The sequence below is a fragment of the Macrotis lagotis genome, chromosome 3, assembly GCF_037893015.1.
Source record: "Macrotis lagotis isolate mMagLag1 chromosome 3, bilby.v1.9.chrom.fasta, whole genome shotgun sequence".
NCBI classification, from domain to species: Eukaryota; Metazoa; Chordata; class Mammalia; order Peramelemorphia; family Peramelidae; genus Macrotis; species Macrotis lagotis.
The window spans coordinates 296,332,049-296,404,137 of record NC_133660.1 but is presented as its reverse complement, the minus strand read 5'-3'; the positions used below and the strand labels follow the sequence as shown (position 1 = coordinate 296,404,137).

The following is a 72,089-nucleotide window of genomic DNA, read 5'->3' as shown; positions in this document are numbered from 1 at the left end:
CAAATTTGTGAAGAAAACGTCCATCATTTCCTCAGTCATCAATCCCAGATTCTTATTTTCATTTTTGTATGTGAATGGAAAGAACACTGGGTTATGCAGAGCCCCAGAATCTCAGGGTAGATTTAATTGTCTAAAGCTTGATATAAAATAGTCTTTTGGGATCTTCTGTGCAGTTAAAAAACATGGGCTTAAAATGAAAATCTATTTTGACCTGTGAAAATTTGGGAAATAGTTCTATCATCGTTGGCTCTCACTCATCTATGAAGTTTGGGAATTTGATGACAAATGTTTTAAGTGCTATATCAATTAAAATTCTATGCTCCATGAACATATTCTTTTTCCTAACAACATCGAATCTTCAACCAGTACTCATGCCATGTATTTTTTTTTATTTTAAAATTAAATAAAAAGTGAAAAAAAGAATAAAATGCCATTGCCGTATACACAGGAGAACATAAAAGGGGAGTCAATATATTATCATAAGTTATCATTTCATTATATAATAAATCCTACATATTGTTTTCAATGCTACCCTAGTTTTCTTTGCTTGTTTGTAAATTTTCTTTGTTTCCAATTATGTTCTTTTTATTTTATTTTATCTCCCTTTTCACCACACTCTCTGCACTAAAGAATCCTACAATTCATATTTGTATTTGCATATGCACATAGAAATATACATATATGTATGCATGCATACATACACATGTATCTAAAAACAGATACACATCCAATAGGCACTCATGTACCTATATGTAAGATTGTGCAATGCTTTTTTCCACTTGACTTTTTTCAAGGTAGATAACATCTTCCTTCATAAAGATTTGTATGTTTTTTTCTATCCGACTAGTTCATTATTTACTACACTTTAGCAGTATTCCAATCCAATCACATCTTATCTGAGAGATTGTCCTCAAAAGAGTTTTACCAAAATTTTCTGCATTCTTTCTTTTTCGCTACATTAGGTTTATAAATATTAGGAAATTACAGTTAAAAATCCTAGAAAGCATAAATTTTATATTTCAACAATACTACCTTTAAAGCTCTGATATGAAAAATTCTCTCATATCTTTTCCCTGTGATTTATTTGAAATTTCTGATGTTTTGTTCTTTCAAATGAACTATGTTATTATTTTTTTCTATTTCTGGAAGAAAATTTTAGTTAGTTAAGTGTGATGACATTGAATCAATAGATTTGTTAGGTAAAATTGCCATTTTTATTATATTAGCTTATATATTTATGAAGAATAAATATTATTTCAATTATTTAGATCTGACTTTGTATAACAAGTGTTATATGATCATGTTCCTATGGTTCATTTGTCTGTTTTGGCAGGCATATTCTCATTTATTTTATACAGAGAAATTATTTTAAATTGTATAAAATCATATTGAATAGCATTGCTGGCACCCAGTATGGATTCCCTCTTTTTCTCTTTTAAGTACATTTTAGATTTAAATTTGTCTCAGATAACTACTATCCCTGTATTTTACATAATAAATTCTTCTCCTATCCTTTTTTATCTTTGGGTATAGCTCTCAGTTTTTTCTAAAAGCAACAGACTCTTAAATTCAGAATTTTAAACTGCTGTTCCATTATATGAGTAAATTTATTCCATTCTCCTTCTAAGCTAGAATGACTTATTGTATATATTATTCCTTGATATTTTTCTCACTATTTTCTTATCCTATTCATGCAATTGTTCCTCCCTACTCTGCCTTGCATCTACCCGCTACCTTTCCCTCTTATTCCTTAATATTCTCCCTTCTACGTTATTCCCTTATTTTTTCTTTGCACCCTATCCCTTCATCCTCTTTATATCTGAATTTGGAAGGCTTTTATATCATTATATTCAAGTATGTAGATATTTATATATAAACAGAGACTGACATGTGTGTGGCTCTATATATGTGTGTCTATATATAATTGTGCATCTATGCATATTCCCATATGTATGAGTATGTATGTAAGGTTGTATGCAAAGATAGTTCCCTCTTTAGCGCATTCCTGAGGAGAATAATTTTCCAACAATACCCACCCCTGCCCATCCTAGTTTCTTCTCTGTCAATTTTTCCTTTTCTTCCTCATTTGTGTGAGATAATTACTCCTTTGTATCTCTTCCTCCAGTTTTCTCTTTTTAAATTACCCCATCATACACAACTCAGTTTAAGCCTTTTATTTAAAACTATTCAAATAATGACAGTCAAAAGAGCCCAGAGAGCATCATCACGTGTAAGTAATTAACAATTTGACATTCTTGAGTCTCTTCTAATTGGTCTTTAACACTAGTTGGCATTTCACCTAAATCTTACATGATAAAATTTCCCTTAAGTTCTATTGCTTTTGTCACAAATCCATTAAAATCCATGTTTTCCTCAAATGATCTCTCCTCTCTCTGTCTCTGTGTATAAATAAATATAGTTATATATTTATACACGTATATATATATGTTTATGTATATATGCATACAGATATATTTCTCTCCTTTGGTCTAATAGGAAAGCAAAATTATTTATTACACAGGGTTCAATTACTCCAATATTTGGAAACATAGACTTTAAATAACAATTATTACTAATTTTTGTAATACTTTAACAAAATAGTTGGTGACTTTGTTCCCTCAAATACTGCATCTTCTCCTGCTCTCAAGTTGTGTAAGATAAAACAGTTTTATGGGATAGCATCTTGTAAAGGTTTCATTAAATGATAAAGCAGTCTTGCTGGGGTGAGGGTTATTTTATTTTCCTTTGCCTTAATTCTCTTAAGTTTTCACTTAAATTATTTCAAAGGAGTAAGAAAAATATCCAAATGCTTTTAATGCATATTTTAAAACAGGACTCAGAAGATGAAAATATGGAGTGCTGAGGTCTTCTAGCTTTGAACATTTGGCACAAGGTTAGAATGAAACCTTCCTGATTATAAATTCAGCATTAAATGTTTTACTCCTTAAAAGAGCATCATTGTCATAATCACCCATATCAGGTATCATCAGTAAGGCACTGATTTTTCTTTCTCCTCTTCATGATTTTCATCATCATCAACATCAAATGCACATTCAATTCTTCTGCTAGCAATTACTCTTAGAATAATGCACTAGATCCTGCACTAAGGTACATGCACAAAAATATCAAGGTCTGTGCTGTACCATACTTAAAGTGCTTATGTAAGTAATAGTGAGTATAAATGGAATGTGAATAGGCTGCTGGGAAACATTAGAATCAGATTTAGAGAGAAACCAGACATATATTCGAAAATCTACATTGTCAATAAATATTAAATAACCAACTACTATGTATCAAGTACTCAGCTAAATTTGAGGGATTAAGAAAAAAAAACAAAATATAAATAAAAGAATATCTGCTCTCAAGCAGCTGCCAATCTAATGTTGGAGACAAATGCAACATATTTAAAAGACCTGCTTTATTTAGGAAAAATAGAAAAGAATTAACAGAGTGAAAACATTTAAATTAAGAGGGATTGAGGATGGCTTCATAAAGAAGGTAGGATATCAATTGGAAACTAAAGAAAACCAGAGAGGTAAATTGAAAGGTGAGAGGTACATAGGGGGATTTGAAAGAGAATGTCCAGAGATATGGAGTGCTTTGTTTGTGAAACAGAAATCATGGGGTTGAAGAGCAGCAAGAGATGTATTTTAAAAAGCTTGCAGAGGTAGGATGGGGTTAGGCTTTGAAGGGTGTCAGCGTTACTAGATCCAAAGTGTACTGAAAAAAAAAAAAAGACCAGTTTCTGTAATATACAGAGACCTCCCAAGTCAATTTAGAAGAATTACTAAATCCTTAAATATTTGTTCTATACAAAAGGTCCTATGTGCTTGGAACACCAAAGAAGAGGAAGATGCATGTTACACCCCAGTTGTTCACCTCTCAGTAGATGAAGCAAATACCAAAATAGATTTTCACTTAAAAGTCAAATAGAAATGGTCTGAACTTCTTAACATAAAGTATATGAAAATGAATGTTTTTTTCAGGAAGGCCTAAATTTCTCAGGTTGTCCCTTCTTTGTTCTTTTTAAGGTTTTTTGCAAGGCAAATGGGCTTAATTGGCTTGCCCAAGGCCATACAGCTAGGTAATTATTAAATGTCTGAGGTCAGATTTGAACTCAGGTACTCCTAAATTCAGAGCCAGTGCTCTATACACTGTGCCACCTAGCTGCCCCAGGTTGTCCCTTCTTGATCTGTTCTGGAGGTCAGTGGTTTTGCTAACAAGGTATTTTACATTTTCTTCTATTTTTTTTGATCTTTTTTTTTTTAACAGAATCTTGTTGTCTCATGAAGTCATTATTTTCTATAGGTTCCTTTCATTTTATATAGAGAAGCATTTTTTCATTTACCTTTTGCAACACCTTTTCCAATTGGTCAATTCTATTTTTTGAAGGAGTTTTCCATTTTTCTAAATGAAATTTTGAGAAAATTATTTTTTTGTATTTGCCCAATTGAGGATCTGAGAGAATTATTTTCATTTTGTATTTGTTGAATTGTATTTTCCAAGGATTTGTTTTCTTGTTGCAAGGTGTTAGACTTCTCATGGGTTTCTTCTCCCAGATTTTCCAATTGATTTTTAAATTCCTTCTGGATTTCTACAAGGACAACTTTTGGGGCTATAGAGCAATTCATATTCACCTCAGAAGTGCTAGATCTCTCTGGATTAGAATCTGGTCTTCTTAGTATTTCCCCATTGGTCGCCCTTTCATGGACCTTTCTTCCTTTTCCCAGGATCTTGTGTTGAGCAAGGGGCTGGCTCTCAGAGGTTTGCTTTGAAAACCATAGATGCTTTGTTCACTTGATGTAGTAATTCCAAGTGTGCCAACCAGTAGAAGGTGCTGGTTGCTTTCTCTGCAGTGTTTGAAGCCCTCTCCCTAATCCTGGAGGGAGTGAGGAGGGGCAGCAGGGTCTGAGTTGAAAACATGTGCTGTGCCCTGAGGGAGGGAGTTAATCTCCCTTACAGTTGAGTGAGCTCTGTTGCCCACACCTGAGCCTGAGGGGGTGGGGGATGTTTATCATTCTTTCTGCAAAAAGTATGGAGTTCAGGTCCCTTGCCCAGCTGAGCAATTTCTGTAATGCTCTGCAACTCTCTGTGATGCAACTCACCCATCCATCCATTGGGAGTCACCAGAGCTCCTCTCCCACCCTCCAAAGATTTCTCAGCAATAGTTGGTCCTTGGACCTGCCACCCACCAAAGTCTCTGGAGCTAAAGCCAGTCCTGTGGCTTCCTCCCGCTGCTGTCCCTGCACTTGCCCTCTGCTCTCCATTCTGGGTTCACCCAGGGTCCCCTGAGACAGACCTTATTGATAGGTGTTCTTCTCTCAACTCTTTCCCTGGGTTTTGTCAAATGAATTTTTGTTAAGAGATTTCTTTCATGTTACTTTTGAGGCGAACCAGGAACACTTATCACAGTGCTTGTGTTATCTCCCCACTCTTGGCTGAAAGTCACCAGTGAACATTTTATCATATAAGCCAAGGCCTATGATTACTATGTGGCTATCTTTAAGCCCCTCCTCTATATGGCTATCATGTCTGGCAGAGTAGGTTGGATCTTAATGGCTATTTCCCATTTCTATCGCATCATGGTATGTCTAGTTATCTCAACAGAGATTTTCAAATCATCATTTTGTGAATCAAATATAATACGACATTCTACTGCAACAATCTACCTCCACTGTCCATTGCATGTTCAAAACCAAATGAAACCAAACTAAGCATTATGATCTTTTCAGCTTTTAATTTGGTTTCTTCCCTCTTGATTATATTTGTCACCTACATGTTCATTCTTGAGGCCATCCTCAGGTTGAACTCTTCTGAGAGCAGACATAAAGACTTCTCCACCTGTGGCTCTCACTTCACAGTGGTGGTAGTGTTCTATGGGACACTTCTTTTGATGTATCTGCAACCCCAATCAAGCCATTCCTTTGACACAGACAAGATATCCTCTGTATTTTACACTGTGCACATCCTCATGCTCAATCCTTTGATCTAGAACTTGAAAAAGTTGCATTTAATGATAAATAAAGAGGTGAAAGGTACCTTGAAGAGACTCTTTAAAAATCTGATGCATCATTCTATTTAATGACCAATATAAAGGCTTTTATTTCTCATTTCATTGTGGGAAGCAAATAAATGTTGACTAGATCTTTTTTCAATTTCTCTCTGCATTTAGAGAAAAATATATCTCCTAACAGGATGATAATCACAATGATCAGCAGGTTCTAATTTATTTGATCATTTAATTGAAGGAGTATATTAGAGGGTTTAGTACAACATACAACCAGAAAATATATCTATTTCATTATATACTACACTGGTGCACATTCTAACTTTAGATGGAGTTTTCTTCTATGGGTAAATCAATTAAGAAGCAGCTAGAAATAACTAGGACTTCATACTCTGTTGGATTTTCACAGCTAAAGATAAATAGCTCTTGGCATCAATGCACTTAGAATTTATTAAAGCAAACAGCATGTATATGAGATCTACACTACCTGCTAAGCTACCAATGTCTATTTTATTATCTCTTATTGATAAATATATTCTTATTTTCATCTGTTTCTCATCTATGAGTTTTAGAATATATTCCTGATTTTCTCTGTGAAGCAGAAGATGTTGATTATTTTTTAAAAATAATTCTTCAGTTTCTTAAAGAAAATTTCCATCTCTTCCTCAGCCTTCACTGCTAGTTCTTTCACTCTTATCTTACAATGGAAAGAGCATTGCTATATGCAGAGTCTCTCAAAGATTGTCCTGGAAATTTTGGTATGAAAAAAATCTTTAAATGAATTAAGACTTCTAGTATTTACTCCATTCTGGCAGAACAGGTTGCAAACAATACTTCTGTTAATTGCAACTTGTGCTATTCTGGACAATGCATATATTCTCTCTGGTTCACATTCATGTATAAAATGTGAGAGTTTGATGACATAAATAAGCTCATTCCAGTTTAAATTTATGAAGGAATGTGTTTATTTTGTGCGATCACATCATGGTATATTTTACTGATCCTCACATGTCATGAGTTGTTCTTGCCAATATTTTCATTTCTTTCTTCTGTTTATTTTGGAAATGATCAAATTCCATTCGGGATCACAGTGATTCAAAAGTGGTCAAGGCATAAGGCAAGCGGACTTCTACTCGCTATGTCAGAATGCTTCTATTGTACTTTAAGGAAGATTTTATTACCTTCCTTAGATAGTTATAATATCTTTGATGATAGAATCCATTAAGAGCTCCCAAGTTTTCTTCAAAAGAATGCCTCCAAATTCATGACGTTCCTGTTGTTCACTTGCACTACTTTTTCAAAAAAAGAAAAAATCAAGTACTAAAATTTACTAGTGTGTCATATGAATTCCTTTTCTTTTACTCATCTTAATAAACTTTAGGGTTAGCAACTGCTAGAAGGAAGCTTTTAGCTTATATGAGAAAACAGGGTTAGAGACAGCAATCTCAAGAGATTTTATGGGCTGATGAAGTAAGATTTTTAATACTTCCCAGAGTTGCTGTGAATAGCTAATGAGAAAATTATTTTAAAATGCTCAGTATACTGCCTTTTACAGGGTAGTATCTTCATGTTTGCTATTATTGTTATCATAACTAAGAGTATTGACTTTATTTCGAAGAAATGTAAAATTGACTTAAGAACTAAATGTAAAAGAACAACATGAAACAAAAACAGCTTCCAACAACTAAATATAGCTAGAAATAAGTATTCTGTCACCCAGCTTGTTATAGGCTTTGGACATCCATAGAAAGGAATGCTTTGTAATATAGTTAGATGTTCCAAAGGTTGCTTGTGGTGTTTCTTTTTCGGTTCTTTTTATCTTTTTATGATCCTTATTTTGTGTTTTCATGGCAAAAATAATGGAGTGTTTTGCCCTTTTCTTCTCCAGCTCATTTTACAATTGTACAATTTTACAATTATTAAGTGACTTCTCCAGGGCCACATAAATGATAAATTTCATTGACTGGATTTAAATTTGACTCTCCCTTGCTCAGGATTCGTATTTTATTCACTGCACCCCAGAAAAAGATGTCACTTTTTACACAAATAATAAGAGATCCACACAATTGTTGATATACTAATAACTCAGGGATAGACAGAGTTGATATAATAATCATAATTAAGTATAAAATTATTTACAAAATCAATTTCATACCAAATTATCAAAAATATTTTGTTTCATTTTGAGAGCAAAGAAAAATATTTCTTGCAAATATTTTAGAAGAACAAATAATCAGGAAAAGATATAGATGAAATTAAAGTAACTTAGCAAAAAAATTGAGGGAGAAAAATTCTTTTTAGTTGGACTTAAAAGAGCAAACTATTAGGGGCGGCTAGGTGGCGTAGTGGATAAAGCACCCACCTTGGAGTCAGGAGCACCTGCGTTCAAATCTGGTCTCAGACACTTAATAATTACCTAGCTGTGTGGCCTTGGGCAAGCCATTTAACCCCATTTGCTTGCAAAAAAAAAAACCTAAAAAAATAGCAAACTATTTTAACCACATAGGAGATAGGTTCAAAAGAGATAAGTTGTGTAATTTAGACAACAATAAATTGAAAAAAGTTTTTAAATATATTAAATAAACTCATAATTATATGATAAACAACAATTGATTTTTAATATTGTATAGCATAGGCAGCTAGGTGGCGTAATGGATAAAGCTCTGGCTCTGGAGTCAGGAGTACCTGGGTTCAAATCTGGTCTCAGATATTTAATGATTACCTAGCTGTGTGGCCTTGGGCAAGCCACTTAACCATTTTTGCCTTGCAAAAACTTAAAAATAAATTGTATAGTGAGTTCCTCTGATAAAATTTCACTTCATAAAAACAAAAGGATCTAAACCAAATATATTTTTAAAAAGGAGGGTTTTTTGGTACCCAAATGAAAAACAAGCACAGAGTTTGTAGGCAGTTTAAGATGAAGAAATTAAAAAAATATGCCTCAATATTCAATGTTCTTAATCATTACCAATTAGAGAAATTCTTGCTAAAACAATTACAATAAAATGAAATAAAAAGAATATAACAAATGTTGGTGTGGATGTGGCAAAATGGGTAAACAAATTCACTGTTTGTACAGCTTTGAACTTGTCCAACTACTCAAGAGAGCTGGGATTTATGATGTTGTAAGATTAGGCATGATGATTTTGGTATAATCATGATAGGTTCTATTAACAAAAGTAATATTTTATATACTCTAGTCATCGAAAAGGACTGATAATTCTATCTCTATGGCTAATACTATGGAATGTCCCAGAATAAGACTTAGGAAACACAAAAATCCACTTTGTGCTCTGAATCTTGATATACATCTTGATCACTTATGGGTTATTACGAAATTCAGGGATCAAATATACCACATTCAAAAAGGCATTTTGGATAATACCATCTACTTTAGGGGTAATAATAAACCTTTCTAAAAAAAACTTTCCCAGCTAAATTGCCTTCCCTCTCTCTGATCCCCAACACATCACAATCCAGACATGAATTTTACCCTAAATATTTTTAGATTGATTAAGGATTGTTGTTTATGATTGTGCACACTTTGTGTGCTCTGATGGTGAGTGGAATCTTCTTTGAAGAAGTTATTGTAGATTCTTTTTGAGTCTTGACCACACTGTGAGTTTCCCTGCCTGCCAATGTAATCAGGCCAGGGTTGTGTAAGCAGATAATTTTTAAAACATCTATTCTAGTCCCTTCTTCACATCAGGAGATAAGCAGTGACAGTCTTAAAAGGGCAGTTTAGTCACTCAGGGGGCTACTGAATCTCACTGTTGCTTTCAGTGGAGAAACACTCCTGATCTGTGTGCAAGGTTGTGATCACAGATCCCAGTGCATCTGTACCTGCTGCTTTGTCTCATGCCTACCACCACAGGACTTTGAGGAATGCTAAAGTATGGGTGATGACTTTTCTTGCATATGTAAACTTTATTTAAATGAGGTAAGGCTGCATGAAATCAACCACTTCACTCTCTCCTAAAGTCATCATGATTCAGTATAGCAAGACAGAGTCAAGACAACTGGTGATGGCTCTGGGTACAGTGGATGACCTTGATGTCTTTGATGTCTAACCAAACACCTTCCTCAGCTGGCTTCATGGCCATTGGAATGAATTATTCTCCTCTGCCCATTCCACCAGCAGAACACTTCAAATGTGTTTACAGCTTAAGATATCTTGGAAAGATCCAGGAAGCATTAAACTCACTAGTGTGCAGGGGGAGCATGAGCCACTGCTGGCAAAGGCAGGGAAGATAGTCAATGGTTCTCAGCTGAAGCCCAGTTTATTAAACAAGGCAGTTAGGTCCTGATTCAGAAAACTGGCAAGCAGGCAAACTATAATGTTTTTGGTTCAGCAGAGGAGGGACATTGCAAATTCAGAACCACAACACTGACAATGCAGAAGCTACTAACCACTGAGAGGAGACACTGGGGTAAGTATGTCTTGAACCCCATGCCCAGTGCCATTTTTTTGTTCCAGGAGCAGAGCTCTACTTAAAAAAAAAAAAAAAAAAACCATGAATTAATCTAAACATGAGTAAGCAACAGAGGAAATTACTAATTTGAAAAAAGATCTATAAATGTGAAGCCCCAAAGGACAATATAATTTGGTCTCCTGTCCAAAAGCTCCTCATGGAAGCAAAGTAGATTTTAAAAATTAAGAACTAGAAAAGAAATAAGAGTTGAGCAAAGGTTCGACAATTTAGAAAAGGAAGACAAAATTTGACTAAGGAAACAACTCATTTAAAAATATTGGGAAAATTGGCAAAGAAAACATCTCTTTAAAACATTGAATTGAGCAAAGTGAAAAAAATGTCCAATTCAAATATCCTTTAAAAGTGCAATTTGACAGATGGAGAAAGGAAACAAGTTCTCTAAAAATAAAATCTGTGAAATGGAAATGGAGATTGAAAATCTTAATGAAGAAAATCAATTCTCAAAAAATAGAATTGTCAAAGTGGAAGTTAATGAATTTATGAAAATATAAATCAGACAAATAAAATAAAAAAATTAAAAAGAAGAAAATAAGAAACATATCACTGGAAAAACAACTTCCACAGATAATATAACCAGAAGATATAAAAATAAGAATTATTGGACCAACTGAAGGCAATGATCACAAAAAGTGCCAGAATAATTACTTTAAAGAAATCATCAAGGAAAAATATCTTTTTACCCTGAACTCAGAGGGTAAAATAATGTTTAAATGAATCAACTGATTAACTTCTGAAAAAAAAATTAAAAAATGAAAATGTCAAGGAATGTGGCAACCAAATTCTTGACTTATCAAGTCACAGAGAAAATGCTGCAGATATCCAGAAAGGAACAACTCAAAAACCAAGGTGCCACAGTCAGAATTATGCAGGACTTCATGGCTTCAACATTAAATGAATATCATATTTGGGAGGGGAAAGGAGCATGGATTACAAGAAAGAATGAACTTCCCTGAAAATAGCATATTATTTCATGGATAGGATGAAAATTCAAGAAAAGGAGGATTATGAAGTTTTCTGATGAAAAGAACAAAAAAATACAAAACCTCATTTTCAAATAAAAACTCAAGGTACACAAAAAAGGAAAACAAAATGAAAATATGTATTATATATGTATATATATATATATATATATATATATATATTCCTATATGAGAAGTTGTATATACCAGTTGAAGATGATATTTGAATGAGAATCAGAACTATAAGAAGTACAGTCAGCAGAAGCTATGGGAATAAGTTCAATTTCATGTGACAATATAAAAAAATAAGGTATACAAAAGAACTATATGAGAAAAAGAAGGAAGAGGGAGACAGAAGAGGATGAATTCTATCATGTGAAATGACAAAAGAATATATTAGAGGTAAAAAAATACAGTGTGAGAATTGATAAAATCTAACTCTCATTGAATTACCTCAAAGTGGGAATACATATACATGGTTAGGTTTAGAAATTTATCTTACCTTTCAGGAATTAGGAGAGGAAAGGGGAGAAAAGAGGAGGAACCAATGGAGGTGAGGGTAGAATAGAGGGTAGAAATAAGAGGGGAAAGAGGAAAGAAAAAGGAGGTAACAGATTGAGGGGGATCAGAAGCAAAACATTGGAAAGGAGGACTAGGGTAAAAGAAAAAGTACAAAGTGGAGGGGGGCAGGATGGAGGGTAATCCAGAGTCACTAAACATAACTTTGAATCTGAATGGGAAGAACTATTCTATAAAATGAAAGCTGACAGCAGAGTGAATTAAAAACCAAGATCCTACAATATGTTAGTCGCAAGAATTTGAAGAAGACTGCACAAAGGTGAAAGGTTGCTGCAGAATATATTTTGTTTCACCTGAAGTTAAAAAAAAAACAAAGAGATAGAATTTCTGATTTTGAACAAAGGAAAAGCAAAATAGATCTCATTAAAAAGACTAGGAATGAAACTACCCCCTCCTAAAAGTACCAGAGATACCAAAGTAATATGAATTTTAAAAATGTATGACATCCACATTCTTAGAAGAAATGTAGAATGAGTTACAGCAAGATATAGTAAAACTATATTGGGGGAGGTCCTCAAAATTTCTCTGTCAGAATTAGATAAATCTCACCAAAAAATAAACAAAAAAGTTAAAGAGGTAAATAGAAATAGAAAAATTAATTTCTCTTTGGAGAAAATTGGAGTTAGAAAGGAATGCACATTAACTCAAAGTACATAACAAACACTCAAAATATGATCATGTACTAAGGTATGAAATAAACATCACAATTAAATGCAGAAAAATAGAAATAGTAAGTACATCATTTTAAGATCATTATGTAATAAAATAGTTTATAATAAAGGACCATGGAAAGATAGCTTTCTTTAATGTTTTTGCAAGGCAAATGGAGTTAAGTGGCTTGCCCAAGGCCACACAGCTAGGTAATTATTAAGTGTCTGAGACCAGATTTGAACCCAGGAACTCCTGACTCCAAGGCCGGTGATTTATCCACTGCGCCACCTAGCCACCCCCCCTTTTTTTTAGGTTTTCATGGAAAGATAGATTAAAAATAGTGGGGAACTAAATAAAATAATTTCCATAAATAAATGGATCAGACAATAAATCATAAAATAGCAATTTCATCCAAGACATGGACAATAATGAGAAAAATATCAAAATATGTAATTCAGTCACAGCAAACTTTAGGGGAAATTTATATCTCTAAAAGATTACATGAATAAATTCAAGCAAGACAGGATCAATGTATTGGATGTGCAATTAAAAAGTAGAAAAAAGAAAATTAAAATACACAATTAAATACCAAATTTTAAGTTCTGAAAATCAAAGGAGAGCTTAATAAAAACTAAAAGTAAGAAAGGCATTGAACTAATAAATAAAGCAAATAAAATAAAATTAATAAATTAGTTTCATAAAAAATAAAAAAGATTCAAGCTTTGTTTAATTTGAATAAAAACTAAAGAAAAACAAATTGAAGTATCAAAAACAAATAGACAAATTCCCTATCCATGAGGACAAAATTAAAAGAATAATTCTAAGCTACTCTGTATGCCAAATGAATGCCAATAAATTTGACAACCCAAATGAAGTTGATGAATATTTGTAAAACTATGAATTGCCAAGAATAACAGAAGAGGAAATTAAATACATATAAAGAAAAGATGAACAAGCCGCCATTGAACTCTTTAAGAAAACAAAATATCCAGGCCTGATGGATTTACAAGAGACTTCTACCAAACATTTAATGAAAATAAATTCCAAATCTCTATAAACTATCTAAACAAAAACAGTTGGACAACTACCAAAATTCTTCTATGAAATCAATATGGTGCTGGAAGAATCAAAGCAGAGAAAGAAACTCATAGACCAATTTCCCTAATGACTGTTGATATAAAATTTTTAAATATAATATTACTAAACCAGGAGTGCAAGGGTAATTCAATATTATGGAAGCAATTAGCATAATTGACCATACCAATAACAAAACTAAAGAGAAATATGATTATATCAATAAATTCTGAAAATTCTTTTGACAAAATAAAGAACTTATTCCTATTACAAACACTTGAAGGGCATCACAGTGGTTGGAGCACTGGCCTTGGAGTCAAGATGACTGACCTCAAATTTGGCCTCAGACTCTTAATGCTTAGGGAAACTGCGTGATCTTAGGTGAGTCACTTAACCCCATTGCATTGCAGGGAAAAAAAAAACACTAGAGCATACATTTATATATATATATATATATATATATATATATATATATATATATATATATATATATATATATATATATTAGTTTTTGCCAGGAAACAGGGGATATGTGGCTTGCCCAAACCACACAGGGAATTATTAAGTGTCTGAGGCCAGATTTGAACTCAGGTACTCCTGACTCCAGGGCCGGTGCTCTATCCACTGTGCCATGTAGCCACCCCTTAAATGGTTTTCTGTAAAATGATAAGCAGTGTCTATATAAAGCCATAAACAAGCATTTTGTGTAATACCGACAAGTCAAAAATATTCTTAAGATTAGAGGCGAAATAAGGATGCCTGTAATTGCCACTATTATTCAAAATTGTATTGGAAATATTTGCTTTAACAACAAAAGAAGAAAAAATACTTAAAGACCTGGAATATGCAATGAGGGCAGAAAACTCCTTTTTTGAAGATAATATGAAAAACTATTTTAAACAATTACTAAATTTAGCAAAGCAGTCAGATAAAAAAAGACACCTAAACCATCATCTTCTATATTTTACTAAGCCCAGATAATGAAAGGTAGAAAGAGAATTTACTCTTAAGTAAATATAATACTTGATATTTTATTGTATGTATGGTAATATAAAATATTCAGCAATCTATTTACCAAGATAAACCCAGAAATTTCAAGAGCACAATCACAAAAGATTTTTTCCTACAAAACAGTTGTAAAAATGTTAACTCCTTCTAGGTAGACCTAGATAATATAATAATAATAATAATGGCAATTCTGCCAAAATTATATTATTTATTCAGTGTCATATTTATCAATCTACCCATAATTGTTTTATAGAACATGAAAAATTAGAAACAAAATTCAAATTATAGAATAAAACTTCAAGAACATCAGGAGAAATAATGAAAAAATAAACACAAAGACAGGTGTTTTACCTGTACCAGATCTAAACTATATTACAAGGGGGCAGTTAGCAAAACTGGTTGGCCCTGACTAAGAAATGGTGGTGGATCAGTGGAATAGATTAAGTACAAAAGAAACAACAAAAGTGACTATAGCAATCTCATGCTTCGTAAACCCCAAACTCCAGCTTCTGGCAAAAGAATTCAATATAGGACAGTAACTTCTGGGAAAAAGGAAGATAGTAAGGTAGAAACTAGAAAAAGACCAGCATCTCAAACCATCTGCAAAGTTAGGGTCAAAATGGATATAGGATTTAGTCATAAAGGTTGATAGTGTAAGGCAATTATTCGAACAGGTAGTAGTTTACCTTTAACTTCTATGGAGAATAGGGGACTTTATGATCAAACAAGAGACAGAGAAAATCATAAAATGTAAAATGCATAATTTTTTGACATTACATTTTTAAAAATGGCACAAATAAAAAATGCAATGAAGATAAGAATAAAAGGGGAGGTTGGAGCAAGATGAATTTTTTTATCTTCCAGTTCTTTTAAACATAACTTTTATAATTACTAAATTTTGATTTCTTTTTCAAATTAATTGCAAAGATCTCTTTCAACAATCATTTCTGTAAAGTTTTTAGTTTCACATTTTCTCCCTTCCTCACCCCAATGGAGAACAAGATAATAATATAAAACTATGTATTTTCACAATAATCCTGCTGTGAAAGAAAATTCAGAACAAAAAGAAAAAATAAACACGAGGGAAAAAACAAAAACATAAAACAAATTTTAAAACTAAAAAAAAATTTGTCTCCATTCAAATTCCATAGTTCTTGCTCTGATTTTAGATAGTATTTTCCATCACATGGCCTTTAAAATAGTGTTTGATTACCATTCTGCTAAGAGGAACTGTGGCCGTCATAGTTGATCGTCACAAAATGCTTTGGTTAATAGGTAGAATGTTCTCCTGATTCACTTCTCTCAGTATTAGTTTGTGTAAATCATTCCAGGCTTTTCTGAAAAACTACTGCTCATGATTTCTTACATAATAATAGTGTCACATCACATTCATATATTGTTGTTTGTTCAGTCATTCCCTAATTGATAGGATCCCCTCAATAGTCTGGACTTTTCTGAAGCTCTTCCAGGTATAACACAGAAATAACATTAAGCAAGTCTTTTAGTCGATTCTGGATTAACAGAAGCCACAAATGATCAGAGGGGATCATTTTCCCACATAGTCTGTACTGAGTGGAGTAGGAGGCTGTCTAGGGCAGGTACCTGAAACCCAGTTTGCAAGCGGTGGCCCATAGAACCAACAGCAGGTGGTTTCAGTCATATGAGAGATATGGAGTGGAGACCCCTGGAACCCCAGAGCCAACAGGTCAACTGTTCAGCAAGTCAGCTGAGAGGATTCCAACTCAGGAACTCCAGAATCTAGATCAGCTAGCTTGACTTGAACTAGAAGTTCCAAACCAGGGGGCGGCTAGGTGGCGCAGTGGATAAAGCACCAGCCTTGGAGTCAGGAGTACCTGGATTTAAATCCGGTCTCAGACATTTAAAATTACCTAGCTGTGTGGCCTTGGGCAAGTCACTTAACCCCATTAGCCTTGCAAAAACCTAAAAAAAAAAGTTCCAAGCCAGATAGCAAGCCAATATTATGCCCAATCAGGAAGGTCTCTGAGGAAACTGCTGATGGTCCCAATTCACAAAGTCCAACCCAGGATCAAGTCTCTAGGGTTCTCAATGAAGAAAGTTTGTGATCAGGTCCTTTACACCAACACAAGGGGCTTGGGACAGTGTCTAATAACAAAACTCTGGATGAGTAAGAAAGGTAGGAACTATAGAAAGTAACTTTGGAGAAAAGGATTTACAAATACCATCTCAGAAGAGTATTATACAAAGCATATTGTAGAGGAGAATATGAATTGCCTCCAAACCAAAGACTTCGTGGAAAAGTGCAACAAGTATTTGAAAAAGCAGGAAGAAAAACTCAGGAAAGAAATGGAAGAGAAATTTAACATCTTGCAAGAAGGTGCACGAAATATGACTAAAGATAATTCTTTAAAAATACAGCTCAGTTGTAAAAAAGAAAACAATTCCTTCAAAATACTATCAGGCAAATGGAAAATAAATTGGGCAACCAGAAAATAAAAATAATAACTCATTTAGAAATAAAACCAAAAATGGAATAAAAGAGATGCAAAAACTAAAGGATGAAAATAATTCCTTGAAGAACGGACTAGGAGAAATGGAGGCTAATGACTCTATAATACATTAAGAATTAGTTGAGCAAAATAAAAATGAAAAAATAGAATAAAAATGTAAAAAAACCCATTAAGAAAGCAAGTAATCTGGAAAAATAGATACAGAAGAGGTAATTTAAAGTTTTTGGACCTGACAGACATTATCAAAAGAAAAAAGCATCTGAATAACATCTTTTAAGAAATCATCAAAGAAAACTGCCCCACTGTGAGGGTAAAAAATATCATTTAAAGATTTCACCAATCACCTCCTCAAAGTTTTCCCAGAATGAAAAAAAATATGTAATCAATCTTCAAAATTATCAGATCAGACAGAAAAATCCTGCAGATGGTCAGAAAGAAGCAATAGAAATTCCCAGGAGCCTCGTTATTACACAGGACTTGGCAGAATCAGCATTAAAGGATCATAGGACCTGAAATAAGTTTTTCAGAGGGTAAAGGAGGTTTGATTACATCCAAGAATTAATTACCCAGTGACACTGAGCATCTTCTTCTGGGGAAAAGATGAATATTAAAAGAAATAGATAACTCAAATTTTCCTGAAAAAAATCAGAATTGAACATTAAATTTGATCTTCAAACATGAGATTCAAGTGATACATTAAAGGGGGGAAAAAGAAAATTATTCATCAATATTAAACTGTTTCCATCCCTTCTTGGGAGTATGATACTCATAACTTATGAGCACTATATCTATATCAGAGGGAATATATTTACACAGAAGTTATGGACAGGAGTTTATTTTTATGGGAATATTTTTAAAAAATAGTACTTTGTTAAGGAAGGAAGGGGAAGGTAAAATGAAATAAATTACATAACTGGTAGAGACTCAAAGGATGCATTGCAGAAGAGAGAAAGAAAGGAGGCAATAAGAATTACTTGAATCTTACTTTCATTTGATTTGACTCAAAGAAGCAATACTTGAAAATTTATCTTACCCCTGAGGAATTAGGAGGGGAATTGGAGTAAGGGAAGTAGGGATATAGGGAAGGGATGAAAGGGGATAAAAAAAATTCCCAATTCAATCCTACCAAACATTTAAAGAACAATTAATTCCAATTCCAAATAAACTATTTGATAAAATAGGTAAATGAATTCTGCCAAATTCTTTTTCTGACACCAATATGGTGCTAAACCAGGAAGAGTCAAAACAGAGAAAGAAAATTATAGACCTATTTCTCCTAATGAATATTGATGCAAAATTTTCAATGAATCAATTCATCAAGTTAACACTAGGATAATATTACAAAGATCAGATGATTCATACCAGAAATATAAAAAGGGTTCAATTTTAGGAAAATTGTTGGCTTCATTGACCATATCAATAGGATAAGTAGTAAAGAATTTCATTATTTCAATTGAGGCAAAACAAACTCTTGACAAAGTGTAGCACCCATTCCTATTAAATTCACTAGAGAGAAAAGGAATGAAGTTTTCCTAAAAAATAATAAACAGTGTCTATCTAAATCCATCATGAACATTTTATGTGATGGAGATATGTTAGAAACATTCTTAATAAAATAAAGAGTGAAACAAGAGTTCCCATTATCACAACTACCATTCAATATTATATTCTAAAAGTTAACTTTAAGAGAAGAAAAAATGAAGAAATTGAAATAAACAGTAAGAAAACAAAACTTTTACTTTTTTACAGTAGATAAGGTGTACTTTGAGAATCTAGAAAGTCAATTTAAAACTATTTGAAACAGTTAACTACTTTAGCAAAGTTCCAAGGATATAAAATAAACCCACATAAATCATCAACATTTCTATATAATACCAAAAAGTCCATAAGCAAGGGATAAAAAGAGAAATTCCATTTAAAGAAATACTTGGGAATTTGAAAGTACTATGAAAACAATTGCTATTTAATTATGATGAAGATAATGTTTTGTCCTTCATTCTTGAAGAAAACCATGCCATTAGGGGAAGTGATGCCAAGACATGTATATGAATTGGATTTCAGAGAGGCCTTGCTGTGCCATCTCACCAGGCTCACTTTTTTCTCATCTGTAACCAGGCACCAGATAAGGATCAGTATGACTGAGGATGGACCTGAATGCAAGGGAATCAGGGTTAATTGACTTGCCTAAAGCTTAGTAAGTATCTGAGACCAGATTTGAATTTAGGTTCTCCTGACTTCAGGGCCAGTACTGAACCCACTGTGCCATCTAGCTGCCACAAAGGTTTACCATCTGATTCCACTGGGGTTGGTTCCCAGGACTTTTTAGTTGTGAAACAGATGTGATAAGTAACGGCTATACATGGACCAAGAGACACTAGTGACAATTCTATCTAATTTAAATTACTAATTCAATGTTATTCCAATCAAAAGGTAATGACTAAGAAAGCATGAAGTGATCAGTGGAATAAATTAGATGCAAAAGAAATTGAAGTGGCAATAGTAATCTAGAGTTTGACTTCTGAGATAAAAACTCCCTCATTAACAACAACTTCTGGGGAAACTAATAAATTCTTGAAGTAGTTGTAGACAATATCTCATATCCAATACCAAGACAAGGTTGAAATGGGTAAAGGATTTAGAAAGCAACAGTGATACTCTACACCAGTCAGGAGAAAATGGAGTAGTTTATCTAATAGATATTTGGAAAGGGGAGAAGCTTATGACCAAATAAAAGATAGAGAACTTGATAAAATGCAAAATGGAAAATTTTAGTTACAATAAAAAGGATTTGCACTAATAGAACAATGCAATCAAGTTTAAAAGGAGTGTAGTAAGTTCTGAAACAACTTTGAGTAGTATTTCTGAGTGGTCAAAGAATATGAATAGGCAGTTCTCAGATGAAGAAATTAAAACTAGCTATAGGCATATGAAAAATGCTCTAAATCATTGATTAAAGAAATGTAAATTATAACATATCCCAAATACCAACTCTGATTGATCAATATGACAAAATATAAATGATCCATGTTGCAGTAGACGGGGTTAAAGTATAACGTTAGTGCATTGATTGCGGACTTGTAAAATAACTCAACCATTCTTGGGAAAAATTTGGAACTATGCCCAAAGGGCATTAAAATATGCATAACCTTTAATCCAGCAATATCACCATTAGGCCTTTTTTCCAAAGAGATTAGGAGGAAGGTTTAAAAAACACAGAACTGATTTTCCCAGCTACTGTTGCTGATAAAAGATTTATTTCTAAACTACATAGAATTCTGAATCAAATTTATAAGAATACAAGTCATTCCTCAATTGTAAAATGATGAAAGGATATGAACAGAGTTTTCAGATGACTAAATTAGAGCAGTTTAAGTAATATGAAAGAAGTGCTCTGAATCATTATTGATTAGAGAAATGTAAATTAAAAAACTCTGAAGGACTACATCACACTTCTCAGATTGATCAAAGTGGCAAAAATGGAAAATAATCAACGTTACAAGGGATGTGAGAAAACTGAAATGTTAATTCATTGTTGGTGGAGATGTGGACTGACCTAAATATCCTGGAAAATAATTTGGAACTATTGCCAAATGGCAATGAATTTATACATACCCTTTAATCCAGCTATAACTAATATGCCCATTTTCCAAAGAGATCATAAAAATGGAGAAAGGACGATATGATCAAAAATATTTATAGCAGGTTTTTTGGTGGTGACAAAGAATAAGAAATGAAGGGATGATCATCATTTAGGGAACGGCCAGAAAAATTAGGTTATATGAATGTGATGGAGCACTATGAAAGAAATCATGAACAGGAGGACTTCAGAATAGTCTGGAGAGATGTATATGAATTAATGCAGAACCAGAAAATCGTTGTATAGTTAAGAGCAAAATAGTGTGATGGTCAACTATGATGAAGTTAGCTCTCCTCAGGAGTTCATTGACCAAGGACAATTCTAAAAGAAGTTATGGAAAATACCATTCACATACAGAGAAAAATTTATGGAGTCGTAATGCAGGCAAAGCATACTATTTTCTTGTTTTAAGTCTTGTTTTATGGGGTTTTTTTAAACTCTTTTTTCTCTCTTTTAGTTCTGTTTCTTCATTCACAATATGAAAATATTTTAAATATGATTGAACATATATAACCAAATCCAATTGCTCACTAACTTGGGGAAAAGGGATGGAAGGGAGAGAGTTAAAAACAATGTGCAACCTTCCAAAGCTTATAAAAAAGACTTATGTTGAAAATTATCTTTGTATGTAAGTGAAAAATATTTCAAAAATCATTCAAAATACATAAAAATAATTATATGGGTCACTGTCAGAAAACATAGTCATTAAGAAAGAAAAGATATAAAAAAGATAAAAAATAAAGAAAAGATATGAGAATTTATCAAATGTCTATTATATGCCCTCCTCTGTGCTACCCACAATTCAAATATCTCATTTGATCCTCAAAGCAATATGTCTCAGAAGCGCTAACAACTCCCTTTAAAGATTTAAGAAACAGGAAAACAAAGAAAAAGTTACATGACAAGGTAAATGATCTTAAAGGTCTGAGATAACTTTTGAATTCAGCTGTTTCTAATTCCAAACTCAGATACAAATTCATTTGACCACTTAACTACCTGTTAAAAAGTCTTTTGATCCTTTCAAAAATGGTGGAAAGAAACATAAACAGAAAGTTGTTATATTATGTCAATAAAATTCAAAGATTGAGAGTATGAGAAAAAATTAGAAATGTATTTTTTTCCCTAGCTTCAAGCCCATTTCTTTAGCCCCCAACACCACTTGGCTCCTTCTAAATATAAAACAAAACAAAAAAACAAACAAAACTCGTAAATTTTTTAGGTTTTAACAAGGCAAATGGGGTTGAGTGGCTTGTCCAATGTCACACAGCTAGGTAATTATTAAGAGTCCGAGGTCAGATTTGAACTCAGCTACTCCTGACTCAGGGGCCAGTGCTCTATCCACTATGCCACCTAGCCACCCCCAAAACTTGTAATTTTCAAAAGACAATCCAGCCTATCTGCTTCAGGTTTTTTGCTTGCTAGCGCTAAGTCCATTCACATCCATCTGAGCTAGAAATGCCTCCAAAATAACGGGCTCTATGGTACCCATACAAGTTTGTTATGTTTTGAATAGTTTCTTCATCTAGTAGGTTTTTAATATGTGTCTGTGTTTCTGTGTGTCTTTGTGTGTGTGTGTGTGTGTGTGGTGTTACTCTTCTTGAATAAGACTTTGCAATTTTTCCTAAGTATGATGCAACCACAACTTATTATCCCCAAATAGAAATTTGGAACTTAACTAATGCTTCATGGAATTAGATCAGTAAATGCTCTCTCATTATTTTCTGTGCAATGTCTGTGATATGTTCATGTAAAATTAATTAAACATCTCCATTGCTTCAGGGACATGGCCTCATGGGCACAGAGAAAACCATGATATTTGACTGTAGCAACTGGCAGTACAGGTGACATGAACAAGCTACAGAACATTCTACACTCCCAATAAGTAGGTAACATTATTCTTTGTGTGTGAGCTTCCAGTGTAGTAGGTGTCGAAATATGAAGGCCAAATACATCAATTAAAAAGTCAATTACTATACCTAGTATGGGAGTGAATAGGAGAAACCTGTTATTTTTGCTTGAATTTAATCAAATTGAAATATTGTGAAATCATTCTATGAAAGCCATAAAATGACAGTTCCTAAAGTTCCTAATAGACAGTTATCAGCGAAATTTTTCGACAAAGAAATCAAATTGATTTTAATCAAGGCTAGTGCTTTGGAACTGGACATCATACGAGCAACAAAAAACATTAAATAAAAAAATTTAGGCCACTTTGAATAAAATACATAAAAATGCCAAAATTGCTATCCTGGTTCACCTTCATAATCCAGATGGGAAAGTATGTTCTCTCTGATAAGGCAAAGAAAGGGGAGAGAGGGAGTAGATAGTTCGGGGGTTTCCCTGGAGATTATCCAGTTAATGACTACTTAAGGGAGAGTCTGCTGTAGATCTTGGACCTTTAAAATGATACCTTCCTAAAAAGAAAATTCAATCGCTCAGGATTGGCCATTTATTTTGTAGCTGACAGTTCATAGCCAATGACCCCCAAATCAGTAAATTACAGGACTAGCCGAGATTATTTGGAAACATGTTAGACATATTATTAATTCCATGTGTAATTAGTTTATTTTTTTTTCATTATTTTCAAGGCAATGGGGTTAAGTGGCTTGCCCAAGGCCACACAGCTAGGTAATTATTGAGTGTATGAGGCAGGATTTGAACACAGGTATTCCTGACTCCAGGGCCGGTGCTCCATTCACTACACTACCTAGCTGCCCCTGGACTTAGTTTCAAGGCAAATTTGGTAATCAGCTCACCACACTTCCTCCATGAGGTGATTTTTTTCTGTCCCATCCCACTTTAATATCTCAATAGTCTTTTGACCCATTGCTTAATAGAATATGTGCAAAAATATCAATAATATTTTCCTATCCCGTAACTTGGAAGAAACATAGTTCTATAATTTACTGTTTTGTACGATAAAACTACATTAATGATCTGCTTTATGAAAGAATTATCAATATATTTTATAATGTGGTAGTATATTAAATGATACAATATAATATAATATAATATAATATAATTTCAATCCATGAAAATTCACCATATGACACCTAAATGGATAAAATTACAATGTAATTAAATGGGAGCATTCCTGTTTATATTTATCTAAAACATTCCAATGATCAGCTGTCTGGTTTTCTATTCAAGAAGTACTCAGAGCAGGCTCATTTTTTTTCCTTTTCAGATAATGTTCCTGGGATGGAAGAAATGATCAAAATGAATAAAACAACAGGGAGTCAGGTGACTGAATTCATTCTCATGGGCATCACAAACCGCCCTGAGCTTCAGGACGCCCTCTTTGTTGTGTTTTTCCTTAACTACATGGTCATAGCCCTGGGGAACCTGGGACTGATCATCCTAATCAGTATTGATTCCCACCTTAAAACCCCCATGTACTTTTTTCTCAGGCATCTGGCATTTGTTGATCTTGGCTATTCCACAGCTATTGGACCAAAAATGTTGGTAAATTTCATAGAGGAGAAAAACATTATTTCCTATGTTGGTTGTGCCACACAGCAAGTTTTCTTTGGCATATTTATCACAAGTGAAATTTTTATTCTGTCTGTCATGGCCTATGACCGTTACATGGCCATATGTAAACCTCTCCTATATACAGTCATCATGTCAGAAATGGTATGTTGGCTTTTGGTGTTTATCTCATACCTCTATAGCACCATAGTATCCCTTCTAGTAACAATAATGACTTTTAAATCATCTTTCTGCAAATCAAATGTACTAAGACACTTCTATTGTGATGTTCTTCCCTTATTGTCCATTACATGCTCAGACACAAGAAATATTGATCTAATTATTATGGTCTCTGCTGCATTTGAATTAGTTTCATCACTCTTGATCATCTTTATCTCCTACATGTTCATTCTTGTGACTATTCTCAGAATGAAGTCTTCCGAGGGCAGGCACAAAGCCTTCTCCACCTGTGGCTCTCACTTCTTCGGAGTTATGATCTTCTATGCAACACTTGTCTTCATGTACATGCAACCTCAATCGAATCATTCCTTTGACACAGACAAAACAGCCTCTGTGTTTTACACTCTGGTCATTCCCATGCTCAATCCTTTGATCTACAGTTTGAGGAACAAAGCTGTGAAAGGTGCTTTGAGAAGAATGCTTAAGACATAATATGAACATTAATGTAATGCCCAAGGTATTGTATATTTCTTCTGGATTAATTAAATATATGCAAAATTTCTTTCAACTTCACCCTAAATCCTGTCTCATCTTTGAGAGAAAAAAATCACATTTCTCTTATTATGCAGTCAGAAGATAACATTTCATTAGCTGTTAATTTTTTTAATGGTTGCTTAGACATTGGTTATGTTTTAGAGTATCATTTCATTAAAGGAACCTATATGAAGTTTAACAAAAATACTTCCATAAAACAATGTTTCATTCTATACAGTAATTCTAAGCAGTGCAACTTTATTTTAAAATTCTTTAACTAAGAAAATCAATTAGTATAGGAAATCCTGGTGACTTATTTAATTTAGACATTAGGTTAGACAAAATATATATATATATATATATATATATATATATATATATATATACATATATATATATACTCTTTCCTTTAGTAAAGTTACATTTTATTAAAGGAACAAGATATACATGACAGCCCTACTTTCCAACAGAGAAGCCAATCTTCTTTTGAATACCTCTTATTATTAAGAAATTTAATCTTATTTCAATGTCAAATTTCCCCTCTAGGATTTCCAATCATTTTTCCTGGTCTTCTCTGTGAAACAGAAATAGTTGATTCCATCTTCTTTATAATATTTTTTTTCCTAATTCTTGAAGAAAACTTCCATTATTTCCTCATTCCTCAATCCCAGATTCTTATTTTCTTTTTTGTACTCTAATGGAAAGAACACAGTGTTATACAGAGTGCCCCAAAATCTCAGGATAGATTTAATTTTCTAAAGCTTATTATAAATTAGACATTTTGGTCATTCTGTGCAATTAAAGAACATGGCCTTAAAATAAAAATCTATTATGACTTGTGAAAATTTGGGAAATGACTCTATCATCATTGACTCCAACTCATCTCTGACATTTGGGAATTTCATGACAAAAGTAAGTGCTATATCAATTAAAATTCTATGACTCCCTGAACATATGCTTTTTCTAACAACATCAAATCTTCAACTAGTACTCATGTCTTGTTTTTTTTAATTTATTTTAAAATTAAATAAAGAAGTGAAAAAAAGACATTGTCATATACACAGGAGAACATAAAAGTGGAGTCAATATATTACAATGAATTTTCATTTCATAATATAATAAATCCTTCACATTGTTTTCAAGGCTACCCTGGTTTTCTTTGCTTCCTTGTAAATTTTCTTTGTTTCCTGCTATGTTTTACTTTATTTTCTCTCCCCTTTCACCACACTCTCTGCATTAAAGAAGCCTAGAATTAATATTTATATTTGCAAATGCACATAGAGACCTTCTTATATGCACGTATGCACACATACTTACATACATCTGTATCTAGAAAAAAACACACATCCAATATGCACTCATGTAATTATGTGTAAGATTGTGCTATGCATATTTACACTTGACTTTTCTTAAAGGTAGATAACATCTTCCTTCATAAGGATTTGTATGTTTTTTTTTTCTATACGACTAGTGCATTGTTTCCTAAACTGCAGCAGCATTCCAGTTCAATCACATCCTGTCTGAGAGATTGTCCTCAAAAGAGTTTTACCAAAATTTTCTGTATTCCTTCTTTCCTCGCTACATTAGATTTATGTATATCAGGAAATTACAATTTAAAATCCTAGAAATTATATTTCAACAATACTCCCTTTAAAGCTTTGACATGACAGATTCTCTCTCTTTTATAACTTTTCCCTCTGATTTATTTGAAATTTCTGATGTTTTGTTCTTCCAAATGAACTATGTTATTATTTTTTCCAACTCAGAAAGATAATTTCAGTAAGTTAACTCTGATGAAATCGAATCAATAGATTTGATAGGTAAAATCATAATTTTTATATTAATTCATCTATTTATGAAAAATGAACATGAATTCAATTATTTAGATATGACTTTGTATAAAAAAGCATTATATATTCATGTTCCTATGGTTCCTGTGTCTGTTTTGGCAGACATATTCGCATGAATTTATACACAAAAATTATTTTAATTATGTAAAAACATATTGCATAATATTGCTGACACAGTATAGTTTCCCTATTTTTGACTTTTAATTATATTTTAGATTCAATTTTGTCTTTTACCGCTGTTTTACATAACAGACTCTTCTCCAAGCCTTTATTTTATCTTTGGGTATAGCTCTCATTTTTAAAGTCTTTCCAAAAATAAACATGTTGTTAAATTCAGAATTTTAATCCAAAGAGGTAACTAGAGAGGTAAGAGGTACATAGGGGGATTTGAAAGAGAATATACAGAGATATGGAATGCTTTATTTGAGAAACATATATCATGGGGTTGAAGAGTGGCAAGAGATGTAGTTTAAAAAGCTTGGAAAGGGGTGGCCAGGTGGCGCAGTGGTAGAGCATCAGCTCTGGGATCAGGAGTACCTGAGTTCAAATCCGACCTCAACACTTAATATGTACCTAGCTGTGTGGCCTTGGGGAAGACACTTAAGCCCATAGTCTTGCAAAAAAAAAAAAAGCTTGGAAAAGTAAGATGGGGTGAGGCTTTGAATGATGTCAGAGTTACTAGATCCAAAGTATACTGAAAAAAGGGAAAGACCAGTTTCTGTAAAACATATCAATTTAGAAGAATTGCTAAATCCTTAAACATTTGCTCTATACAAAAAAAGGTGCTATGTGTTTGGAACACCAAAGAAGAGGAAGATGTATGTTACTCTCCAGTTGTTCACAACTCAGTAGATGAAGCAAATACCAAAATAGATTTTCACATATAAGTCAAATAGAAATGGTCTGAACTTTTTAACATAAAGCACATAAAAATGGATGTTTTTCATGTCATTTTCATTTCTCTTATGTTGAACCATATTATTAAAACTTGGTAGTGTATAAATTTCATCTCTGACTCAATGGCTGTGGCTAGAGAACAAAATTAAGAAAAAGCCAGAACATATCTTCAAGGGACTTTTTCTTGGGATGATATTGAGGAGTGATAAACTAGAAACATGACTGATTCTAAGGGTTTGCTTCAACTTTGATGATTCTTCTGGTTTTCTATTAATTTTGAAGAGGTGATTATCTATAGGTGCTCATTGTGAAGAGAACTGCTACTCCATTCTCCAGAGTAACATCCCTTCAAAGATGATTTCAAGCATTCAACTTGAATCTTGTCAGTTGTGTATGTACCATATCAAAACAATAATTCTTGAGATCTATAAAAGGACTTCCTGGATCAAACCATGCTCTCAATATTAGAGTCGTGCTTCCATTGCTTCCATTACTAAAGAGCCGGAAAGGATTATTCTGCTCCTCAATGAACTGTGCTTCTTATTGATCCATTCCCATAATCCAATCATGAAGTCTTTCCCTGGTTTGGTTATATCTTAAAAGAAAGACTCTACCATGTCCATGGTATATAACACTGGAGCTTGCTAATACTTCATTTTCAATGTTTAAACCAAATAGACTTTCCTATATACTGAAAAAATATTCAGTGAAAAGTAGTTTTTGAAATCTTATCTACAATATGTTTATTTTCTTTTTCTGCCTTTCCTTGGTTAGTTCTTATGAGCAATAACAGAGGTATAAAATGAAATTGTAATTCCAGATTAATGGAACTTGTAAGGTATGTGTGGACTGAAGATTCTCTTCTGACATGACTCCGTAAAATTAAAATTTTGGAGCTTCTTTGTAGAGGCTACCCAGGTTCTTCATAGATGATTGCCTTATGTCTTCATAGTCTCAATCATGGTCAATAACTCTCAGAGCCTTGTGCAGTACAAAAGGAGGATAAAAATATATCAATAAATGATAGTTTAAAATCAGAGTTCATGAATGTTCTATGTTGAAATGGGTCCCAACTTATCATCTGAACTATTGGAATTGTGAGAAGATCAATTATTATGGCTTAAGGAGATGCAATGACTAGGATAATGTACAAAGGTGGTAGTGGGGTTCCTCCATTCATTATGATGATATGTCATTATAAAGGAATTCTGTAAACAAAATCCTATGAATTGTGCAGGACCAAAATCTGAGATTCCCTTGGGATTGTTCACTCTGTGATAATGGAATACCATTTCTGCAGAGAATTGTATTGAGAACTAGAAAGGCCTTATCAGTCAATGGATGAGTGACTGAACAGAGATGATAATCAATTATCTCTGTTCGGTGTCTAAAAATATCAATATGGTGCCATATTTAGGTCTCATTCGTGTATCTGTGACAAAATACTATGTTTTTCAAGAAGAAAATTAAAAACATGTCCTTGAAGAAAAGTTATAATCTCACATCATAGTTCATTGGTAAATATATATTGGAGAATTTAATATGATAAAAGTTTATCTATAAAAAGCAAAATATTCATTACCTAATATGGAATGTAGAGCAAAATTGGTAGCATTAAAAAATTCAAACATGGTTTTCATTTTCTGTTTCTTTTCTTGATTTCTTTTTTTAAAACCGCATTGTTCTGATTTTTAGAGGCACATGTCATTTAAGAGGAAGCAGTGATCAATCAGGTAGTGACTAGGAGAATATTGGATTCATTCCATAGTAGATTCCCCCCTCCCCCATCTGTATCTTTATGAATAGCTTGAAATTGAAGGTGGTGAGCAGCAGGGTCTTTGGTTTTACAATATAAGCAAGAGTGCAGTGGGTTGGAAAAAGGGCAGTGGACATAAATGATCATGTTTCTGAGGGTTGAATTTATCACAGTCATTCACTATTACTTAAAATATATATATATATATATATATATATATATATATATATATATATATCATTCTATGTAGACCAAGAGGCAGGAGAAGATTCTGGCCAAGATGGTAGAAAGAAGTCAGATACTGTGGTGTAGGGTCTCCTGATCTTCCCTCATATATATGAAGCAAAGTTCTTCACAGAAATTAGATCCACAAAATCCAGAAAAAGATTCTTGGAGAATAACATCTACCTCAAGATTTGTCTTTGGGGATCGTGGGTGAGCCAGGGAGGAAAGAAGTCACCCTGCCAGGAGGAATGAGAGCTGGACTAAACAAAGGTCAGCCACAGAGGCATTGACTGTGGGGGCTGCAGTCCAAGAGCCAAGTGGGGAGCTGAACTTTGGTTGTGGGACTGATGGTCTGTGACTTTCCAGCAGGGCTGACGGGAGAATTCCAATTTGTGTAGTTGCAGACATGGATCTGCCTGGCTGCTCTGGTCTGGAGGACCTCAGACTTCATATTTTCACTTTCCTCTAGGGGTCTCAACACCAAATTTCTGCGAACCAGCTCCCCACCAACCCAAGATCTCAGGAAAAGTGAAGAAAGACAAGCAGAAAGGTAGGTCCATAAAAAATTACCTGGAAAATAATGACCCTAACTCAAAGAGGTTTGGAACCTCTGAAGAGACTATGATTTAGTGTACAGCCCAGAAAAACTTCTTTGAAGAAATCAGGAAGGAGTTTAAAAATCCAATGGAAAATTTGGCAGAGAGTGCAACACCTTGCAACAAGAAAACTAACCCTATGAAAATACAACTGGACAAATGGAAAAAAGAAAATAATTCTCTCAAAAATCTCAATTGGCCAAATGAAAAACTCTTTCATAAATACAATTGATCAATTATTAAAGGAGTTTAAAAAGGTATATGAAGAAAATTCTTCTCTGAAAGGGAATGGAATCTGTGGAAACTAATGACTCATGAGATAAAAAAGAATCTTTTAAACAACCCCCCCCAATAAAAAAAAACAGAAGTAAATGTAAATATCACAGCAGCAAAACAACTGACCTCAAGAGTAGATCAAGAAGAGACAACCAAAGAATCATTATGATTCCTGAAAATTTTGAAGAGAAAAAAGCCTGCACTCAATATTACAGGATTTAGTGATGGAATATTGTTCTGACATCATGGAACCAGTGAGCAAAATAATTATTGCAAGAATATATCTATCCCCTCCAGAAAGGGATCTCAAAATGAAAATGCCAAGGACTATTGTGACCAAATTCCCAAACTATCAGATAAAAAGAGAAAATTCTGAAAGCAGCTAGAAAGAAACAATGGTGACACCAAGGAGACACAGTAAGGATTACACAGGACCTGGCTGCATCAAAATTAAGGGCTTGGAGGGTATGGAAAGCTATATTCCAAAAAGGAAATGAACTTGGAATGTAGCCAAGAATTTACTAACCAGCAAAACTAAGCCTTCTCTCCCAGGGGAAAACTTAATGAAAAGGAGACTCCCAACTTTTGCTGATAAAAAGACCAGAGTTTAACAGGAACTCTTGACTTCAAACTGGAGACCCAAGACACACATGAAAAGGTAAAAAAAGAAAGTATAAAGGAAAACCAAACAGCTATCAAATAAGATGAAACTGAATATATCCTTGCTGGGAGAAAAACTCTAATGACTCTCAAGAATTGTAACTCTATTACAGAGAATATACTTAGCTAGAAGTGTTGGACATGCATGACTTTTCTGTCACACAGATAGAATGATTTAAAAGTAATACCTCCTTTAAAGAGATAGGAGAATGGAGGGGATAAAAATGTGGTAAATATTACATTGAAAGGTACAAAGGACCTATTGCAATAGAGGGGGAGAAGGGAGGTGGTGAGATATACCTGAATCCTGCTTTCATCAGATTTGGCATAAAGTTAACATAACTTTCAAGTATTAAACTTACCTTTCAAGTATTAAAAGGGCAAAAGGGAGGGGGACGGAAAAGGGGGAACTAACAGAAGGAATGGAAGGAAGAAAGGGCAAAAAGGAAAGAAGAAAAAAAGGGAGTGAAGTTGAATGTCGGAGGGCAAACACATGGAAGGTGGTGTTATTCAGAAACAAAATACTGGGGAATATGGATAAAGAGAAAAAAGGAAAAATTATATAGGGAAGATAGGATGGAAGGCAATAAAGCATCAGTAATCATGTTTAAATGTGAATGAGATGAATTCTCCCTTCAAATGTAAGCAGATAGCAGAGTGGATTAAAAACCAGAATCCTACAATATGCTGCTTACAAGAAACTTCTTTGAAGTTGATAGATACATAAAGAGTAAAGGGAAAAGGGTGGAGCAAAATACATGTTGCTTCAGCTGAAGTGAAAAAATCAGGTGTAGCAATTCTTATCAGACAACTCAGCTGCAAAAATAGATATTAGTAAAAGAGATTAGGAAGGAAACTATATCCTCCTAAAAGGTAGCATAGACAATAAAGTAATTTCAATTCTAAATATGTATGCACCAATTAGTAAAGGATCCAGATACTCAAGAGGAGAAGTTGAAGGAGTTACAGGAAGACATAGACAGCAAAATTCTACTGTTGGGAGACATCAACTTCCCACTCTCAGATTTAGATAAATCTAACTGTAAAATAAGGAAGAAAGAAGTTAAGGAGGTAAATAGATATTTAGAAAACCAAGATAAGATAGACCTGTGTAGGAAATTGAATGAGGATAGAAAGGAACATATTTTTTTTTTCCTTCAGTACATGGTACTTAAAATAACATTATTAAAACTCAATGATTTCCATTCTATAAATCTTAACTTCAAATTACTGTTACTGTCATGCATTTTATCACGATCCATGGAAATGTCACTTCAATTTATACAAAAACAACTTTTTCCTGGAAATAATTTTATCTTTAGCAAAGCAGAAAAACTCAAATGAAATTTGAAATTTGAAAATTGATTATTTTTCTCTTGAAATAAAAGAAAACATAATGAATCTTGTTTTCTAATCTTTGTCCTTAAGAAAAAAAGAAGATATCAATATATAAAATGATCCTAATGTCTAGAGGAGATTCTATTCTATTCTGGCTGTTCACATCTCTCCTTTTTTAGTCTCCTTTATTTTGGTTCTAAATTATATATATATATATATATATATATATGTATATGTATATGTATATGTATATGTATATGTATATATGTATATATATATATATATCCACTTTCCTTCTTGATAAACTATTCATATTATTTAATTGCCTCTTATAAAGTAACTTCTATGTATTTGATCTTGGAATATGTATTGGAAATACTTGTGGTCTAAGGAAAGCAATAAACACATGTATAATGCTGACAAAAAAGCAATATTCTTAAGGAAAAAATTGTTTTAAAAATTCATGTCAATCATATCTGATAAAAACCTAAATTCTCAAATACATGGTTAATTAAATAAAATTTCCAAAAAGAAGAGATTTTCCACCAATTGATTAATAGTCAACAATTATTTATAGACAGTTCTCTGATGAAGAAAACTAAAACTATCAATAGATACAGGGGGAAGTGTTATATTATTAATAATACAGAAATGAAAGTTGAAACAATTCATAACTAATAACTCATATAAATGAATAATATACATACATACATATATAAAAGAGGAAAATGACAAATGTTGCTGAAGTTGAGGACTACTCTTTGTGTTATTATGAAATTGTCCAACATTCTGGAGAACAACTTGGAATGACATTGAATAATATTATGTCTGCTGATCTTGAGAACATCCTGATTTTTCCCTCAATGGATCCTTTGGTTTATAGAATCTAGGGAAATTATCAGGATAATAATTCAAGGCAATTATAAAGGTATGCCCCAAAATAAAACTTCATCAACTGGCATTTTCTCTTCCCTTCCTAAAGCTATGTATTAAAAAAATCCACTAAATTCTCTACATCTTAACATATCCTCAGTTGAAAGTAGATACCAAAATAAAGGATTAAGTTTTCGACATTCAGAGAAGCATTTCGGAACATATCATCCCTTCCACGACTAATAACTCTTCTCGCAGAAGAAGACTTTCAAAGTTTAAACTAACTCATGTCTCTCTGTTCTCTGACACCATCTTTGCTTAAATTTTATTCTTTTGTTAATGTGCATTTTTGAATTGTATTAAAGGTTCCTTTTCTCTTTTCCCCTCTCCCAGGCAACCTATTCATTTGTCAATAAAACATTGCATTAAATTTATTACCATTGTTTTATTCAATATTCTTGGCATCCAAAATGACCAAGAGGTTTTTCCTTTGTTTCTTTCTTTGTTTTTCTTAATACTGGCTGGCTCACTAATCTCTCCAAAGAGAAAAATGTGCTAAACACAGAAAACAATAATCTATTGACAGCTGCATCTACACTGAAGGAATTATGTCCTACACTATGTCCCCACTGGAAAAAAAAGCAAAGATCAATAGGAGAACTCTCTGTCTTCTAAAGCATGGTCTATGTCCTGACAGAGTCTTATTTTAAAAAAGAAAAAAAAACACACAAAAAGAACCAAGAAATCATTTTGCCAAAAGAACTGTAAAACTGAGTTTACTTAATGAATCATAAAATGTTGTTGAAAATGTAGATGAACTCATGAAAACTAAAGTGAGCATAACTAGGAAAACATTGTATGTGGTAACAATAACATCTCAATGACAATAAAATGTGAGACAGGTATGCTGATCAGTAATATGGTTTATGACAATTCAAAGGACCTCATGTTTAAAGAAGCTCTATCTCTCCAGAGAGAACTGATGAAAATTGGAAGAACATTGAAGAATATGCTCTTCAATTTTTCTATCACTATAAATATATATTCTAAGGTAACTAATATGGAAATATGTTTTGCATATCTACACAACCATAATGGATACTACTGCTTTCTTTTTCAGTTGTTGAGGGAAGAGAGGGGCTAGAAAGAGAAAAATACTGAACAAAAACAAAATGGTTGCTTAAAATTTTGAAAAAAAATGATTCTCTTTCAGGAAAAAAATGGAGTCATATATTTATTTGCTATCTAATATAAACAAACCTCTGTGCTAAACATTTTATAGGTAATATCTTTTTTGCTCTCAAAACAATTCCCTATGGAATGTTATCTCTCTTTGACAGTTTGAGTAACTGAGGCAGACTGAAAATAAAATATACGTAAAGGTTCAGACTGTACCTACATATCTGAGACAACTTTTGAAATCAACTCTTTGTGATGCCTGTCCCAAGATGTATCATTGAACCACTTAACTACCTAACAAAAATTTTATTTCCTCTTCACAACAATACTGGGATATTGATGCTATTAATAGCCTTAATTTACTAGAAGAAAAAAAAAGACAAAATGGGATTGATTTATTTGATAATGTCAAAGAGGTATTGTATCAGAGTAGAATAGAAATCAGTTCTTCCTAATTGTACAGTCAATGGTCTTGGAACTGCACCTCTGAACTCCTTCTAACAATATTCTAATTCTCTAAAGGCATTCCACTTGGTTGCCTCCAGTTGATTGATTTTGGTGTCCATCACTAATTCCATTTGTACCATTCAGTCCTAGAGATGTATTCACAAAGGCAAACTGTCTCACTCTTCCAACTTTATGCTATATTTGGGACACTATTTATTTTTCATCTACCTGGTTTTAGTATAAAGATGGTTAAAATGACTTAGTCTGTGGTTACAGAACTCTTAAAAATCTGTGAAATATCCTTGAACTTGATAAAGTCACACATGGAAACCTGAAACAGGGAAATTATTTAATAAATGCTTCTTGAAATTAAGTAAGCAGTATTGTTTTGTCATTGTCATTTATTGTCACTTATTATCAACTGGGCAATTTCCATAATATGATCTTATGAAACTCATTGAACTTCTCCAGTGCTTCAGTGATACAGTTCCATGGGAACTGAGAAAACCATAAAGTCTCACTCCTTATGCAGATAATATGAACAAGCCACAGAAGATTCCTTCTTACAGATAAGCAGGTAGCTTTATTCTTTGTGATCTACTCATTGCAGTAGGTGTCAAAAATTTGAAATCTAAGCATCTGAGTTTTGAAAACACTATATTCACTTTGAGGATGAATCAGAAAATTTAGGGGCTAAACTCAAATTGCAATGTCATAAAATCATCATAGAAAAACTTTCAGATATAGTTTCTTGATATGGTAATTGTTATCAAAGAAGTTTTCCTCAGTCTGGTGTATCAAATAGATTTTCCCAAGGGACACTGATCAGTAATAATTAATCAAATCCTGGTGATTCTTATAAATTGAAATATGATATTATCTACCTCCAGATAAAACTGATAAATGGAAGTATGTATATTACTGTATATATCTATGTAAATATCTATGTATATATGTGTGTATATGTATGTGTATATGTGTATATATGTGCGTCAAATCATGACTTTTTCTAATGTGTGGTTGGAAGGGATGGGCAAACTAGGTGGTGCAGTGGATAGAGCACTAGTCTTGGAGTCAGGTGGATAGTAATTCAAATCCAGCCTCAGACCCTTGGCACTCACTAGCTGTGTGACCTTGGGCAAGTCACATAGCGCTGAGTGCCTTGAATTCATGGCCATTTCCAGTCATCCTGATTCCTATCAGGCCACTAGACTCTAATGGTTCAGGGGGAGAAAGTGAGGCTGGTGACTTAGCACAGCTCCCCTCAATAAAATCCCATTTATGTGCTTGTCATGGCATCACCTCCCTGCTGTGATGGTCTTCTTTGAGAATGAAAAAGAAATATCATCATCATCATCATTATCATCAGGGATCTTTGATATCAATTCTATTCAAGTAGCAATCATCTGAAGAAATAGCATATATTTAAAATAAAGTCCTATTGTGATAGTGTACCTCTATTGTTCATTGCATGCTCAGACACAAGTAAAACCCAGCTAATCATTATGTACTTTTCTGCATTTAATTTAGTTTCTTCCCTCTTGATTATCCTTGTCTCCTACATGTTCATCCTTGTGGCCATTCTCAGGATGAACTCTTCTGAGGGGAGGCACAAAGCCTTCTCCACCTGTGGTTCTCACCTCATAGTGGTGGTGGTGTTCTATGGGACTCTTCTCTTCATGTATCTGCAACCCCAATCCAACCATTCCTTTGAGACAGACAAGATAGCCTCTGTGTTTTATAATCTGGTTATCCCCATGCTCAATCCTTTGGTGTACAGCTTGAGGAATAAAGAGGTGAAAGGTGCTTTGAAAAGACTCCTTAAAAAATCGATGTAAACATTTTGGTTAATGACCAATGTAAAGGGTTTTCCACTTAGAGAATAATATGTCACCTAATAGGAAGCCAAAGGATGTTATTCTCAACCATCTATAAGTTTTAGTTTACTGGATCATTTAAATTGAAGTGTTGTATTAGAGGATTTAATACAAAATAACTCCAGAAAACAAATCTATTTCATTAAATACTAGGCTAGTGTATATTCTAACTTTGGGAAAAAGTTTTCTTCGATTAAGAAGTATTTACAAAATTGTAAGACATACTGTATTAGACATTAGATTTATACAGATAAACAAAAACAGACAGTTCTTGCCTTTGAAAGACTTACAATTTATTTAAGAAAACAACATGTACATGAGATCTATACTACCTACTAAACTGCCAATCTCCTTTTTGATATCTCTTATTAAGTATATACATATTTTGATCTCCTTTTCCCATCTTGACTTCTAGCCAGTATTCCTGGTTTTCCCTGTGAAGCAGAATAAATTTATTATTTTTAAATAATGATTTAAATTCTTTTTTTTTAATTTTTATTAAAGATATTATTTGAGTTTTACAATTTTCCCCAATCTTGCTTCCTTCCCCCCACCCCCACCCCACAGATAGCACTCCATCAGTATTTACTTTATTTCCATGTTGTACCTTGATCCAAATTGGGTGTGATGAGAGAGAAATCATATCTTTAAAGAGAACAGAATTCTCAGAGGTAACTAGATCAAACAATAAGACATCTGGGTTTTTTCCCCCCAATTAAAGGGAGTAGTCCTTGTACTTTGTTCAAACTCCACAGCTCCTTATCTGGATACAGATGGCACTCCTTTGCAGACAGCCTAAAATTGTTCCCAATTGTTGTGCTGATGGAATGAGCAAGTCCTTCAAGCTTGAACATCACTCCCATGTTGCTGTTAGGGTGTACAGTGTTTTTCTGGTTCTGCTGATCTCACTCAGCATCAGTTCATGCAAATCCCTCCAGGTTTCCCTGAAATCCCGTCCCTCCTGGTTTCTAATAGAACAATAATGTTCCGTGACAAACATATACCACAGTTTGTTAAACCATTCCCCAATTGAAGGACATTTACTGGATTTCCAATTCTTTGCCACCACAAACAGGGCTGCTATAAATATTTTTGTACAAGTAATGTTTTTACCCTTTTTCCTCATCTTTTCAGGGTATAGACCCAGTAGTGGTATTGCTGGGTCAAAGGGTATGCACATTTTTGTTGCCCTTTGGGCATAGTTCCAAATAGCTCTCCAGAAGGGTTGGATGAGTTCACAGCTCCACCAACAGTGTAATAGTGTCCCAGATTTCCCACATCCTTTCCAACAATGATCATTATCCTTCCTGGTCATACTGGCCAATCTGAGAGGTATGAGGTGGTACCTCAGCGAAGCTTTAATTTGCATTTCTCTAATAATTAATGATTTAGAGCATTTTTTTCATATGGCTATGGATTGCTTTGATCTCCTCATCTGTAAATTGCCTTTGCATATCCTTTGACCATTTGTCAATTGGGGAATGGCTTTTTATTTTAAAAATATGACTCAGTTCTCTGTATATTTGAGAAATGAGTCCTTTGTCAGAATCATTAGTTGTGAAGATTGTTTCCCTATTTACTACTTTTCTTTTGATCTTGATTACATTGGTTTTATCTGTGCAAAAGCTTTTTAATTTAATGTAATCAAAATCATCTAATTGGTTTTTAGTGATGTTCTCCAACTCTTCCTTAGTCATACACTGTTCCCCTTTCCATAGATCTGACAGGTAAACTAGTCCTTGATCTTCTAATTTGCTTATAGTATTGTTTTTATGTCTATGTCCTGTAACCATTTGGATCTTATCTTGGTAAAGGGTGTGAGGTGTTGGTCTAATCTAAGTTTCTTCCATACTAACTTCCTATTATCCCAGCAGTTTTTATCAAAGAGGGGGTTTTTAATCCTGGTGGCCTGACTCTTTGGGTTTATCAAACAGCAGATTACTACAATCCTCTCCTGCTTTTACACCTAGTCTATTCCACTGGTCCACCACTCTATTTCTTAGCCAATACCAAAAAGTTTTGATGACTGATGCTTTATAATATAATTTTAGATCGGGTAGTGCTAAGCCACTGTCGTTTGCATTTTTTTTCATTAAACTCCTGGCAATTCTTGACTTTTTATTTCTCCATATGAATTTACTTACAATTTTTTCTAACTCATTAAAGGATTTTGATTGGTAGGGCACTAAACAGATAGTTTAGTTTTGGTAGAATTGTCATTTTTATTATATTAGCTCTACCTATCCATGAGCAGTTGATATTTGCCCAGTTATTTAAATCTAATTTAATTTGTGTGAGAAGTGTTTTATAATTGTTTTCAAAAAGATTCTGAGTCTGTCTTGGCAAATAGACTCCCAAGTATTTTACACTGTATGAGGTTACTTTGAATGGGATTTCTCTTTCTAGCTCTTCCTGCTGTTTCTTGCTAGTCATATATAGGAAAGTTGAGGATTTATGGGGGTTTATTTCATAACCTGCAACTTTGCTAAAATTGCTAATTTTTTTCAGTAGTTTTTTAGATGATTTTTTGGGATGCTCTAGGTAGACCATCATGTCATCTGCGAATAGTGAGAGTTTTGTCTCTTCCTTCCCAATTCTAATTCCTTTAATTTCTTTTTCTTCTCTAATTGCTGATGCTAACATTTCTAATGCAATTTTGAATAGTAGTGGTGATAGTGGGCACCCTTGTTTCACCCCTGATCTTATTGGGAATGCCTCTAGCTTCTACCCATTGAGTATGATGCTTGTTGATGGTTTCAGATAGATACTGCTAATTATTTTAAGGAGCAGTCCATTTATTCCTACACTCTCTAGTGTTTTTAATAGGTGCTGTATTTTGTCAAAAGCTTTCTCAGCATCTATTGATATGATCATGATTTTTGATGGGATTGTTGTTGATATAATTGAGTATACTAACAGTTTTCCTAATATTGAACCAATCCTGCATTCCTGGAATAAATCCTACTTGATCATAATGTATTATTCTAGTGATAACTTGTAATCGTTTAGCTAAGATTTCATTTAGGATTTTTGCATCTATGTTCATCAGGGAAATAGGTCTATAATTTTCTTTCTCTGTTTTAACTTTTCCTGGTTTAGGTAACAGTACCATATTGGTTTCATAGAAAGAGTTAGGCAGAGTTCCATCTTTCCCTATTTTTCCAAAGAGTTTGTATAGGATTGGAACCAATTGTTCCTTAAATGTTTGGTAGAATTCACTTGTGAATCCATCAGGCCCTGGGGATTTTTTTAGGGAGTTCAGTAATGGCTTGTTTTTATTTCTTTTTCTGAGATAGGGTTGTTCAGGTATTTAATCTCTTCTTCATTTAACCTGGGCAACTTATATTTTTGTAAATATTCATCCATTTCACTTAGATTAGCAAATTTATTGGCATAAAGTTGGGCAAAATAATTTCAAATTATTACTTTAATTTCCTCCTCATTGGTGGTGAGTTCACCTTTTTCATTTATAATACTAGCAATTTGGTTTTCTTCTTTCTTTTTTTTAATCAAATTGATGAGAGGTTTATCAATTTTATTGGTTTTTTCATAATACCAACTTTTGGTTTTATTTATTAATTCAATAGTTTTTTTGTTTTCAATTTATTAATTTCTCCTTTAATTTTTAAAATTTCTAATTTGGTATTTGATTGGGGATTTTTGATTTGTTCTTTCTCTAATTTTTTAGTTGCATGTTAAGCTCATTGATTTCCTCTTTCTCCAATTTATTCATATAAGCATTTAGAGCTATAATATATCCCCTGAGAGTGCTTTGAATGAATCTCATAGGTTTTGGTATGTTGTTTCATTATTATCATTATCTAGGATAAAATGGTTAATTCTTTCTATAATTTGTTTTTTGGTCCACTCATTTTTTAAGATGAGGTTATTCATTTTACAATTTGCTCCGAGTCTATATCTCCTTGGCCCAGTATTGCATGTGACTTTTATTGCATTGTGATCTGAGAAAGATGTATTCACGCTTTTTCCCCTTCTCTCAAGATGGCAGACAAAAACACCCTAAAGCCTCAAAAGGAAAAGAAGGTCAGAAAGGAAAAAAAGGGAAGGAAGGACAAAAAGGAAGATGGGGCTGAAAAGGTGGTGAAAAAACCTCAAAAGCATTGCAGTCGAAACCCAGTCTTGGCCCGAGGGATCTGCAGATACTCCAGGTCTGCAATGTATTCCCGCAGAACCTTGTACAAGCGGAAATATGCTGCAGCAAAAACGCGGATTGAAAGGAAAAAGAAAGACAGGGTGCCTGCTACTATCTCAAAGCCAGTTGGTGGGGATAAAAATGGAGGAAACCGAGTGGTAAAGATTTGCAAAATGCCCAGGTATTACCCTACTGAAGATGTGCCCAGAAAACTCCTAAGTCATGGCAAAAAACCCTTCAGCCAGCATGTGAGGAAACTTCGCTCCAGCATCACCCCAGGCGCAGCTCTGATCATGCTCACTGGCCGCCACAGGGGCAAGCGCGTGGTTTTCCTGAAGCAGCTGGCTAGTGGTTTGCTACTGGTGACTGGACCTCTGACCATCAATCGGGTTCCTCTACGAAAGACCCATCAGAAATTTGTCATTGCCACCTCTACTAGGGTTAACCTTTCTGGTGTAAAAATTCCAAATCATCTTACTGATGCTTACTTTAAGAAGAAGAGGCTCCGTAAACCCAGACACCAAGAAGGAGAGAATTTTTGACACAGGGAAAGAGAAATATGAGATTACAGAGCAGCGCAAGGCTAATCAGAAAGCAGAGGACTCTCAGCTCCTGCCCAAAATCAAGAAAATTCCTCACCTCCGTGGTTACTTGCGTTCTGCATTCTCTCTCTCCAATGGAGGTTATCCTCACAAATTGGTGTTCTAAATGCCTTGCAGAGAATTCTTATTAAAATATTTGGAATAGCGAAAAAAAAAGAAAGATGTATTCACTATTTCTGCCTTTCTGCAGTTGATCATTAGGTTTTTATGTCCTAGTACATGGTCAATTTTTGTATAGGTTCCATGTACTGCAGAGAAAAAGGTATATTCCTTCCTATCCCCATTCAGTTGCCTCCATAGGTGTACCATATCTAATTTTTCTAACAATCTATTTACCTCCCTAATTTCTTTCTTGTTTGTTTTATGATTTGATTTATCTAGATCTGATAGCAGGAGGTTGAGGTCTCCCACTAGTAGAGTTTTGCTGTCTATGTCTTCCTGTAATTCTTTCAGCTTCTCCTCTAAGAATTTGGGTGCTGTCCCACTGGGTGCATATATATTCAATATTGAAATGACTTTATTGTCTATGGTACCTTTTAGGAGGATAAAGTTTCCTTCCTCATCTCTTTTAATGCTATCTATTTTTGCTGCTGCTTTGTCTGAGATAAGGATTGCTACCCTGCTTTTTTTACTTCAGCTGAAGCAAAATATATTTTGCTCCAACCTTTTACCTTTACTCTATAAGTATCTCTTTGCTTCAAATGAGTTTCTTGTAAGCAGCATATTGTAGGATTCTGGTTTTTAATCCACTCTGCTATTTGCTTATGTTTTAAAGGAGAGTTCATCCCATTCACATTCAAGGTTATGATTACTAATTCTTTATTGCCCTCTGTGCTATCTTCCCTCTGTTTGTATTTTCCCCCTTTTCCCCCCTTTATCCATATTCCCCAATATTTTGTTTTTGAATACCACCCCTTTCAGTGTGTTTGCCCTCCTATATCACACCCTCCCCTTTCTTTCCCCTTTCCCCGTTCCCTTCCCTTCCTTTTGTTATTTCCCCTTATGTCCTCCATTCCCCTTCCCTTTCAGTGTCCCCCCTCCCCTTTTCCCCTTTTAATTCTTGAAAGGTTAGATGTTTTATAAGTTAACTGAGTATGTGTAGGTTGACTTTAAGTGAAGTCTGATGAGAACAAAATTCAGGTGTTTCTCCTCTACTCCCTTCTTCCCCTCTATTACCATAGGTTTTTTTGTACCTCTTAGTGTAATGAGATTTGTCCCATTCAATCCCCTCCCTCCTCCCATCTCTTTCCTGTCCCCCTTTTTAGGGAGGTAGTGTATTTTTTTTAGATCATTCTATCTAAGTCATAAAAAATTCTGAGTGTCTGTCCCTTCTAGTTAAGTATATTCTGTTGAATAGAGTCAAAATTCCTGAGAGTTATTAGAGTCTTTCTCCCCAGTGGAGTTAAAGTCAGTTACATCCCATTAGATAGCAGTCTCATGGATAAGTCATGAATGTCCATCATTTCTGGCTCAGTATATTCTCTCTGTTAGAGTTACATTTCTCAGGATTTATGAGTCTCTCCCCCCCCCCCACATGCTGGGATATAGCCAGTTTCAACTTGCTGGATTGCATTTTTTTCCTTTTACCGCCTCCCCTTTTTTTTTACCTTTTCATGTGTCTCTTGAACCTCCTGTTTGATATCCAAGTTTTCTGTTTAGCTCTGGTCTTTTCATCAGAAATTTCTGGAATTTTTCCATTTCATTAAATATCTATCTTTTTCCCTGGAAGAGAAGGCTCAGCTTTGCAGGAAAGTAGATTCTTGGCTGCATTCCAAGTTCCCATGCTCTTCTAAATATCTTGTTCCAGGACCTTCGATTCCTTAAAGTTGATGCAGCCAGGTCCTGTGTGATCCTTACTGTGGTTCCTTGATATTTAAATTGTTTCTTTGTGGCTGCTTGCAGGATTTTCTCTTTTATCTGATAGTTTTGGAGTTTGGCCACAACATTCCTTGGTGTTTTCATTTTAGGATCTTTTTCTGGTGGGGATCGATGTACTCTTTCAATAACTACTTTGCCCTCCGATTCGATGATCAGGGCAGTTTTCCATCACTAGATCCTGTAATATGAAGTCCAGGCTTTTTTTTTCTCTTCAATGTTTTCAGGAAGTCCTATAATTTTCAGGTTGCCCCTCCTCGATCTATTCTCGAGGTCAGTGGTTTTGTTGATGAGGTATTTCACATTTGCTTCTATTTTTTCTATTTTTTGATTTTGTTTAACTGACTCTTGCTGTCTCGTAGAGTCATTAGTTTCTGTAGACTCTATTATTTTTTGGGGGGAGGAGTTTTCTTCATTAACCTTTTCCAATTGGTCAATTCTACTTTTGAAAGAGCTTTCCATTTGACCAATTGAGGTTTTGAGAGAATTGATTTCTTATTGCATTTGCTCATTTGAGGATCTGAGAGAATTATTCTCATTTTGTAATTGTCCAATTGATGATCTGAGAAATTTATTCTCTTTTTGTGTTTGTCCAATTCTACTTTCTAAGGTTTTGCTTTCTTGTTGCAAGGTATTAATTGTCTCCCCCAAATTTTCCACTTGATTTTTAAACTCCTTCCTTATTTCTTCAAGGATTGTATTCTTCTCAGATGTTCCAGGTCTCTCTGGGTTGGGGTCTTTCCCTTCCAGGAATTTTTCTATGGATCCACCCTTCCGCTGACCTGTCTTCATTATGCTAAGACCTTGAGTTGGGTGGGGCTGGTTCACCTGGGCTTGGGATCTCTGAAGGCTTTACTGAGTGCAGTTTCTCTGGCTGGCCAGTAGGAGGTTCTCGTTGCCCTCTCTGGGGTGTCTGTGACCTTGGTTGGGAGGCCTTCTCCCTTTGCTTGAGGGAGGGAATTGGAGCTATTGAATTCTTTTGCCTTCAATCAATGGTGGGCCTTACCCTGGCCTGAGGTCATTCCTCAGCTGGGCTGGTTCTTCTGCTCACACACCTGGGCCTGAGGTAGAAGTAATTTGCATTTGTTTGGGAGGAGGCCTCAGTGCAATGGAGGCCTGGGCTCAGAGTTTCTGAAACCCAAGGAGCCTAGGAATGGTGTCCCCAGCTCTCCTGCACCAGACCTCTCCCTGCAGCCCCATCCCCAAGCTCCAGAGGGACAGCACCAACACCAGTGCCTCTGCTTCCCCGCAGACCCAAGCCCCCTTCCTCCAGCCCCACCGCTGATCCAGCAGGTCTGGCTCTCGGGCCCTCAGACTCCTGGTTCTGATTCAGCTGTTGATCTGGCTGATCTTCCCTGGGAGCTCAGACTCACCTGCTGGTACTCAGCCAAGGCTGCTGCGGGAGACAAATGCTGAGGTAGATTTTCCTCCCTGGCTTTTCTTTCTGGGTTTCCTAGTTCTGATTTCTTTTAAGAGGTTTGTTTCATGTGATAGATGGGGAAGAGATCAGGAGACTTTAGAACTGTGCCTGTCTTCTCTCTGCCATCTTGGCCCGAAGTCCCTGATTTAAATTCTTGAAGAAAATTTCCATCTGTTCCTCAGTCTTCAGTCCCAGTTCTTTCATTCTTGTACTGTAAAAAAAAATACTGTGATACACAGAGTGTCACAAAAATCAGTGTAAAATTTAATATTTTAAACTTTAATGATTTTGATATTTATTGCTTTCTTACAGGACAAGGCTTCAAATAACAGATATGTTACTTGTGATGTGCTATTCTGGGCAATAAATTTACTATCTCTGGTTCATACTCATGTATAAAATATGGGAGTTTGATGACAGAAATTTTAAGCATCAATATGAAGCCATGTGATTTTTGATGAAAATATAGTATCTTTCTTGCAAAAATATCATAGCATCTTTTACTGATTGTCATGTCAAAAGATGCTGTCCTTCCAATATTTTCATTTATTTCTTCTGTTTATTTTACAAATGCTCAAAAATTCCATTCTGAACATTTTTGCCCAAAATTGGAAGCAAAGGTACAACAGTGATCTGATCAAGGCCAGAAGACAACCAGAACCCTGCACTTTCTATTTCAGAATGTTCCTTTTTATTTTATTGAAAATCTTATTATCTTCCTTAAGTGATATATATATATATATGTATATATGTATATATATATATATATATATATATATATGTATATATAATCTTTGACTCATTCAAATTAGAATCCATTAAGAACTCCCTACATTTTCTTGAAAACAATGCCTACTAATCCATGTCTTTCCTGTTGTTCACTTGTTTTCAAATATTAAAATTTACAAGTGTGTCATATGAATTCCTATTTTTAACTGATCTTAATGAATCTTAGGTTTAGCAACCACTAGAACAATTTTCTTAGCTTGTTCAAAAATTTGGTCACCACGTCCATTGTGGGGTTGATTTGGAGAAGGTTGTGACCTTAAAGTGAATTCACTCAATTTGAAATGGCATTAAAGTCATTCAAGGAAAGCCTTCATATGATCTTGACAATTGTCCCAGAATGTTTGTGTAATCAGAGAAGTCAAATACTCCTTGTCAAAAGGGATGGATCCCACTAATATTATGTAGAATTCTAGTGACCTTTGATATCAATGCTATGCAAATGGACATCATCTGAACAACCAGCACTATTTCTTAAATAGTCTTTTCATTTCTCTTATAAAACAAATTAAAAATAAAAAAATTATTATTCAAGTTCACTTTCATAATACAAATAGAAAAAATATTTTCTCTCTGATAAGACAAAGAGAAGGATGATCTGATACATGGAGTCTCCATGCCTCTCTTACAACTAATGACTGCATGAGTTAAAGACTGCAATAGATCCTCAAACTTTACCTTTAATGTATTAGGGAACTTATAAAAAGAACATTCAATCTGTTGACACTGGCCATCACTTTGTATCTAACAGTTATAGACAGTGCCGTAATAGCCATAGATTATATGACTATGACAGAGTTTTTGGAAACGTGTTCTTTATCATTTTTATCCCATGTCTATTAAATTTCAAAGCAATTCTGATATCTACTTAATGACAATTCCTCATTACTTACATTCTCTATCCTATATAAACATCTCATTATAACATTTTCATGCATTGAATCTTCAAAATATTTTTATAAATATAACAAAAATATTGTCCTGTCCTATCACTTGAGGTTAAGAAGTTTGATAATTAACTATTTTGCATCACTATATGATGCCTAAATTAATAAAATACATTGTAATTAAATGGGAAAATTTCTCCTCATCTTTATCCAACACATTTCCACCCAATAAATGCTGAGTTATCTAAGTAAATAGGACTCAAAGAAGACTTCTCAGATTCTGATTCATGGATATAACAAATGATCGATCTGAATGTCAACATAGGGGTCCAGGTGAATTCATTATTATGGGCATCACAAATAATGCTGAGCTGTGGGATCAGATCTTAGTTTTTTTTTTTTTTTTCATCAACTACATTGCCACAGCTATGGAGAAACTAGTTCTGAATACCCTAATCTGCGTGGATATCAACTTCCAAAATCTTAGTATGTATTTAAGTTGGTAAAGTTTAAAGTGAATAAGAACTGGGGTGCATTCTGTACAGTGGGAGGTGATGCATTTAAATAAAAGATTTATGGTGACCTGTGATATTCTCGGCAATATTTTTCTTCCCTGATTACCACTGATATATAAATTGTGGGAATTTGAGAGAACATATTTTTCATCCAGTTCCAATTAAAATTCTCTGATATCATGAACCTATTCATTGATCTAACTGTATAGAATCTTCAATCACTATTTTTGTATCTTATGCTTTTGTATCTACAATAGTATTATTTCTGTTCTCTGTTCACTCTGGATCTTATTCATTGTCACCAAAACCTTAATATAGAGATCCAAATGTGATTGATTAAGGCAAAATCAACCAATCTGTCATATACTGTGCAGGGATACCATTTCCACCTTAATTTTCTTCATTCATATATAATATTTAATAATACTTGAAATTGAAATCCATTGAAAACTCTACATTTTCTTTAAAAATGCTTAAAATGTTTTCCTGTTGTTCAATTGTGAAGTTTTTAAAAAAATCATAGTAAATATAATTTAAATTTGTCTCATTTTAATTATTTTTGACTTTGAGCTCAGCTTTACTTATATCAATTTTAGGAATTGCTAAGAGAAATTTTTTGTTTTTATGAAGGAAAAAATCTAGAGACAGGAGTTTGCAGGATAGATTAAGCAAGAAAGTTGTTTATATTTAATATCTTGAATTTCTTACTGCATATTTTTTCAACAACCACTTCAGAAGAAGATTCTTTTGGTTTTCTTCAATGAAAAATGACTTGAGGGAAAGTTATGAACTGATTCTGAGGAGGGAATTAGAAATACTGGCCTGAATATAGAAAATCATGAGAAAAAGCATTTGGGGATCATCTAGTGATTTTGGGTTGAAATATTTAAAAATAAAATCCTGATAATTCTAAGCAGTGTGGTTTTCTTTGAGATTATTGCAACACAAAAGTTTAGCAACACAATATGTTCATTAGACTAATAGGAAAACAAAAATGATTTCATTACTACATTACCATGAAAATGTATATTTTCCATAACATAGATGATTTTCCAGTTTAATTTTCATTTAGATATTTTTTTAGTTGTTTTTTTCCAAGGCAAATGGAGTTAAGTGGCTTGCCGAAGGCCACACATTTTGGTAATTATTAAGTGTCTGAGCCCGGATTTGAACCCAGGTACTCCTGACTCCAGGGCCGGTGCTTTATCCACTGCGCCACCTAGCCACCCCAATTTAGATATATTTTTTAAAAAATCCATCTCCATCTGCCATGAAACACTGATTTAAAACAGCTTCCAAAAATACCAGCTCCCAAGGGTATCCTTACAATAGTAAAGTGCTCTTGAGGGATTGTTTTGCTTTGTGTTTTCTTAATTTTCTCCCCTTAAAGTATTTAAGAGTATTGAGAGTAATAACAAAGTGTTTTTATTTTGCAAATTATGACAGATATCATAAGATAAAATATCAACAATAGCTGACATTTGTAGAGTTCATAAAGGTTTCCTCAGTGAAGATTCAAAACAACATTATGAAGCAAGAAAATTGAGGTGTTTATTATGAACTTAGAGATGAAAAATTGAGCCTCTAGAAAAAGTTAACAAAGTGAAGGTATCTAACTTATAAATACCTGGTGCCAGATTAGAATTGTTTTCTTGCTTATTAATCCAACACTGCATTTAATCTCATACTAGGCTACCTCTCAATTCAGGGAGATCTATTAGGTCAGTTGAATTATTATCATAAATCTCTATCATCATTTATCATCCCCAATCCTCTTCCTTTTCCTTCTCCTCTTGATTTTCGTCATCATAATCAATTACTCTGTTGTTCATTCAATTGATCTAGCACTGTGATACATACATAGAATTTATTGTCATTCATATTTAAGGTATTAAACAAAGTTAAAGTGAAAATTGATAAGAAGTGAATATGCTATTGAGATTGGATCTAGAATCACTCAATGAGAAACCAAAAATATTCTTCTCACTTAAAATCTAGAATAAGTAATGATTGCTAAATATTTAATAAGCAACTACAATATGCTATCACTCAACTAAGTGCTGAAGATACAAAAAATATTTATAAAATACAAAGTAAAAAGGGGTGAGGAGCATACCATTGTCATTTCAATCTATCAAACAATTATTAACAAGATTGAAGGATTTCATCATGCATATTGGGATAAGCTTTGATTATGGCAAGGCAATAACGGACAAATGAATGAATACTGAAAGAACCTCATAGACATAATGATAGTTTCCAGAGCTAAGACTTGTTTAGAACTTCATTTTTGGAAGCCCAGATTTTCATTCATTTTGTAAAACAAATAAAATATTTGTTTTTTTTTTTAAATTTCCAACTTAAGTCAACAAATAACTGAGAAAGAGAGAGGACACTTACTTTAAGTTATTTGACAAGGGATTCAAAAAGAATGGGCACACTGAACATGACCATTAATGTCTTTGGATTGTGAAAACATTTCTAGATTGATCTATGAACACTTCAGAAATTGTGCACATTTTTATTATTACACATTATAATGTATCAATACAGTCCATTAAAGTGTACTATGCTTATATCTTGAAATAGATTGCATTTATTGTTACAGTAAATAATTTGTTAATTGGAAAAAACAAGTAATTCTCATTACTATAGAAAGGAACTGGATGACTTGCATTTTTTTGTCTTGTTAGGTATTTATTAGGCATCTATGTGTTGGTGGCAGTTAATTTACTGATAAGACCAAAAATGTGGATGAATGTTGTTAAATCAAGTTCTCCTCACAATTATAGACAATGTCTGCCAACATTTAGAACCTTTTCAAACCTCAGTGATTTCCAATATCATAAATTAGAACATATAATTGCTGCCGCTATTTTGTACTTTCTAATCAGTCCTTAGAGAAATGATTCTTTAATGCATAAAGGAAGGCTTTGCTTGGAAATGAGCTTCATCTTAGGGAAAGTAGATTTTCTACTCTTGAATTCCAACATTAAATTTCTTCTAATAAATACTTTGAATCTTAACATTGTTGCTATTACTGAGTAAAAATATTCTGATTATTACCTGCCAATGATTTTAGCAAATGCTCTGTTCTGGAGTCTTTTGTAGATATTTGAGATTAGAAGTCATAATAAAACTGTTAACAATTCAAGTGAAATAAGCAAAATCTATCAAGCTTTTCAAATATTTATTGTCATTTGAAGGCAAAACTAGCCTAATATAAAAAGAAACTAAAGCCTTTTTGGAAGCTTCCATGGAACTCTTCTGTTCATCCATTTCCTTCACCAATGTCATTTGTTTGTTTCATGATCATGTATCTTCTTTTCCTGATAGACTCTTCTAATTCAATATTATTTAATGGTTTTATATGTGTATATATATATATATATATATATATATATATATTTACATTAACCTATATATACACAGATACCCAAATATGTATTTATGTGTATAAATACATACATATTATATTTATTTAATATTTTGTTGTTTATAATTGCAGGTATATAATTTTAATCCTTTTTGTAATTCTTGTGCAACAAATTCTCTCTCTCTCTCTCCTCACACCCATCTTTGAGAAGGAAAGGAATTTGATCCATTATTCATATTTAGTCAAGCAAAATTTAATTCCCTATTAGTCATGTCATATAAGAAAAAGCACGGGGCAGCTAGGTGGCACAATGGATAGAGCAATGGCCTTGCAGTCAGGAATACCTGGGTTCAAATCTGGTCCCAGACACTTAATAATTACCTAGCTGTGTGGCCTTGGGAAAGCCATTTAACCCCATTGCCTTGCCAAAAAAATCTTAAAAAAAAAGAAAAAGAAAAAATTTATCCAAGAAAAATAAAATAAAAAGCATGCTTCATTTTAAAGTTACACTTCATCTATTTTTTTCTTTGAGTATGGATAGCATATTTCATATTAAGTCCTTCGGAGTTATCTTAGAATATTGAGTTGCTGAGGATAGTCAAGTTATTCACAGTTGATCATCTTGCAATATTGCTTCTTATAGTATAAAATGTTCTAGATTTTAGTAATCAATTATAGAACAATTGTTCTGTTCTGGACATGTGTAGGTAGTAGAGATAAGAAGGTTACAATTGTAAAGCAATCCCTATCCTGAGGAAGCATCTCCTTCTAGGGGGGAATCAACACATCCATAGTTCTAAGGAGGAATAATTTCATTGAGAGACAAATGATAAGTTATAGAACTCTCACCTGCCAGATATTAACCAAGAACATTGATGGAATGGTGAGTCTAGCTCAAGTCAACATTATTCTTTCTTCAGATTTTCCTAAATAGCAGTACAATAGGTTACTGGTGAAACAACTTCCCAAAGAGTATATCAATTCCTATTGGTTTATGTGATGATTTGGGTAAAGATAGAGGGAGTTAAGGCAGTTGGGAGTGGTGGATTCCTTGACAGGTGAGTAGTTGAACAGACAGAAAATAAAGAGGGAGAGGTGAAAAAACAGAAGGGGGAGAGGATAGGAACAGCTGCTAACTAGCAACTGGGTTGGTGGGAACAGCAACTTCCATCTGTAAAGACTGGACTTATATAGGGAAGCTTCACATGCAGTACATGCTTGGGTAGAACTTTCTGGAGAGAGGTTGGAAGAAGTGTTTGACACAGTTCCTATCTTTACTGGATTTATATCTCTAAAGGGACTAACTTATTTCTCAACTCCTATCTAGGTACCTGGTTTCTGTTCAAAAGACCCTAGGGAGAGTTTTGTGAAAGACTTAAGATATTTTCATTCCATTGGGGTCTCTATGTCCCACAATGGGGCTATTTATATAGCAGACACTGGAACTGAAATCAGAAGGCCATAGAAAGCATCTAGGTGTGAGCAGTCCGATATCTCTTCCACCCACAGGACATGCCAAGGACCACAGATAATATTTTCCTTAATATTTCATCTTCATCAAGACTATCCCAACATTCAGGGGCAACTAGAAGTTATAGTAGATGTAGCATCAGTCCTGGAATCAGAAAGATCTAAGTTCAAATCATGTCTCAGATGATTATTCTGTTATGGTGGGCAAGTTATTTAAGCTCTGACTCAGTTTCTTTATGTGTAAATTGAACTTTATCTCCTAGAATCACATGAGAATGAAAAGAAATAGTAGTAGTATACCACTTATTATTAATAATGCTATTATTGTGCCAGATTCCATAAGAAATACAAAATAAATTGATGATCTTAACATATAAAATATCATCAAAACAGAAAAATAGAAGAGAATCAGATCACATATTTCCACAGGAATGTTGGCTAGCATAACAATCAAACATTGTTATCAATAAGTCCTCTGGGATCCAAACTGTGATAGGTAGCAGACATGCAAAAACAAGAAAAATAAATGAATGAATCAAGTTCATATGAATCTGTTATAACTTGAGTCTGTTTTCACGACTCTAAGGTCAGTTTTCCATCATAGTGCTACACTCTTTACAAGGGTATCTTCTCTTTGTCCCCACAGGCACCAAATAACTGTCAGAGAGGGAGAGGATACTTATTTGTTTAACAAATTCCTTGTGTAAGAATTCACCAAGGATGGGTAATATATGCACACACAACAGATATACTGATGATAATGATATTACTAGATTGATTATCTTTTAATTGCAGAAGCTCTCAGGCATTAACACACTTCTTTAATGTGCATAATGCATAAACTGATTCAACTTCAACAAGTATAAAATTTGATCATCCTCAAATGGAACGGACTCTCTAGAGTCAATTCTTTTTATACTATTGTGTTCTGTGCTATAAAACCAAACAATGTACTTATAAAAGAATGATTTTATTTTTACAAAAAGGATCTTTTTTTGAAAAAAATTGAAGTCATTAGGAAGGAAAAGAAACAAGTACTCATTAATCACCTATGGAATCCATATAGTCCCTGCTGTAACCATATTTCCTCTTATTTGATGTCCACAATGTCATTTGTCTTTTCTTCTTCAAAAAGACCTTGATATCAGATAGGTGATGCCATGATAAGAAAATGAATTGTATTTAAGACATGTCAATGCATATTAAGGTATTATAATATTTCTGTTAAAAAGAATGATTTCTTTAGACAATATTCAGCATTTGTGTCTCAGTCACCCTCCCACTACACAAGAAGTCAAGACTCCTGAATATCTTCCCCCATGTGAATTCCAAACTAAAGACAGTGTTCTGCCAGGAGGAGATAACAATTCATCAGAGAGTGTTGTATAAGGATGATCGTCTTTGAGCAGCTATTTGAGCAACTTAATAGTGTACAACCTTCATTGTCAGACCACAAAGGGAAGTTAATAATTTCCCCTATCTTTGTTTTTACATCAATATTACCTCTCTCTCCTAGTTCAGATGTGATCCCTACCTCAATGGTCTTCACCTATACATTTAAGGATAAATTATAGAGATTAAAAATTTATGTCTAACCCCTACATTCTGTCAATTTATTCTGACCTTGTATTTACAAATTTTTGCAGTTTTAGGATTATCAGGGGTGGGAGGGACGGTATGTGCCAAACAGTCTTGCTTTCTCCTCCAAAAGTATCTGGTCCAATGGCCAAACTAGGTTCATGTTGACTAGGGATGACTTTCAAATGTTCACATTATGGACATTTTAAATTTAGAGACCATGTGGTAGAAAGATATTATGTGATTGTCCCAGGATCATAATTATATTTTTTGACATCATTGGAACACAGGTTTCCTGACTCCAGCCAGCAATAGAATAATTAAATCATATAGATGCCCAATAAAAATTGCATTTCATCTTCACAAAAATATGTACATACATATATAACAAAGATAAAAGGGAGAAAGAAGTTCCTACTAGTAACTGATCACACAACTAGATACACAATGAAGATAGATTTGGAAACAGTTCATTTTGATTACATTCTCAGTGGTCTATCTACTGTACCACGTGGCTCATTAAAAATTCTTTCTGTAATCTTATAATGGCATATAAGTAATGATGTGAATAGAATGCTGGGTATGGAGTCAGAAAGACTCTATTTGAGTTCAAATTGGAAAAAGGGATTTATTGGTTGTGTGAACATAATTGCATTTAATTCAGTTCTCATGTGTAAAATTAGCTAGAGAAAGAAATGGTAAACCACATCAAGAAAACCTGCATTGGGGATATAAAGAAGTGAATATGACTGAAATCACTGATCCAAATAGTCAAGGCACTTTAGCCATTTTACATTCTCCTGCTTCTGTATATGAACAACTGAAGCTAATGCACCATTTTTCCCAGATCTGCTTCCAAAAAGGTAGACACTTAATCTTGCCTATTCAACTTTAAGGTGTCTTCAAAGTCCTAGAATTTCTTCATTTTCCCGGGCTTTCATGTGTGAAGGAATGAAATCAATTATTCTAGTTGCCTATGGATATCTCCCAGGCTGTGCAATGTCCTTAACCTTGATACAACCAACACAATATCAATCACAATCCTCATTGTGTCTGACAATAATTGGCACATAATAAATATTTCATAGAATTAGGGGGAAAAAGGAAATTTTTTACATGTCTCAGTCACTGGATCTCAGCAATTTCTTTGAGATTCTAATAATTTAAGTCATTACATTTCTCCAGTACTTCAGGGACATGGACACACTGGGACTGAAAAATGTATAAATTCTCCTTCCAGGAGCTGGCAGTAATTAAAACATGAGCAAGGCATAGAAAATCCTCTCTTTCAGGTGGGTAGAAAATATCATTAGTATTTTGTGATCAAAGTACAGCAAGTAACAAAAAATCTGAAAACTTCTAATGCATTCAGTTCTAAAATACTATCAACAAGTTTGATGTGTGGGTGAAAGGGGTAAAGGGGTAAAGGTGCGGGTAAATTAACTCAAATTAAAACTACTTGAAAGATGCTAGGAAAGCCACCAGATCAGAAAAATTGGAGTGACCAATTGTCCTTGAGAACTTTGCTACACAACTTGAAGTCATCTGAAAACCAATTTTAATTAAAAAATTGAATAAGTTCTGATTTCCTATTTTCCTTCATGAAGATTAGCTAAAATATTATAAAAGTTATTGTAAGTAGTCTTTTCCTCAAATCTTGACTTTATAAAACATCACAATTAAGGTCTATTTTTTAATAATAAAACTTCAATCACCCTCTTAGGTCCAGAATGTTGATAAGATGCAATATGATTAAATGATATAAGTGCAATTTAGGGGAAAAGTATTTAATTCATCTTATCTAAGATATTCACCTGATTTGAAAATTGATTATTCAAACAGGGTTCAAGGAAAGATTTTTTTTCTTTTATTCCTGGATTGTGTTTCTTATATGAAAGAAATGAAGAAGATGAATGAAACCACTAGCAGCCAGGTGACTGAATTCATCCTCATGGGCATCACAAATCATCCTCACCTGCAGGGTCCTCTCTTTGTTGTGTTTTTCCTCAACTACATGGTCATAGCTGTGGGAAACCTGGGCCTGATCATCCTAACCAGTGTTGATTCACAACTCAAAACTCCCATGTATTTTTTTCTGAGACATCTGGCATTTGCTGATTTTGGCTTTTCTACAGCCATTGGGCCAAATATGTTAGCTGGTTTTGTAGTGAAGAAAAATACCATTTCCTTCAATGGATGTGCCACACAGCTATTTTTCTTTGGGACCTTTATTCTGTGTGAACTTTGTATGCTGTCAGTCATGGCCTATGACCGCTATGTGGCTATCTGTAAGCCCCTCCTCTACATGGTCATCATGTCAGACAGGACATGTTGGATCTTGGTGACGATCTCATACCTCTACAGCATCATGATATGTCTATTGATCACATTTAAGATTTTTAATTTGTCCTTTTGTAAATCAAATATAATAACACATTTCTACTGTGAATCTTTCCCTTTGTTGTCCATTGTATGTTCTGACACCTATGAGATTGAATTAATCCTTTTGGTTATTTCTGTATTTAATTTGGTTTCTTCCCTCATAATTATTCTTTTCTCATACATGTTCATCGTTGTGGCCATTCTCAGGATGAACTCTACTGAGGGCAGATACAAAGCCTTCTCTACCTGTGGCTCTCACCTCACAGGAGTGGCAATATTCTATGGGACCCTTTTATTCATGTACATGCAACCCCATTCTAGCCATTCCTTTGAGACAGAAAAGATAGCCTCTGTATTTTATACATTGGTGATCCCCATGCTCAACCCATTAATCTACAGTTTGAGGAACAAAGAGGTGAAAGGTGCATTGAAAAGAGTCTCTCAAAAATTGAAGTGAGTAATCTCTTTTATCTCCAATGTAGTGTTTGATTCCTTTTCATTATCAGAATTTCTTTTTCAACTTTTTTCTATTTCTTCTTTCTTTTGAATAAAATAAATATCTTTTCCTTAATATGCAATTAGAGAATGATTTTTGTTTGTTTTTCTCACCTTCCACTGAATCATTTTCTTGTGGATCTATTTAATTGAAGATACATGAGAGGACTTAAACTTACCTACATAAAATTCTATATTTTTATTTATACCTAAAATAAGCCTCACATTTTTGGTTGAAGTTTATTTATGAAGAAGACCCAATACAGTAAAAAGTATTTAGTAAATATTTTGCAAGATATTTGCTAGGAATTGGCAGAGATAACTTAAAAATAAATATTTCTTCCCATAAAGGTACTTTTATTTTCCTAAGGGAAACATTATTTACTTAGCCTTACTATCTGTCAGAGCAGCCAGCTTTTCTTGCAAATCTATCTAATTGATAAGTAGTTTATTTTAATCAAAACTTTAATTTCTTCTCAATAACTGTCCTTTGTTTCTTATCTTCAGTAACCAAGGAAGATAAATCAATTTTCTCTCCTTTGTAGTAAGTATTCCAATCCATGAGGAAAGCTTCCATCCTCTCTGCTAGAACTAATTCTTTCATTATTCAGTTGGAATTAAAAAATGGCTACTGCAAAGGGACTCAAAAGTTTTAGTGAGGTTTTATAGTTCCTAAAACTTAAAATGAAATAAGCCTTTGGGGATATTCTTGATAATCTTGGTCATAAGCTTATCTATCCTCTTTGACTCTTTTTTGTCTGTTTAATGTTCAAACCTGAGGAGATGAAATTTTAAGACCTGTTTAATTTAAAAATCTGTGATCCCCTGATTCTATTCTTTGAGGTAACAAAAAAGTTTTCTTCATTCAATCCTCACAAGATATATGCTTCTATCTCTTCATTGTTCAGTTCATCTCCCTCTTTTCTTCTTGTAGATTGTCAATGTTTGTCCTGGACACTGATCCAAATTGAACTAAATGTTGCATAAATGGTCTGGACCATGAAACATGAAATCAGATTATTCTATCCAGTCAATGGATCTCATGATTTCTGTAATAGAATTCAAATTAGTTTCCTTAGTTGATAGAAAATAAATTGCAATTTTTGTTCATGTTTTTCAGTTTATTTCAGTCATGTTCCACTCTCCATGAATCTAATGGAAGTTTTCTAGGCAGAGATCCTGAACTAGTTTCCCATTTCCTTCTTCAGCTCATTTTACAGAGGAGAAAACAGACAATTAGGGTTAAATATCTTGCCCAGGGTCATTTAGCTTTTGCATCTCTGAAAATAGATTTGAATTCAGAAAGATGAGTCTTGTTGATTCCTATTCACTATACCACCTAGTTACTTCAGGTTAGATGAACTTAAGAGAACAGCTAAGTCCAAAGCCTTCATTTAAATTTAGATTCCATTTAAAACTCCAGGGTTTTTTTTTTTTCAAAAGGAAAATCAGAAATAGTTATAAACATAAAAGCACTTTGTCATTTTGGTGGAGAAGAGTCTATCAGAAAGAAGTATGACTCCCTCCTATCTGGTTCTGGAAAGTTTAGATTATATAAGATTTAGGCAAGACTGCCTGCACGTGAACGACCTTTAAACCATGATTCAAGAGAACTCAAAATGGTAATTTGGGTAGACCTGTCCAAATGCCTGGGTCTTGAAACCACAAGGAAGGAGTCTTTCAGCATATATAAGATTAAGATAAATCCTAAACACAATGTACCAAACCCTAGCATTTCTAAAGAATTACTGAGGTCAAGTGATTTCTTAGTTGAGACAACTCAATCACATAAGTTTGGATTTGAAAATGAATATATTATTTTTCCTGAAAAATATAATTAATAATTTTTGACATAATGTAAAGTCCTACTTTCTTCTTCGTGTTCACTTGTGAAGCCTACTTTTGAAAAATTTTAACATATTTCAAACATAAATCTTGACATTTGTCCCAATTAAATAATGCTTTATGTTGCTAATCATATTATACTGAATATCGGGCTTAAGAACTGCCAAGACAAAATAATTGACACAAATGGGGAAAAGATCTAAAGACCTTGAATGATAGTGAGTGCTTAGGTAAGAAAGTGCCTGATAGATGACTTTTTTGGAATGTTCTATTTGTTTTTTTCTCCCAAATTCCTCCTAAGTAAGAAGACATGCTGTTGCATAATATGATCTCAGTCTCTTCTTCAGTTTTCTTCAATGTGAAAGGGCTTGGGGAAGAATTTAATCATGTTCTCTGGGGAAGGAATTGCACATACTAGCCTAAATTGAAGTATATCAAGACAGGAGATATAAAGGCAATGTATAATTTCCTATTGATTTGGTATGATATATTTTAAACTTAAAGTACTGCTATTTACGTTTTTAAGTCCTATCATTTCAGTGTTGTATTCAAATCTTGCAACGTGATTGGCTCTCATCTGATTGGAAAACAGAATTCCATCATTAATAAGAGTTTGGTTCCTACATTATTTAGAAACATGAACTTTCTATTAAAAATGCCAATGATTTACAGTTTTATTTTCTTATCCTTTAAAAAATACATGACAAACCTGTTCCTCAACTGCAAACTTGTCACCTACTCTCATACCCCCAAAACTGAAGAGAATACCCACTCCCAATGGTATGCTGCAGTGATAAAGTGGTCTTAGGGGAATTTCTGTTTGGTCTTGCTTTGTCTTAATTTTTCAAATATTTTCTCCTAAATGTTTTGTTTCAGAAGTGTAAGAAAAATGAAGTTATTTCATTATGAACATTTTAAGACAGTTGTAATAATTAAAATTAAAAAAAAAACTCTGGTAAATATCTTTCCTGTTATTCATTTGTAAAGCTTTTTAAAAAATAAATAAATCAAATATTAAAATTTACATGTCTGTCCTATGAAATCCTATTTTTTTAGCCCATCGTAATGAATCTTAGGTTAAGAAACTACTACGGAAAGTTCTTAGCTTTTACAGCAAAACAGGACTAGAGACAGGAATCTCAAGAGACTTTATGGACTGATTGAGTAAATTGCTTAATATCAATATACTTCCCAGAATAGCAGTGAATAACAAATGAGAAAATGTTTTAAAGTACTTAGTGCACTGCCTGTTACAGAGTAAGCATCATTTAGAGGTTTATTATTATTTCGATCATTATTATCATTATTTGTTATGCTTCATAATAACTGTAAAATGGATTTAAGAAATAAATATAAATGGACACCATGAAACAAAAACAGAAAAGAAAAGAAGTTACACAATTATAATGGGTATGACTTTCAACCAAAGCCATTCAAACAAAGAATAAGTGTTCTGTCACTCACCTTGTTATACACTTAGGACACATAGAGACAAGAATGTTGTATTTTATGTTATAATGCTTTGCAATAGCACCAGCATAATATTTATATTTTAGAAAGATTTCTTATGGTATTTGTTATTCAGTCCTGTTTACTTTTTGTGACCTCCAATTTGGGTTTTCTTCACAATAGTAATGGAGTTGCTTGCCATTTTCTTCTCCAGGTCATTTGACAGAAGTGAAAATGAAGCAGACAGTAATGGCCCAGGGTCACAAAGATGGCAAGTTTCTGAGACTACATTTAAATTTAACCCCTCTTTTGACCAGGCCTAACCTTTTACCTACTACACCACCTATCTGCCACAAAATTTTATGCCACTGAACAGTGGCATACATACAAATGAGTACAGATTCCAATAAGTGGAGAAATAATAATTCAGGCATATGCTGAGTCAATATAATGAAATCATAAAAAGACGTAAAATTATTTGCAAATTCAGTTTTTTTTTTTTTTACCAATCAAACCATCAAAGAAATTCTGGGGTTTTTTAACAACAAAGAAAATATATCTTTTTTCTTTGTTTTTGCAATGCAATGGAGTTGTGACTAATATAAGATCACATAGCTAGGTAATTATTGAGTGTCTGAGGCCAAATTTGAACTCAGGTTCTCCCTATTACAGGACCAGTGCTCTAAGTGAGGAAATTAAAATAACCAGGAGAAAAAATTAAGGGTGAAAATTTCTTATTAGTTGCACATATAATAGATTTTTTTGCCAGATAGGAAATAGAGAGGTTCATGAGAGATAGACTGAACAATTTTGATTACATTAAATTAAAAAAAAAGTTTTTAAACAAATAAAAGCAATGAACTCAAAATTATGTGGTAAGCAATAATAATAGATTTTAAAAATTATAAGGAAAATTCCTCTGATAAAAGTTTCATATAATAAATATAGAAGTATTTGAATCAAATATATATTAAAAACTAAAAATTTTTGCCTAATTTGTAAATTTGGTGCAGGATATTTGTAGACAGTTGAAAAAATAAAATGAAAAAATAAAGAATCTCAATATTCATGGGAAAAAATGTTTTTAATCAGTAAAAATTAGAGAAAATCATATTAAAACTATACTTTAGGTTCCAATTCATAGGTAACATGAAAGAAAAGGAAAATGGCAAATGTTGGTGAGGATGTGGGAAAATAGGTACACAAATTCACTGTGTGTGCTTCTGTGAACTGTTCCAACTCTTCTTGAGAACTGGCAAATATGATATTAAAAGGTTAGGTATGGTGATCTTGATACCATCCAGATAGTGTTTGCTTAAGGGAAAGATTAGTTTACAGAATGTAACCATGAAAAAATGCTCTCAATTATACCTATACAGTTGTATACCACCAGAATAATACTAGCAAACCACCAGTTTTTCTTACCTTTCTACAGCTGGATATTCTAAATAATGAATAATTCTTTGAAACTTTATAAACATATTAGTCACTTCTAAGTGCCTAACAAATTCAGGGATTAAATATCCCACATACAAAAAGGCATTTTGGATAAACCCATCTACTTCAGGGATAATGATAAGCATTCCTACAAAAAAAAAAATCACGAGTTAAATTGATTCCCCTCTCTCTGGTCCCCAACAAATCACAATCCCAGTATGAGTTTTATGTTTTGTTTCTGGTTTCTTTTTTTAGTTTTTGCAATGCAATGAATTTATGTGGCTTTCCAAAGGCCACACAGCTATGTAATTATTAAATGTCTGAGGCTGGATTTGAACTCAGATGCTCCTGACTCCAGGGCCAGTGCTTTATCCACTGAACCTTATTTTTTTTAATTAAGGGTTTCCTCACTTCTTTCCCCATATTTATCCCATGTTCTATTCTTCCCAATCACTTATCAATAAAAATTTTTCAGAAAATTCACCCCATTGTTTAGTATATTATTCTTGGTCTTTAAAATTATTTAATGTATTTGATTTTTAAAGTATACTTAACTGGATATTCCACTAACTCTCCATATACTTAAATTTACTTTCCACACATTATTGATAGCTTCATTTAGACTGAGGGAAGATAGCAAAAATTAAAATTTAATTCTTACAGTAATTTTGATATGAAGATATCTGTATTAGCTCTATTTTACCAGTCACAAAACTGGCAGAAATATGTTAAATTATTTATCAAATGTAAAAGCTCTGGTATGTTAGGGTGGAATTTAAATCAGTTCTTCATAACTGCAAGCTGAGTTCTCTATCTAGTGCATCACCTAGTTTCTTCTAAAGATGATCCAGTCTACTCATCTACCATTGGTTCTTTTTAGTGACCAAAATCAAATTCATTGGCACCAATCTGCCCTAGAGATACATCCAAAAAGACAAATTTTTCATCTCTTTCATCCATCTTTTTTTATATTTGAATTACTAGATATTCCTCATCTGTTTGGCTTTTAGAATATATATGACTAAAATAAACTTCTTCTTGGCCATAAACCCCTTGCAGAAGTCTGAGTTTCCTGGGCATAATGCAGCCATGGAATGTCACTGACAAACAGAAGACTAGAACATAAAACATAAAGCAAATGCTTGGTGAAAGGAAGTAGACCAGTGAACTTTGCCACTTACTCTATGGGAAATTTTTATAACATCATCATATCAGATCAGTTAAACATCTTCATTGTTTCAGGGACATGATTTCATGGGGACTGAGAAAACCATCAAGTCTTTCTCGTTCTTGACAGTATATAGAATATAAATAAGCAACTGAAGACTATCCCATTCAGATAAACAGGTAACATTATTCTTCCTTTGTTGTTTTCCAATGGAATTCCAATGGAATTCAAGGTTTATAGTTCAAAAAGTTGGTTACCATGCCACTGTGGAGCTAAATTGGAGAATGTTGAAACTTGAATTTGTTCAAATTGAAATGGCATAAAGCCTTCAGATGACTGGCCCTACCTTTGACAATTGTCACAGAACTTTTCTATCATCAGAAATATCAAATAGTTCTCATGAAGAAATAGGGATCTCACTTTCAATTCTAGAATTCTAGTGGTCTATGACATCAATGCTATGAAAAAGGACTTCATCAGAACAACAAGCATTATTCCTTAAATAGTATTATCATTTTTCTTTTTGATGAAATAAATTTAAAAGGTACCAAGATTTTTATTCAAGTTTACCTTCATAATGCAGGTAGAGAAACATTTTCTCTCGGATAAAACAATGGGAAGGCTGATCTGATATATGTGTGTGTTTGTGTGTGTGTGTGTGTGTGTCTGTGTGTGTGTGTATTATGCTCATGGCTCCCATCCAGTTAATACTTGTGGTAAAGCCTGCAACAGATCCTCAAACTATACCTATAATGTATTAGGGCACGCATTAAAAAGAAAATTCAATCCCTTGGCATGGGCCTTCACTTTGCACCTGATACCATAGACAATGTGCTAATAACCAGAGACTACATGATGAGCACAGAATTTTTGGAAATGTGCTTATCTGGTTTTTATCCCACATCTACTAATTTTCAAAGCAAAACCAATACCTACTACAAGACAATTCCTCATTACTGTGTTGTTATGTTCTCTATCCCATATAAACATCTCATTATAACATTTTGACCCACTGAATAGTTAAAATATTCTCTGACCTATCCCTTGAGGTTAAGTAGTTTCATTATTAATTATTTTGTGTCACTACATGATGCTTACATTAATAAAATATATTGTAATTGAAGGAAAATTTGTTCTCATCATTGTCTAACATACATATTTCCACCCATTAATTGTTTAGTTATCTAAGTGAATAGGACTCAAAGAAGACCTCTTTCTTTTTCTCAGATTCTTATTCTTGGATAAAACAAATGTTCAATCTGAATGAATATATAAGGGTCCAGGTACTGAATTTATTGTTATGGGCATCATAAATAATCCTGAGCTGTAAGGTCACATCTTAGTTGTATTTTTTAAGGTGTTTTCAAGGCAATAGAGTCAAGTGGCTTGCCCAAGGTCATACAGCTAGGTAATTATTCAGTGTCTGAGGTTGGATTTGAACTCAGGTACTCCTGACTCCAGGGCTGGTGCTCTATCCACTGTACCACCTAACCACCCTATTAGTTGTATTTTTCATCAACTCCATTGCCACAGCTATGCGGAACCTGGGTCTGATCACCTTAATTCGTATGGATTCCTTCTTCCAAAATCTTAATATATATTTAAGTTGCGAAAGCTTAAAGTGAATAAGAATTGTTGACATTCTGTACAGGAGGTGTTGGGTTTAAATAAATGGTCTACTGTGGCATGTGATATTCTCAGCAATATTTATCTTCCCTTTCCATAGATCTGACAGATAAAGTGCTCCTTGATCTAGTTTGCTTATAATATAGTTTTTTATTTCTAAATCCTGTATCCAGACTTCCAGCCAAGATGGCAGGGAGAAGCCAGGTCCTGTGCTAAGTTCTCCTGATCTTCACTCATAAACAGTACGAAACAAACCTATTAATGGGAGTCCTATTGACAAAACCTGGAAAGAGAAGCTAGAGAAACAACAGGTACCTTATGGTGTGTCTATGGGGATTGGGGACATGATGAGTGCAGAGTGCAGACAGGCAGTGGGGGTGGGGAGAGAGACAGACTAATCCAAAATGAGCCAAGTGGGCTTTCACAATGAGAACCATTTAATTGTGGGAACCACGTCTCTCTGAGAAGCGCATAGCTGTGGCAACCAATCAGATATAGGAACCACTTTGCCATGGGCAGTAATTTGCCCTGAAAAACCACCAGAGAGTTGTAGTTTCCTTTCTTATCTCTTTTGATAATATGTATTTTGCAGCTGCTTTGTCTGAGATAAGGATTGCTACCCCTGTTTTTTTCACTTCAGCCGAAGCAAAATTTATTTTGCTCCAACCTTTTTCCTTTACTCTATATGTATCTCTCTCTGCTTCTGATGAGTTTCTTGTAAGCAACATATTGTAGGATTGTGGGTTTTGATCCATTCTAGTATTCACTTACATTTTAGGGGAGAGTTCATCGTATTCACATTCAAAGTTATAATTACCATCTCTTTATTACCTTCCATGTTTTTTCCCTTAGAATTTCCCCACTTTTTTAACTTTATCTATATTCTCCAGTGTTTTTTTTCTGAATTCTGCCATCCTCAGTGCATATGCCCGCTGATATCCAACCCCCCTCCACCCTTTTACCCCTTTTCCTTTTACTCCTTCTTTCTTCCTTCCCTTCCTTCTGTTGACTCCCCCTTTCCTCTCCCCTCCCCTTTTAAAACTGGAGTGGTAAGATAAATTTCTTAATTTAACTGAGTGTGTGTATGGTAACTTTAAGCCAATCTGATGAGAGTAAGATTCAGGTGGTTCTCACCTCCTCCCTTCTTCCCCTCTGTTGCAATAAGTCCATTGTTCCTCTTAATGTAATGAGATTTACCACATTCAGTCCCCTCCATCTTCCCATCCTCTTAAAAGGTACCATAGACAATAAAGTAATTTCAATACTAAATATATACACATTCAATGGTCTAGCATTAAAATTCTTAGAGGAGAAGTTGAAGGAGTACAGGAAGACATAGACAGCAAAAGTCTATTAGTGGGAGACCTCAACCTCCCACACTCAGAATTAGATAAATCTAACCATAAAATAAGCAAGAAGGAAGTTAAGGAAGTAAATAAATTGTTAGAAAACCTAGACATGATAGATGTGTGGAGGAAATTGAATGGGGATAGAAAGGGATATACTTTCTATTTTGCAGGACATGGCACTTACACAAAAATTGACCAAATACTAGGGCATAAAAATAATAATCAATTGCCAAATGGCAGAAATAGTGAATAATTCTTTCTCAGATAATAATGCAATAAAAATCATATGGCCAGGGAGATATAGACTCAAAAATAATTGGAAACTGAATATCCTCATTTTAAAGAAAGAGTGGATCAAACAACAATGTATAGAAAGAATTAATTATTTTATCCTAGAGAATGAAAATAAAACATATGGAATACACTAAGTTATCTGTCAAGGAATATATTGTAACTTTAAATGCTTGTATGAATAAATTAGAGAAAGGGGAAAACAATGAGCTAAATATGCAACTAAAAAATTAGAAAAAGAACAAATTAAAGCTCCCCAGTTAAAAACCAAATTAGAAATTCTAAAAATTAAAGAACTTAATAAAATTGAAAGCAAGAAAAATATTGAACTAATAAATTAAACCAAGAGCTGGTTTTATGAAAGAACCAATAAAATTGATAAAACTTTTGTCAATTGATTAAAAAAAGAAAGAAGAAAGCCAAACTGCTAATATCACAAATGAAAAAGGTGAACTCACCACCAATGAGGAAGAAATTAAACTAATAATTAGGAATTATTTTGCCCAACTCTATCAATAAATTTGGTAATCTAAATGAAATGTATGAATATTTACAAAAATATAAGTTGCCCAGATTAAATGAAGAGGAAATTAAATACCTAAATAACCCTATCTCAGAAAAAAGAAATTTAACAAGTCATTATTGAACTCCCAAAGAAAAACATCTCCAGGGCCAGATGGATTCAAAAATGAATTCTATCAAACATTTAAGGAGCGAATGGTTTCAGTTCTATATAGACTCTTTGGAAAAATAGGTGAAGTTGGAACTCTGCCTGACTCTTTCTTTGACGCTAATATGGTGCTGACACCTAAACCAGGAAAAGTTAAAACAGGGAAAGAAAATTATAGACCTATCTTCCTGATGAATATAGATGCAATCTTAAATAAAATCTTGGCAAGACAATTACAACAGGTTATCACTAGGATAATACATTATGATCAGGTAGGATATATCCCAGGAAGGCGGGGTTGGTTCAATATTAAGAAAACTGTTAGTATAATTAATTATATCAATAACAATCCTATCAGAAATCATATGATCATATCAATAGATGCTGAAAAAGCTTTGGACAAAAAAACAGCACCCATTCCTACAAAAAACACTGGAGAGTACAGGAATAAATGGATTGTTCCACAGAATAATAAGCAGTGTCTATCTTAAAGCATCAATAAGTATTATATGGAACAGATATAGACTAGAGGCATTCCCAATAAGATCAGGGATGAAACAAGGATGCCCATTATCACCAATACTAATCAATATTGTATTAAAAATATTAGGTTCAGCAATGAGAAGAAAAAGAAATTGAAAAAATTAGAATTGGGAAGGAAGACACAAAACTCACTTTTTGCAGATGACATGACGGCATATCTAGAGAAACAAAAAATAATCAAATAAAAAACTATGATAAATAATCAGCAATTTCAGCAAAGTTGCAGGATATAAAATAAAGCCTTATAAACCTCAATATTTCTGTATATGACTAACAAGATACAGCAGAAAGAACCAGAAAGAGAATTCCCATTCAAAGTAACATCAGAAAAAATAAAATACCTGGGGTGCTACCTGCCAAAACTTTTTGAAAACAATTATAAAACAATTCTCACAGAAATAAAATCAAATTTAAATAATTGGGCAAACATCAACTGCTTGTGGATAGGTTGAGGTATTATTATAAAAGTTATAAAAATTACAATTCTACCAAAAGTAAACTACTTCTTTACTCCACTCAAACTTCCAAAAAATTACTTTAATGAGTAATAAAAAGTTGCAAGCAAACGTATATAGAAAAATAAAAAGTCAAGAATTTCCAGCGGTTCAATGAAAAAAAAGGAATAAAAAATATGGCTTAGCCTTACCAGATATAAAACTATATGATAAAGCATCAGTCATCAAAACTGTCTTGTATTGGCTAAGAAATAGAGTGGTGGATCAATGGAATAGACTAGGTACAAAAGCAGGAAATGTTTATAGTAATCTGTTGTTTGATAAATCCAAAGAGTCCAGCTATTGGGATAAAAACTTTCTCTTCAATAAAAACTGTTGGGAAAATTGGAAGTCAGTAGGGAAGAAATTTGGATGAGACCAGCACTTCACACCCTATACCAAGTTAAGATCAAAATGGAGCCAGAATTTAGACATAAAAATCAATATCCAATCAAACTAGAAGATCAAGGAGTATTTTACCTGTCAGATCTATGAAAGGGGAAGTAGCAAGGAAGAAATGGAGAACATCGATAAAAACAACTAGATAATTTTGATTAAATTAAATGAAAAAGCTTTTACACAGACTAAACCGCTGTACCAAGATAAAAAGCAGTGTAGTAAATTGGGAAACAATTTTTACAACTAGTATTTCTGACAAAGGACACGTTTCTAAAATGTACAGAGAACTGAATCAAATTTTCAAAAAACATAAGCCATTTTCGATTGACAACTGGTCAAAGGATATACAAAGGCAATTTAGAGATGAGGAAATCAAAGAGATCCAAAGTCATATGAAAAACTGCACTAAATCATTACTTATAAGAGAAATACAAATGAAAGCAACTCTTAAATACCTCCTCACAACCTCTCAGACTGGCCAATATGACCAGAATAGGACAATGTTCAATGTAGGAAGGGATGTGGGAAATTTAGGACACTAACACATGCAATATTTCTGTGGAGCAATTTGAAATTATGCCCAAAGGGCATCAAAAATGTGTATACCCTTTGGGGTATACCACAATTGGGACTATACACTGAAGAGATCATGTTAATGGGTAAAAACATCACTTGTACAAAGATATTCACAGCAGTCATTTTTGTGGTGGCAAAGAATTCGAAATGAAGTGAAGGTCCTTCAATTGGGGAATGGCTGAACAAACTGTTAAACATGTATTTCATTGAACACTAATGTTCTATTAGAGACCAGGAAGCATGGGAATTCAGGGAAACCTGGAAGGATTTGCATGAACTTATGCTGAGTGAGATGTACACAACCAGAAGAACACTGTACACCTTCACAGCAACATGGGGCTTATGATCAAACTTGATGAACTTGCTCATTCCATCATTGAAACAACCAGGAACAATTTTTGGCTATCTGCAATGGAGAATACCATCTGCATCCAGAGAAAGAATTATGGACTTTGAACAAAGACCAAAGACTCTTATCTTCAATTTAGAAAAAAAAAATATCCCCATATCTTATTATGTAATTTTGTGATCTCTTATACTTTATTTTTCTTCCTTAAGGATAGGATTTCTGTCTCATCACATTCAACTGAGATCAATGTATACCATGAAAACAATATAAAGATAATCAGAATGCTTTCTGTCGGGGGTGGGGGGAGGGAAGCAAGAATCAGGGGAAAATTGTAAAACTCAAAATAAATAAAATTGTTCCTGAAAAAATTCACCAATCACCTCTTCAACAATTTCCCAGAATGGAAAATCAAATGTAACCAATGTTCAAAATTGTCAGATCAGATAGAAAAATCCTGCAGATGGTCAGAAAAAAGCAATACAAATACCCAGGAACCTCAGTTAGTATTACACAAGACTTGACAGAATCAGCCATAAAGGATTGTAGGACCTGAAATATGTTATTTCTGAGTGCAAAGAAGGTTGGATTATAACCAAAAATGAATTACCCAGCAGCAGTGAGCCTCTACTTCAGGGGAAAGATGCATATTATGAAATAGATGACTTTCAAATTTTTCTGATGAAAAAATCAGAATTTAACATTAAATTTGATCTTCAAACATGAGACTTAAGAGTTACTTTAAAAAGGGGGAAAGAAGAAAATTATTCATTTAGATTAAACTGGTTTTATCCCTTCATGGAAGTATGATACTCATAACTTCTGAGAACTATATCTCTATCAGAGGGAGTATATTTAGGTAGAAGTTATAGACAGAAGTTGCTTTTTATGGGATGGTTTAAAAATGGGACATTGATAAGGAAGCAAGAGGAAGGCAAAATGAAATAAATTGTGTCAGTGGAAGAGACTCAAAACATCTATCAAAGTAGAGAGAAATAAAGGAGACAATAAGAATTGTTTGAATCTTACTTTCATCTGATTTGAGTCAAAGAGGGAATAATACTAAGAAATGTATCTTACCCCTCAGGCATTAGGAAGGGATTTCGAGTAAAGGAAGGGGGGGGGGGGATAGAAGGAAGGGATGAAAGGAGGTAAAAGGAATTCCCAAGTGAATCCTGCCAAACATTTAAAGAACGATTAATTCCAATTCCAAATAAACTATTTGATAAAATAGGCAAATAAATCCAACCAAATTACTTCTCTGACACCAATGTGGTGTTAAACCAGGAAGAGTCAAAATAGAGAAAGAAAAGTATAGATCCATTTCCCTAATGAATATTGATGAAATTATAAATAGAAATAGTAGCATATCAATACAGTCAGTTATCACTAGTATAATATACTATGATCAAATGTTACTCATACCAGGAATGCAAAATTGGTTCAATTTTAGGAAAATTGTTAGCATATCAATAGCAAAAGTAACAAATCATTTGATTATTTCAAGTGATGCTGAAAACGTTTTTGACAAAGAACAACATTCATTCCTATTAAATTCACTAGAAAGCAAAGGAATGAAGTTTTCCTTAAAAGTAATAAACATTATCTATCTAAATCCATCACAAAAATATTTATTCAATGGGGATATGTTAGAAACATTCTTCATAAAATCAAAGGTGAAAGAAGAGTGCCCATTATCACAACTACCATTCAAAGTTTATTATAAATGTTAACTTCAGTCATAAGAGAAGAAAGAAATTGAAGGAATTGGAATAGGTAGTTATAAAACAAAACTTTTGCATTTTACAGAAGATAAGAAGGTGAACTTAGATAATCTGGAAAAACAACTTAAAACTGTTTAAAACAGTTAGCTACCTTACCAAAGTACCAAGGATATAAAATAAACCCACATAAATCATCAACATTTCTACTTATTACCAAAAAGTCCAGAAGCAAGGAAAAAAAAAGGGAAACTCCATTTAAAGAAATGCTTGGGAATTCCCTGGCCAAGACAAATTCAAAAACTATATTAAAGTAATTGCTATGTAATTATGATAAAGATAATGTTTTGTCCTTCAGGGGCCAGATAAGAATCAGGATGACTGAAGATGGACCTGGATGCAAGACAATTTAAGGGTTAATTGACTTGCCTAAGTCTAGTAAGTATCTGAGGTCAGATTTGAATTTAGGTTCTTTTGACTTCAGGGTCAGTACTGTACCCACTGTTCCATCTAGCTGCTCCAAAAGTTAGCCTTCTGGTTCCACTGGGGCTCATTCCCAGAACCTTTTGCTTGTAAAGCAGATTTGATAAGAAACTACTGTATATGGAACAATAGACACTAATGACAATATTATCTAATTTAAATGACTAATTCAATGTTATTTCAAACAATAGGTAATGGCTAAGAAACCATGTAGTGGATCAGTCGAATAAATTTGATGTAAAAGAAATTGAAGAAAATGACTATAATAATCTATTGTTTCACTTCTGAGATAAGAACTCACTCCTTAACAAAAATTTCTGGGAAAACTAATAAAATCTTGAATTAGTTGTAGACTAATATTTCATATCCTATACCAAGATAAGGTTGAAATCTTGGGTAGAGGATTTAGAAAGCAACAGTAATACTATATAACAATCCGGGGAAAAAGGAATAGTTTATCCATCAAATATTTGGAAAGGGGAGACGTTTATGACCAAAGAAAAGATAGAGAACTTGATAAAATGCAAAATGGAAAATTTGGGTTAAAATAAAGATGATTTGCACTAACAGAACCAATGCAATCAAGTCTAAAAGGAATGTATTAATTACTGAAACAATTTTTACTAATGTTTCTGAGAGGTAAAAGGAAATGAATAGGCAGTTCTCAGATGAAGAAATTAAAACTAGCTATAGCCATATGAAAAAAATGTTCTAAATCATTACTGATGAGCGAAATGCAAATTATAAAAACTCCCAAATACCAACTTAGACCTCTCAGATTGACCAATATGAGAAAACAAAAAGAAAATGATCAATGCTTAAGCAGATATGGTAAAACTGGAACTTTAATGCATTGTTGGTGGAGTTGTGTGTGAACTAACCAACCATTCTGGAGAACAATTTGAAACTATGCCCAAAAGACAATAAAATATGCATACGCTTTGATCTAACAATATTACTCTTAGATCTTTATCGCAAAGAGATGAGGAGAGAGGTTCACACAGGACTTAATTTCTCTGATACTGTTTCTGATATAGGATTATTTCTAAACTACATAGAGTTCTGAATCAAATTTATATGAATACAAGTCATTCCTC

General features: G+C 33.6%; 2 protein-coding genes and 1 pseudogene across 4 annotated transcripts; all 3 read left to right on the top strand.

Annotated features, from left to right (window-relative positions):
* The first annotated feature begins 24,098 nt into the window (after positions 1–24,098).
* Positions 24,099–40,181, top strand: LOC141516828 (olfactory receptor 8K3-like). Of its 3 annotated transcripts, none has more exons than XM_074227794.1 (2): positions 24,099–25,025; positions 40,149–40,181. In XM_074227794.1, the coding sequence occupies exons 1-2, from the start codon at positions 24,099–24,101 to the stop codon at positions 40,179–40,181; spliced, it is 960 nt and encodes a 319-aa protein (XP_074083895.1). The 3 variants fall into 3 exon arrangements, with proteins under 3 accessions (XP_074083895.1, XP_074083897.1, XP_074083896.1); XM_074227795.1 differs by lacking the exon at positions 40,149–40,181 and adding an exon at positions 34,691–34,737 and having other exon boundaries at positions 24,108–25,011; XM_074227796.1 differs by lacking the exon at positions 40,149–40,181 and having other exon boundaries at positions 24,099–25,040.
* Positions 40,182–41,055: 874 nt separating this feature from the next.
* On the top strand, positions 41,056–41,917 carry LOC141516827 (large ribosomal subunit protein eL6-like; annotated as a pseudogene).
* Positions 41,918–55,609: 13,692 nt separating this feature from the next.
* LOC141516826 (olfactory receptor 8K1-like) lies at positions 55,610–56,557 on the top strand. The gene has a single exon (XM_074227793.1). The coding sequence runs from the start codon at positions 55,610–55,612 to the stop codon at positions 56,555–56,557; it is 948 nt and encodes a 315-aa protein (XP_074083894.1).
* Positions 56,558–72,089: the final 15,532 nt, after the last annotated feature.

Coding starts and splice junctions, on each gene's coding strand:
- LOC141516828 (XM_074227794.1), top strand. CDS start 24,099: ATGGAAGAAATGATCAAAATGAATAAAACAACAGGGAGTCAGGTGACT. Junction 25,026..40,148: donor TGAAAGGTGCTTTGAGAAGA/ATGCTTAAGACA, acceptor TTAACTTTTCCT/GGTTTAGGTAACAGTACCAT.
- LOC141516826 (XM_074227793.1), top strand. CDS start 55,610: ATGAAAGAAATGAAGAAGATGAATGAAACCACTAGCAGCCAGGTGACT.